This window comes from Microtus oregoni, unplaced genomic scaffold (genome assembly GCF_018167655.1).
Source record: "Microtus oregoni isolate MIOR12 unplaced genomic scaffold, Mior012 000017F_ref0000208, whole genome shotgun sequence".
Lineage (NCBI taxonomy): Eukaryota > Metazoa > Chordata > Mammalia > Rodentia > Cricetidae > Microtus > Microtus oregoni.
In genome coordinates, this window is record NW_024543076.1 from 25104184 (window position 1) to 25176272 (window position 72089).

Consider the following 72089-nt stretch of genomic DNA (forward strand, 5'->3'; position numbering starts at 1 on the left):
TTTGAACTCATAGAGATTCATCTGCCTTTGTCTCCCAAATCCTGAGATTAAAGTTCTATGCCACCACTCCCTGCTCTGTATATCTTACTAGTGTGTCTTCTTTGCTCTATGATCTCAGGCACCACTGTAATGTTACTGAGGTTCCTCAGTTTGGTGATTCTGGCAAGTGTACACATCTGTACCAACTCCTTAACCATGGCACCGGACACTTACATCTCAAATATCACTAGTGCTCTTTGCAGGACATCTTCTTTGTTACCCTCCAGATGTAGGAAATTGAATTCTGTTGTTTACAGTTTTTCTTACAGGTAAAATCACTGATATTTTCTGTAAGATGTTTATCTTCAGTCTCAAGTGTTCCAGAGCTAGTGAATTCATATTGGTTTTCATTGGATAGTTTATAGGCACAATTTTTAGCAGTTTAAAGAAGAGCCAGTGTCTCCTATCTGATTCTTAATCCTAACACTCATAAAATATGGAATAACTCAAAGTGCATAAATGATAGGTATTAAAACTTTTTTTCAAAAGAGCAAACATCACAGTTTGGAAAATAGTGCCCATGAGACTTATATAAAGGTCATACAATATGAATAAATATTAATGTACTTCTTTATGCAAAATTGGAAAAATGTGCTGTAACAACTGGAATATTATTCAAAGACAAGCATTGTAATTAAGGTTTGCCATTTCCCTTGGCAGTGGTGGAGAAATGCAAGTTTATTCTCATCTTTTAACTAGTTCGTAATCATTTGAAAAATTCAAATGTAAGTCTTGTTGCAACAACATTTAAAGCCTGAATGAATAGCTAGTTAGTTCCACAAAAGCATGGTATTTGATTCTCTTAGCATTCATTTTGCTGCCTTATCTGTTCTGGAATATTATTGACACTATCAGCTGATTTTACCCCCAGAATCTTATGGTTATCTAAACTCTTTCTTGTCTCATCTTTTGTTATAGAAAAAGGCAATCTTTGGGTTACATATAGATAACCAGCCTCAGTATTTAGATCAGAGACTGTCTTTCATGCTACATTCATTGTGCCATTTTAGCCCAGATACACAGTTTCAGTTTACACCTGAGAAGTTGCATGTAGGTCCATAATAGCTGCTCCACTCCACAGCTACCACAATGCTTTTTTATACACAACGCTAAAATATGCATGCAAATATTGGTAAATATTTGAGGTTATTATTTAGTTCTGTTCCCAAAGAGCCAGATAAGCTATGATGGGATTCACAAGTCATATTCCAATGCTACCTTATTTCTTCTAGTTGACTTTTCACTTAAATTCTTGCATGTAGCAAAGGTAAACAAGTGACCGCAATGTATTTAAATGTTTAGGAAAGAATAATGGGAAAATAATTATGTGGTTTAATATCCATTCTTCATTAAAAAAGACTAAAAACTAAAAATTAAACTCTTCATTGCTGTAACAAAATAATTCAATAAAGAGTTTAAGGGAAAAAAGATTTATTATGCTCATAGCTTCATAAAAGTACTGTCATTGCTGGAGGAACAGGTAGAGTAGGGCAGCTCACAACACATGGCAGTATTCTCAAAGCAGAGAAGAGAATGGGGCCAGGATGAACGACCTACTTTCTCAAGGAAACCCCAACCTTTACAGTTTTCTGAGCTTCCTGAATTAGCTGTACACTCTGAGAATCAAGCAGGGAACATTGGAGGATACTTCACACCTAAGCCTTGACTTCATGATTGTTTAAAATGCTTAAAAGCTCAAGAACAATGTAAGAATAAAAGGTTTATTTGCTGGATGGGCAAATAAAAAAAGTTAAAGAATTACTTAATTTGTCATAGACAAAATGAATAAGTGTTAAAGGAAGGTATATGAAGTATGGAGAAAGTAAAATGCTAAAATATGTTTAGTCCATCATAAATAAAAGACAATTTGTAAATGTCTAGTTTAAATATTCTCACATGTCTACATTAAATTTATAAGAAATACTGATATTTACTATTGCTTCCACAAAAAGAATGAATCAACAAATATCAGGGACAGATGATGGCAGCAGCTTGGCAGTGACCTCAAAGAGGTCATTTTTCTGTATGTTAGACTTGGGATTAAACCAAAGCATTGATATCCTTGTATCACCTCAAAGCTTATGCATATTGTCAGATGAGTCATGACTTGTCAGTAAATTGTGTGGGATATAACTAAATTGCAAATATGTGTTACATTTGTTTATGCTGTGTAATATCTTAACTGTGTAATTATGTATTATATTAGTTTGTGCAACATTTATTTAAGGGTATAAGGATATGTGTTTAATTATGTATAGATGTATCTATTTGACCTTCCCTTCCTAAGGCACCTGATTGGTCTAATAAAAAGTCAAATAGCCAATAGGTAGGCAGGAGAGGGATAGGTAGGGCTTCCAGATAGAATAAATAGAAGGAGAATTCTAGGCTCAGAAGAGGAAGACAGAAAAGGGAGAGAATGAGTGAGATGCCTGAGGCCAGAGACAGGGAGCCACCAGCTGGACAGACATGAGAAGCAGTGAAATTCAGATATACAAAGGGAAGGAAAAATAAAAGGCCCCCAAGAAAATGGTAGATGAAAAGAAACAGGTTAATTTAAGTTTAAAAAAGGGAGGGGGGCTTACCAGAAAGGTAGGCTGGGCACTCAAAAAACTAATTATAAGTCTCTCTCTCATGATTTGGAGGCTGATTCATGGTCCCAAAGAATACCTGCATATCAAGATGCATCACTCTCAGTTCCTTCTCCAGTACCACGTCCTGCTACATTCCACCATGACATATTATAATGATAATGGGCTGACTCTTTGACCAGCAAGCCACCCTATAACAGACTTTTTCTTTGGATAGAGGAGCAGGGTATCACATAACTTAATTAAGGGAACCACCTTAGGGTTGGTAAGAGACTTGAACCTAGAGTGGCTCCCAGTCCTGGGCCTTTGTGCAGTGATTCTGATATCCTTCACTTTCCCATCTCTCCCAATCTGCTGCATTACTCTGCAGCTTACCTTTTTATTTATTTAATGAAAGCATTCTATACTATAATACTGAAATGTACAGAACTTTTGGTGAGAAGAAGGAGTTTTACTTCTGTTTTTTCTGCCTTCAGTTTTCTCTCATCATTACACTCGTATCAATGATAAGATTTACAGGAATATTTCATGTGAATCGACACAGAGTGCATGGTTTTCCTCTCAGAACACAAATTTTAGCTAACAAGTATATTATTTACTTTCTTAGATCTTTTTTTCCTCTTGTATTTTTGCTCTTTTTTCAATTCCTCACCAGTTTATGAAACACTGCTTCTTTTTAAACTAGCTAGATATATTTCTCAGATATGAGTGTAAAATGTTTATTTAAAAAACTCAATTAAATTATGCAGTGAAATTGTTGCAAATGATTTGTTAGACCCAGTATCTCACATACAGGTTACACATCTGTGGATATTTCAGTGAGATAACTTTCAAGAAATAGAATAACTCTGTTTTCAGTTTTTATGTCTAGTAATCCTTGTAGTGGGCTGTGGTATTTTATGGTAACAGGCGCCAGGAGCAAGCCCTTCTCCGGTACTCTGCCAGTTTAACGCATCTTTGTGCACTGCCCGTGTGTTCTTGAACCTTTGCCAGTTCAGTTGTTGAAAACATTATCACAGTTTTAATCAGTACTTTTAATTAGTTAAGCAATTTTTCTTTTTATTAATTTCCATATCTTTGTACTTTTTCCTTCATATTATAGATGGTTTTGTAAAAACATTTCTATATGAAAGCACTATTCCATCAATATTACCTGAATTTCTGTTGTTCTTTTTCATATTGGCATTTATTGTGAGCAATGAAGGAATTATTTGGATGTATTTAAATGAATAAATATTTTGATTAGGCAACTTCAGAGACAGTACGATTAGAAGTCTTAGATTTCTTAGACTCAAAAATTCTATTGTTTTTTTAACAATTTATGGACACATTTTTATTTTTATGTTTACATCCTTGATCCAGCTAGAATTTACTTCTGAATTTAAGAGTTAATATCCAACTTTTAACAGTTGTTCTTTGTTTTCTTACACAAACAGCTGTCTGTTGTTAATCTAATGCTTTAAAAATAATAATACTGCCCCATTTTAAAATATTAACTGCATCATATTTTTCAAGAAAATATTTTCTGCTTCTCTGATTTATTTAGTACATATGCTAGTACATATGTATTTTTATTATTACCATTTCCTATTTCCTGATCAAGCCATGCCACTCCTGTGTCTTTAAAGTGTTTTGTCTTGTTTTAGACACTCTCTGCCTATAACGTATTTCTGGATATCTCAGAACTCCCTATCTAGACCAGGATGGTACAGAACACACAAGGATCCACCTGCCTCAAACTTCAAAATACTGGGATTAAAGATGTATGCTACCATGTCTAGATCTGTTTTGATTAGTTTTACTAGTCAATTTTTCTGAATGAATTAAGATTTTTTTCTTTTTTATTATTTGTTTTTGTTTGTTGAGACAGGGTTTCTCTGTAGCTTTGAAGCCTGTCCTGGAACTAGCTCTTGTAGACCAGGCTGGTCTCGAACTCACCTGCCTCTGTCTCCCAAGTGCTGAGATTTTTTTTTTATTAATTTAATTTATTAAAGATTTCTGCCTCCTCCTTGCCACCACCTCCCATTTCCCTCCCCCTCCCCCATTCAAGTCCCCCTCCCTCATCAGCCCAAAGAGCAGTGAGGGTTCCCTGCCCTGTGGGAAGTCCTGCCTGCCATACCTTGAGCAATCTTTTGGTTTCTGTGACTTCTTTGCCTCATGCTAACAATGGTACTAATTCTACTCCAAAAGGTTAGTCCTAATACCACTCCGTAAGATTGTTATGAAGAGAGAGGAATTAGTACTCTAAGGCAACTAGAAAATGCCTGCCATAGAAAGTCCCTTCAGTCATTTTCATTAATATATAGCAAACACCAAATGTTCACGAAAAGTGAAATAAATAGATCAGTTGTCCTAGGTTCATATTTTTCACAGAAGATCAGAACAAGGCAGCAAACACTCAGTAGCAATTAGATTTCTAAGGGCAGGAAGTCAATGATCACCGTTATTGTTACAAGTTTTATTGTTTGTAGTTGCTGGTTCAAAGGTCATTAGACACACACACACACACACACACACACACACACACACACCACACACACACCACACCACACCACAATGTATATGTGTACTATAGGACTTGGGGAAGAAAATTTACCGAGAAGCTGATAGACGGTTGAGGGATCTTGGTCTAATGGTCACAAAGTCATGAATACATGAATCCAAGTTGGAGCCATCCCATTATCAGGGTTCCAAAGGAATCACCTACACTTCAGAAGTACAGAGGACATTCCACTCAGTTCATCAATCCATTGAGTCAGTTTCTGTCTGAGCTACTGATGGGGGAAGAAGTGACTTCTCAAGCCCAAAGTCGTGACTGCCCATTAGACAGTATTGTTATTTTACAGTCCTTTTGTACCCCTTCCCCAAAGAAACCACAGCTCTTAATGGGAGCAAGGATAGAAAGCTCTCTAGGCAAGTCTGCTATCACTTATTAGCTTTTCCTGTATGGTAAGTAGCTATGGAAAGTCTTGCTGGAACATTTAGAATTTAGACTTTATCACTTTCCTAGACACCTGCAAGTAAGAACACAGACCTTGTGATGTTAAGTCCAATAGAATCTATTCTTTTGTATAATTACACTATTCACATCAGAAGCAGGTTTTCATCCATAGGCAAGAATTTTAAAAGACAAAATAAAGCCTTCTGAATCCCTCATGCATATATAGATCCAAGCATGAGATGCTAGCTAGTTATTGTGGGCCAGACATTCTACAAAAGCGCTTCTCACCATACGTTCCCGAAAAGTGAATGCAGATGGTGGAGCATACATTCAACTCCTGTGGGCTTACTTTGAGTTGTGCCTTGGGCTGCCCACAGAATTATCTTAGTGATTTTCCATGCTGTTCATCGAAGGACAGGCTCTCAACTCTTTATATTCTAGCCTGTGTAATTCTTGATACATTCTTAAAACATGGATGCCCATTGTCTGTTCTTTCTTTTCTTTTCTTTTTCTATCTTCTGTCTAGCTCATAACTACCTCTGAACATTCATTGCACCCCGACTTTGAAACAGGAAAGGAAATATTTACTTTTGTCTCGTTTCTACACTAGCTTGTGCCTGTCACATATTACCTTAACAATTCTCCTTTGAGATATACAGGCATCTGTGGCCAACAAGAAGCAGAATCACTCATAAGAATGAAAAGAATGTGCTGAGCAAAGAATAATATTTTACCTGACAGCCAGCTGTAGCCTCCAGCTCATTCATCCGGTTTATCTATTCAGTGAATTCTGAGCCAGAAAATTATGATTCTTGGTCTCTGATCAATGTTGGAGATTCCTGTAATAATAGTGACATGATTATTTATTATTTATTTATTTTAGTTGAGACATTGCTGATTTTGGAGATCTGGAAAAGGTCCTATAGGATTACTAAAAAAATGCTGCTTGAAGTTTTCTGATTGGAAATGAAAAGAAGTAGTAATGAATAAGGATGTAAACATCATTACCAATTTTTCTAAAGTTGATTTATCCCTGATTATCCTTTTGCCCTATATGATACCACACATTGAAGCTATGTGAAAATGCCCAAGCTACCAGAAGAAGTAACTTATAATATGGATTTGTAGGTCATCATTCTGAGCACATGTGTGCTATGTATTTCTTTCCCTTTTCTGTCTTCCTTTATTACTAATCTCCAGAGTACACAGTATTTGTCAGCAGACAATTCAGCCGAGTCACTGAAAGTGGTAGCCTGCAAAAGTTAGTCACCTAAGCATATACAATTACCCTATAGATGTTATGATTAGTAATAACGTGGCTTTATGCAGATTCATAGCTATTGTTTATTTTCATGGCCTCAGGTATACATGGCAGTCTAAAATTATATTCTTTTTTCTCACATATTTTCTGCAGAGATTTCACACATTGACTCATTTTAATATTGTGATCACCAAAAAGCATGCTTGAAACTCCCCACCACCAATATCTCTACTGGAGTCTTAAATCCAAGGAGAGAGTATTTCTAAACCAGTGCCTTCCATACTTTTACTTTCAATCTTAGAGAGTAATTAATGTCAGTCTTCTTAATGTGAATTGGGTTAAGGTGACATTATGTCATCCTCTTTTAGAAAACAAACTCCTCAAGTGTAGTTTAATACTCAACTTCCCAAGTCAGATGTCAATTGTGTAGTTATTTTCCAGCAAAGGTATTGTTTCTAGTCTCACATGAGTATATCTAATCCACACAGTTTGTTGTTGAACACAAGAAAGAAGACCAAAATGGAAAAAACAAAACAGCAACAAAACACAACTATCTCCAAAAAAAACTGAGGGGAATTTGACTCAATTTCCTGGAATGTAAGACCAGTTGAACAAAGGAAATCCCACCTACAAGTTTTCTTTATGTCTTCACTTTATGATCCCTGGTGGATGCCCTGTGGAGACTATTCAGAATGCAAGGTACGCTCCCATTCTACTCATCAAGGGGTAAAACAGCTCCAACCTAGCTGGAATCTTTATAGTAGGTATCATGGAGGCAAAAATAGAGTACACATGCAAAAGCTGGTGTCAGCTTTGTACGAGATGTCAGCAACTTTCCTGATAAAATAATATAGCAGAATGGATGTTGGGACAAATGCTATTAATACTTAAGTGAACATAATAAAATATAAAAAGAATCAGTGTATAATGGTGGATTATACCAGTATATTTGCATATATAACACGGGCTATTTCTCCTCAAATACGTTTCCTTTTGCCTAATATAGGAGTTCCATTATCACGGGAGAAATGTGTACTTTTAAATCACTTACTGACCATTTGCTGCATAGGGGAAATGAGTGTTATGTTGTCTCTTGAATTGCACCCTTGAAAAACACCATAACTAAATCAATTCTACCTTTAATGAAATAGAGTTATAGAATGACCCAGTCCTAAACACAGAAAGTAATGAATCGACAAATTTCTCACATGTTACTTTGAAGTATATTTCATTAAATTATAGGAGGATTATGAGATAGGTAAACATTAGATTTGGTATCAGTATGAACATACAATATTTACTTAAGCTGAGTGAGGCTTGGCATGCCTATGACACAGCATTTGAGAGAAGGATAAGCAATTTCATGGCCAGGCTGATGTACACAGGAAGACACTGTCTTGAAAAACAAATACGAAATAAATAAAACAAAGCAAACAATAAGAAAGGATGCTTAGTTGCAAAATGTACAATATTCTCGAACCCAGAAAAGTACATTGAATGTTAGAGGTCACTGTGGCCCAGGTCTGTAATCTCAGTATTTCGGATGGATGTGCTGATACAAGAGAAATTCCACATGTTTGAGGTCATAATAGACTAGATAGTGAGAACTTAAACTCAAAGAAAGAAAGAAGGAGAGAGAGGGGGAAGAGAGGGAGAGAAAGAAAGGAAGAAAGGAAGGAAGGAAAACAAAAAAAAAACTCATGCAAATTGAACACAAAACATGTCACAAGAATTTTCTTTTTCAGTACTGTCAAGATCACAACTCACGAAAAACTACTTACTTTCTTCTATATACAACATTTCTCAACTAAAGCGAAATGAAACAACTTGATGCCTCGAGGCCTTGGAGCTTTAGATTTCCTTCATCATTAACACCAATTCATTTTGTTTTCACATCTACTGCTGAAAGATGCTAGGGTTAATTATTAGATTATTCTTATTTATATCAAAGTTGTTACATTGCTCTTAGGGTTTAAGAATTTAAGATATTCCTTAGCAAGAAATAGGTAATATGAATTCACATTAGCAAAATGTAATGCATTAATTTTTAAATGTATTCTTCAGTTGAGCAATTCTGTTAAACTAGGAAAGAGACGATGACTCCAAAGAATAGCCACTCGGTATTGTAAGAAATGCTATAGGGCAAAGACAGATAATTTCTTCAAAAATTGCTTTCAATAAAAAAAAAAGCTAGTACAATTTAGTGTACAAACAGAGGCAACAATGTATTTTGGGGTATAGTCTTCTTAACACTGCTCACATAAGCTCATAGAGGCTCCACATTATATAAGTTTTCCACTTTAATTAATCTACCAGGCTCTTGCTTTTGTTCTTAGTTAGAGAGGGGCACCTCAGATATTTCCTTAATACAATATATTTGACTGTTTTTATAATTTTTATTTTTAAAGCATTTTATTTCAAAACTCCCAAAGGACAGAAACTAAGTGTATTTTGTTCAACTCTGTGGTTGGCCCTCATCGCTCAACACTTCTGTACTCATGACGGTCAACCCCTATGTTCCATATGCAGTAAAGACTGTACTATTGCCTGAAAATGCTACAGTCCTGACACTCAGAGTTCCTGGAATATTATCAGTCCTCTCTAAACCACCACAGTTTTCTTTATCCTCAAAAAATCTTAATGGCAATATCGGCACTTTCAACATGCTCTCCCAACAGTTCTACTAATTGTATTCCACTGATGGCTCTATCAGGTTTTTTTTTTTTCTTCTTCTATCCTTGGTCATGATTTGCGTATTGTCTCAGGAATTCTCCACTTAATTCCTGACATTTCTCTCCAGTCCAGGCTGCTAGTGCCATTTTGTTGACATACTCATATGCCAGGGTCCTATCAAGTATCTGGGAGGCTGTAGACAATCTGCTTAAAACCGATTCAATGAATGAAAAAGAAAACAAATGAAGTTTTGCAGAAAATGGAAGTGCAATATTAGTTTAAAATAAATACATTGCAATGAAATATAAATAAAGATTAATTAAGTCCTTTTTGTATGAGTATGACACATTTGCATTCGAGCTGATCTACACAATCAGTGTAGAGTCCACCATACAGTGCATGTCCTGTTTCATTTGAAATGGCCTCCCTCTGTCACTTTAGAAGAAAAGATTATGTGCTTCATGGTTAGGCAATACAAGAAAAGAAAATATAGCTAAACATTTAAAAATTAATATAAGATGTATTCAATATCAAAAAGAGTAATTTGATCAGAAAACAATAAACCTACATAAAGAAAACCCAAATAATTAGTGTTCACTGCCAGACAGCTCCTTGAATTGGATTCACATCTCGCTAAAGCTATCTGAATTAGAGACAGCTGTACAATCCAAACATTGTGCAGCATACAGAATCAGATTGAGTGCTTGAGTGTCTGCACCCCAGGAAATTGATTTGACGACTATGTCAATTACTTCTGGCACCAAGCTTTCTGTGGGTTGCATTACAACTGCTCTTTTGGTCAGCTGTGATTGCTTCCCCATCCACGACTATTGTTGTAGATTTATTTACTGCACCAGTGGTCATAAATTATAGACTTTTTCCTATACCATCTGGAAACTCTAGTGTCATGATTTGGGTCACTTTTGATCACATGCTCTTATTCTCAGCTACTGCTAAGGCTGTTGTATCTTGAATTATGAAATAATTCCTCCATAAGCTGACTTACTTGTGAGAAGCAATGTCACATCACATGTGTATATTTCATCCAATACACAGCTAAATAAAATTTGGGAAGTTTTTTTTTCCTACCCCCTTTGAAGTTACTCTTATTTATGTGATGCTAAGTTTTTATACGTCAAAATTCACTTCCCAATTTTTGTTAGACCATTGCATATTTCTATTATTGTCAGAAAGCCAGATTTCACAAAATAACCATCCTCTTTTACCTGGTGTTGGGATTGAAATTTCCCTAACATTATCGTCTAGTCTCTATTTCTACCTAGCATCTCCTCCTCAGAACTATGAACCTAAAATGAGGATTCAAGAGATTCCCTTCTTCACACCGTCTTTAAACAAGACAGACAGCCTTTAACCTTTCTTCATTCTGATGTTCGGTGCTCTAACATCTACGGTTAATTACTATAATACTTTCTGAAACATTGGCTCCAATTTCCCCCGCACTGTTCTTTCTCTAGTCAAAGGACACTGATAACCTACCTGCATGGACAGCTTCAGCAGACTGCTCTCATTTTGTGCAGATGGCTTACTGGCAGCCCAGATAAAATCTGAAACTGTTACCAAGCAGTTAATATCCAGAGAAGCAATTTGAATATTGGAATTTTGTTGAATTTCTCCGCCACAGCTGCTTGCATCTGACATCTGCTTCAGCTTTGTGGAGCAGCCAGTGACTTTATTTTCCCCTGGTAATGTCAAGGTTGAATTTTGTATGGCTTTGCTCATAACTACTGACCGAATCCTTTAAATTATTCCTCTCTATGTAGATAGTACATCAGAATATTCATAGTCGAAGCCTGCCTACTCTCTATTTGCTTTTAAAACATCAAATATCTCTTAATTACAATGGGAATATCCTCATTTTCCTTACTACATTTCCCTAGACAAGAAATTTCATTATCATTAGTGGGGATCTCCATGAGATTGAATGAAAAATTTTCCTTCAATAACTCCAATTCACTCAGAGTCTTCAGTATATAGAGGAATACCATATGATTGTTTTATGACTCAAATGACCTGTTAGAAAGGCTGCTTGTCTATTGCAATGATAGTCTCAGTAGCTCTCAATATTGTTATCCAAACTTCCCTTTCTTATTCTTGACCACAAGACAGAGCTGTTTGCTGTGACTCTGAGTCTCACCACAACACCTTCTCTTATGTCAGATACATATATGAAATGTCCCCATAAAACCTGAACAAGATTCCCTGAAGATATTTGAAAATGGGGCAATTTGTTTGTCCCTTCACCACTGACTTTCACAATGCAGATTCACGCAACCACCATTCCAATGGGTATAGGTCAGATCTGAGGTGGTTGGAAATTTCAGCCACTGTTCATTTTTTTTTGATGTTCATAATTGTCCTTCTTTTATTTTTTTTAATTTATTTATTTATTAAAGATTTCTGTTTCTTCCCCGCCACCGCCCCCCATTTCCCTCCCCCTCCCCCAACTAAGCCCCCCCCCCTCAGCCCGAAAAGCAATCAGGGTTCCCTGTCCTGTGGGAAGTCCAAGGAACCCCCACCTCCATCCAGGTCTAGTAAGTTGAGCATCCAAACTGCCTAGGCTCCCACAAAGCCAGTGCGTGCAGTAGGATCAGAAACCCATTGCCATTGTTCTTGAGTTCTCAGTAGTCCTCATTGTCTGCTATGTTCAGAGAGTCCGGTTTTATCCCAGGCTTTTCCAGACCCAGGCCAGCTGGCCTTGGTGAGTTCCCAGTAGAATATCCCCATTGTCTCAGTTTGTGGGTGCACCCCTTGAGGTCCTGAGTTCCTTGCTCGTGTTCTCTCTCCTTCTACTCCTGATTTGGACCTTGAGATTTATGTCCAGTGCTCCAATGTGGGTCTCTGTCTCTGTCTCCTTTCATCGCCTGCTGAAGGTTAATATTCAGGAGGATGCCTATATGTTTTTCTTTGGGTTCTCATTTTTAAATGATTTTTATATTATATCCAAAGCTGCAGTGACGGTTGTTAACATATTGTCAGATCTCTAGATCATCCAGCTAAGAAACCTTGCAAAGAAGCAAAGAATAATACTACAAAAGCAGTGTGATTTGCTACCTAAAAGGATCATGAAAAGCACACAATTTTTCCTTTGTATTAAAGGGGTGACTATCAGCCCAGTTGTGCTTCTGCTTTTAAAGAAAAAAAAATATCCTAAAGGATGCTGTTGGCAAGGTGTGATATCATTTTCAATGTGTCCCTATGTTCCCATCTTCTCTTTCCATCCTGCCTATTACAGAACCTGTTTACACAGATGGGTGATGAACACTTGAAATGACTGGTGTTGTTTTGGTCAGAAAGAGAAGTTTCTTTGATTGTTTTCTAGATGTATTTGCGGCTTCTTTCATTGGACTTTTTTAAGAAAAAAAATCAGAGTATCTACATCTAACAGTCCCATACTTATCAGGTCCTGATATTTTGCTGAGGTAAAAAAGAGAAAATACACTGTAGTGCTGGTGTTGAGAGATTCTCAGTAATAACATTGTTTATTCTATTTTCACTACAGGGAGCAGTGTGGGAAAACCAAAAAAAAAAAAATAGACTGATCATAGAACAATTTGAATTTAAAATGAATGTTTGGGTTAGATACTGCTGCAGCAGTATCTAATTTATGAACAATGAAGTGTAAGAAAAATAGTTTTCTCATATGAAGAATGCTGAAAGAATAACTTCCTTTTGTTTGTTTGTCTCTTATTGCTTTATGTCCACCCAAATGAAGGGCTGACAATGCGACAAAAACAGCCACAACAAAACATTGGCCGCTGGGGAACCTCAAATGAACAACAATGAAAAAATATTGAACCAGGGAGTCAGAGAGAAATCAAGAAAACTAACGTTTTAATTCTCTTGAACCTTTTATTGAGATTGCTATTGTATGGCCACGCATAAAAGAGTGGCTGTTGGGCTCATTGCATCAGGACTATCTTGGTACCTTCAGAGGTCATACCAGTCATCTTTTATTCATGTTGTCACTGGCAATGGAAGTTATGCTAATAGATCTGCATCAGGCACACCAAGACAGAAGGAGAGATGGGACATAAATCCCAGGCCACAAGCCCATCTACCATCCCAACCGGCAAGATGAAGCTGCACCAAACAAGGGGAGACAGCCTCTTCTAAAGCTTTGTCCTCTGTCCCTCAGATGGCCAAATGGCAGTCAAATCTCAAAGGACCTATTCATTCACCTTCCCATTCATTCATTCACTCAGTCATTCATGTCCATTAACAAAACACAAATGTTAAAGCGGAGTTCTCATATCAACCTCTTTCATCCTAAGACATTTACACCATTACAGAATTTTACAAATCATATTTTTAGCAGATTTGTGTTCAGAGAAATGTGAAAAACATGAAGCATTTTATATAGTTTTTTTAGAACATTTAAACATTGGCTCATCATAAAACTTAACGTTATTTTTTCTCACTTCAGCAATTTACCAATTGCTACCTCTCAGTTGAATAAAGCTTGAATTATTCTGTCTCTGGTCCTTTCTTTACCATATTATGTGGTGAGATATTCAAAATAAGAGACTTCAATGTATTTCATAAGAATATTGCTATTTTCTTTTAGAGTACTATACTATACTTGAAGGAACATGATGTCTATGATAAATAAATAATTTAAAAATATTTATTTTTAATGAATTGTGTACAAATCATTAAATAATTTACAGAATGAAGCAATTATCCTTCAAAATAGAGGAGTATCATGATTGACTAATATTTTAAAGACATAGAAATCGTAATTTTGTGTCCCACTAAGCACAGACAGGATTATGTCATTGCATGTGTTTATTACAGCTGACTGTATTTGATGAAGTAAAGCACAGCTTTTCCAGTTGAAAGATTGTCAGACACGTACAAAACAGACAATTCTATTTTAAATTTTCAACCCAAAGACTTAAAAGTTTAGCTGCCTAAAAGATATCTTCCACAAAATTAGTAAACCTTTAAGTTTCTGTAGACCACTGTATATGAATAGTATAGGCTGTGAATTCAGGTCACCATTGACATGTGTCCATATTCTTATCATTTGTAAGGAATCTCAAGAAAACTCAGTGGGTATGGAAGGCACATAGAAGCAACTCCTGAGGATGACAGAACCATGCTTGTCAATAACAGTTTTAAAACCAATGTGCTTAATTAAAAATGTGAAGTCAATTAAAATCAAAATAACAGTGCAGCATGTACAAATGCTGGAACAATCATTAGGCCTTGCTGAATAATGGAAGAGTATAGAATTTTTTAATGGAACAGCAGGGGTGATACATTACACAAAGCAACAATCTACAACAATATGACAATCGAATTACTTCAGCCCCATTAGGCAGGTGCAGAGGAATAATTAACATGAATTTTTTCCAATGAAAAGGAAAAATACTTCTTTTTTTTCTTTTCTAAAAGCATTGAAGATTTCAGTGTTAACTGGTCTTGTACTAAACAAGGTATAGGTTTCCAAACTTACATTTTTTTTAAAAAAAGAAATACCTAATAAACAATAGAAATTTCTATTTATTACCTAAATAAACTGAATAACATTGGATCCCATATGGAAAAATGTTAACTTTTTATATGCAATATGTCTGTGTGTGTTGCTTTTGATTTTTAGAGCTTACAAAACAAAATAAAAGATTTCCTATAGTTTCTGACCACATCACCTAATTCATCTATAGAGGCATTCCCGGAAGCCTTAGGCAACATTTGTTACCTTATTTCCAGCTGAAATTCAAAAACAAATTGTGACCCTCAGTTTAGAGGAAAAGTGCCTACTCATTCAAATGCCAAAGGAAATGAACACAACCTCATGTTTTCTAGGATGGCAAGGAGTTGAATACTGCTTCGGTCTTTTTCCCATCAAAAATATTATCCTGTTTTAAAATAGATGAGATGGAAATCTTACTTTTTTCTTCCTCCCAGTGATATCTATTTAATTTATACAGAAATAAATGGCCATGCACATAAAAAATAAGTTTCTCATTTATTTCCTTACCATCAAGGAATTAAACCCAATGCCCTTCATCCTTACCGGTCCATTTAGGTTAGATAGATCCAAATCACAAACTTTTTCAGAGACATAGTAAGATAGGGGTTTGGTTTTCAGAAAGATAATTGCTTGCTCTACACTAGCTCTTTTATCTTTAGCTTCAACAAATATTACTAGTGAATTCTCATTAATCCCTCTGCTGTGTCTAACAAATGTTTTGCCTCCTGATTTTGAAAAACAAAAGGCTGTTACAAAGTCAAGGATGTAATAGGTAAAATGTTCTTCGTAAGGTCATCTGTAGTAAGGGGCAACACACAGAAAAATACATAAAGCAATTTAATAATACCATGAATCATGATACATGTTTTAGATACACATATCAAAGTCTGGAGAAATGATTAGATGATCATCCCAAGGGACTAATAGAGAAGGATCGTGAAAAAGAAATGCCCATAATTACACATTATGGAAAGCATATATTTATTACTTTAAAAAAGGTGGAAACATCCTCTTTGTCAAAGTGAACCTTCTCTTTGTTACTCAGAATTAACTTCAAATTATAGTGTAAGATGTATTCCAAATTTTTAGCAAGGCATATTCCTTCTTTAATTAAAATTATTGAAAATTCTCCATAATTGTATTCATAAAATTTCTTGCAACCTATGTTCTATGGCATAACACAGGTTAGGAAATGGGCTCTCTTTTTTTCTGAAAGGACTTTGTGAGCATGAAGAACCTTAGAGTGTTATATATCCGGGACGCAGTGGCCATTGCAGGGGCTGTGGGCTGGGGCACCATGCTCTCTGGGTGCATTCAAGAAGCACAGGAGCTCTCAATCTTTAGTGCTCTCCCAGGGTGTCGCAGCTATGGGAAATGATTCATCTGGAATTTGACAGAGGAAAACTGTCTAATTTTCCTGGGATTCTCTAGGATATTTGCTTCCCATGGACTTGTGAAGAACTGGTTGAAGAAGACAGAAATCACACATGATAGCCAAAATATGGACTCACAGTGAGCTTTCCAAACAGTGGGTTCATGTAACATAAAGGTGCCTTTGATTTATAATTATCATTTGTTTATTTATGTATGAATTTTAATTTTTATACATAACATATATTGGATATTTATCATATATGTAATATGATATTGAAATATTCTGGGTAGCAGGATTATGATAGGAATTTATTTTAATTTAATTTTTTTGAGAATTTCTCATGGATACATGCCAAACTCACCCCTCCTTCTTCCTCCTCCAACTATTTCCACATCTCTTCAAACTCCTCCTCCCTTGATATCTTCCTGTTTAATTATGGCTACAAACACACACATACAGACACACACACACTGAGTTTAGTGATGCCCATGTGTATGTGTAGGGCTTACCACTTGTGACTGACAGCCTTTCTGCTATCTTGGTGCAGGAAAAGAACTGTTTTGTCAGACTTGATCGTGGGAGGGGGAGGGAAATGGGAGGCGGTGGTGGGGAGGTGGCAGAAATCTTTAATAAATAAATAAATTAAAAAAAAAAAGAACTATTTTGTCTTGGGAATCTTTTTGTCTCTAGTTCTTCCTCTAGGGAAAGACATGAGATTTCCCCAATCCACACTAGCATGTTAACTGGTATCGTCTTTGCGAAGGTCTGTTTAGGTGTCTACATTAGGTTCTATTTCCCTGTCATATATAAGTCCTTAGAACATAGTTGATGCCCTGGTCTTCTGATTCTTTCTGAAACCTCTCCCATGTTGTTCTCTGAGCCTTAGGGACAGGGGTTGTATGATAGACAATCATTGGAGGTTAGGCTCTTATACACTTGTGTTTTCTACATGTAGACAAATTGATTGTGGATTTCTACAATCATCTGTGTTGTTGATGAGAGAAGAGGGAGATACGTATCTGTATGTATAAATATAAGTAACTAGAATGTAGTTTAAAAGTATATTAGTCTAATAGTGAAAGTAGTAGGTTGTCTTTTAGGGTCCATGGCTTCACTACCCATGGGTACTTAGGTAGATTCTTAGGTATTAGAACTGCGTAGGATGACTTAATGATTTTCTCTGTTGGAAGATTTTACGTTATCTCTGAATAGCATGAGAGTTAGCTTTAAATTTTTAAGTTAATAAGATAAGGTAAATATAGCTGTCAAATTGCTTTACTTTTTAAGGGTCTTGCATTTGGAAAAAATTTAAAGACTAAAATGGCATTCCAGCATTTAAAAATATGGAAATATTATTTTTTGTATTTTAATAAATAATGTAATTATTTTCATTTTTAAATAAAAAATAAAATTTTAGTAAATAGATATTGGTTTTTATAATGTTAAATGTCTATATTAAATTTTTATATATTTTCCACATATACTATATATATTTCCTTTTAAGATTAATTTGAAAATAAACAGAATTCTTGTCAGAATATAACCTATAGCAGTGTTTCTTATAAAATATAGTTAATAATTATTTTTAGAGTATAAAAACAATTATTGTCCCATTTTTAATGCAATTTCTTATCTTAGCACAACATTAGTTTGTATATCTTATTAGTATATATACTTTTTTCTTGGACAATTTACATAGTAAGTCACAAGCAATATAGATAAATATGTTACTCTGGGATTTGATATTAAAATGGAAACAAAGTTCCATATTCAGAAGACTATTATTAAGTATTTAGCAAAAATATTGAGCTTTATTAGTTTAAAACTTTCTGCTTCATTTTAAAGATATGTTCCCCAACAGGGGGCCTCTAGAAATGCATGAAATGATACAATTATGATACAATTAATGTCATTCACATTAATAAATTATTAGTACCTAGTTAGATTTGTCTATAGGCACTAAAAATGTTCTATTCAGGCTTGGATAAGGTATTGAATTCATGATACCACCAAACTGATAAATGAAACCTGTATTTATGTGAGCGACACAGTATTTTTTAAATTGCATGTAAAAAATTAAGAATGAATAAAGGAAAACCTACTAACATGCATTATATCAAACACTTATTAATTTTGTGTTTAGTAGAAACTTTTAAATTTAATCTTCTAGTGATTTCCAGATACACAATACGCTGGCATTGGCTGTAGGTATAATGTTTTGCCTGGTTTTATTCCCTAATTCAAATTTCACATACCTGACCTATATTCCCAACCTCTACTTAAATCACCAATACATATATTTCAACTTTCTTCTTCTATGAATTTGATTAACACAGATTCTACCTGCAAGTTAGATTATATAATACTTTTAACTGTGACATTCACGATATTACGTTTTAAACTCTTATTAAATCAATTCTTCTGTTGCTTCATAAATTATTTCTCTATATAACTTTTATATTAACAGAGAAATCACATATGTGTATTATTTTTCATAGCCTACCATGCATAGGGAAAACTGTATAAATTGGAAACAAGAGATGGTTCATTGATTATAGTTTCTTAAATACTTCCTATCTTAACCAACATATTCCTCTATACTTTTATTCAAATTATCATGAGAGAAAATTAATATGGTGATAAGAGTCATAGAGATCATATACCTAAAATTTCATTTCTCATATATTTTTTTTAATTTTTCCTTCCACTTTTGTAGGGTGTAGGAAGAAAAGCATTCTTTGTAGTGACAAGCTGACCAATGTACCCTTGGGAAAAAGACTCATTTTCTTCAAGACTGAAAAAGGCAGATTTTGACACTTTAACTATAGGTGTAAAATTTATAATTAACCTCTAGAAATGAGCTTAAATCTCTGATCAGTGATAGTGAAATACATCACACAACACTGACTATGGCATAGCGGTATATAGCAACACATTTGTCCCCTTTTTAATTTGATATTTAAATCAAAGGGGATTTCAGCACTATGCAAGGGCTAATTACTTGGGGCTGCAAAACTGCAAGAATCAATAATGACAGGGAGTAGTTTTCACTTTCAGTTCACATCTGCAAATAAATCCTTTTACTAACTCAGCCATAAAAATCCCTTTGTGCAAAATTTCAAATATGTGTTTAAAAGTTTAAAAGCTGAGAAGCAAAAATATCATAAATGAACCAAAGATTACAGAGTGTTATGGAAAGATTGTTTTTACTCATAATATATTTATTTAACCTCAGTGTGATATTTGTAATTGTTGTCTGTCATAAAGAAAATATTGATAATACTGATCCTCGAGGTTAAGTATATTTCATTTGAAAATCCATTAGTGATGATATGGTTAGGTAGGGTTTTTTTTTCTATCTATTTGTCTGTACTTTTTCTATTAAGCCTATAGATTCCAAACAAAACAAGTTTAGCAATTTGTACAAAAACAGTGTGTTAAAATCAAATGGAAATTAAAAGGTATCTTATTTTCCATGTTTGTATCTAGATAATTTTTATTTCCAACTAATTTGACAGTACTAGTTGCCTTTTTTGTATAACTTGGTCTACATTCTTTGAGTCCTTTTGTTCAGAATATTGGTTCTCATTATATATGAAGAAGTGTTCCAAATGAATACAAACATAAGCTTTCAACCCTGTGTAACAATGAAAGTATGAACAAAGCTCAATCATGACAGATCACCATTTACAACGAGCTAAAAAATTGACTAGGAAACAGTATCAACTGCTTCTATTGATATTAGAAAACAACTCAACAATTCATATAATAAAAATGTGAACTATATTTTCAAAAGGTCAGATAAGGTATATTAAAATATGAAATATAAATTTAAATAGAGGAATATCTAAAATAGTATTAAAATAATACTTCACGGGCAGAAAAACCTGAATTTCAAGCAAACTTCCAAGAAAGTGCTGAGAAAACATGTTGGATCAACTTAGAAAGAAACTTGGATTATTCTAGTAAAACCATACGTGCACATAAAATCCCATTTTAGGCATGTACTAGAAAAATATCAACAAGCTCACAGACATCCATAAAATTTTACTGCAGTATTGTTCATAATAGGAAAAGTTTAGAGACATAACTGTCCTCTATGAGAAAATGGATAAGCTGTGAAATTGAACTCTTAAGGGAATACTCATCCATATGAAGAATTAAAGAATTGCATGAAAACAGAACACTGAGTTTAGAAAGTACACACTTATAGCATCCCTATAATTTTCATATAAATTTTAAACATGTTTGTTATGCTAATATATTGTGAAAAGATATCCTTACATAGTGCAAACGTTGGAAAACACATGGAAACTACAAAATATATTCAAAATAGCAATTATCTCTGTGAATGAAATTGAAAAAGATGGTACAAATATCATTTATATTTTCAATACGTCCTTAACTAAGCTCTTGTGGGATGGCCATGAATTTCTTTGTTAGATTATATTATGTTTTATTGACTGAAGGATATTGTAACAACACAAATGGGATTTGTGTTTCTGGAAATATGCCAAATTAAATGTTTAGACTAATGATACCTTCAGGTGCAACGTCATAAAATTTCTAAAAAAATAAAAGAGTATATTGAAAATTAAATGAACAGCTGAGCTGGTATAGAGGTGATTTCATTGGAGGTCAGGAATGGAATAAAATCAAAATCCCCATCTCATGCATAGAGTAGTGGATTGGCTGTTTGATCAGGTGAAATTTGTCCATTCCATAGATAACCCAAGTCCTATGTTTAAGAAGCCACTAAAGGGAGATAGCACACAGACCCCAATACCTGAGTATGGTGACAGTGCAGTGTTCATCACAGTCGACCGTGAAAATTTCTCCAAAATTCAATGCAGAGCATAATGTAGAGAGATCTTCTTATCTGAGTATCACTTCTTTTAGCCTTGAAAAAGCAAGCAGAAAAAAAAAATGCACATTTGCTCCTGTGGAGGTTTCTAGCAGGATTAAGAACCATATCCTACTCACTACTTCTTGCTTGCTGCTGCAATTAAATAATCAGTAGATGTACAAGATGTTTCTCTTCAGAAGAATACATTTTAAATAAAATCCAAAATAAATCCTGCAAAGAAAATTTCAACTAAGATGCGTTCTTAATTAAAAACAAAACAAACAAACCAAAAAAAACATTAATGAGATGGAAAAATAAAATTTCAACCAACAATGTCAACTTTCTCTTCACTGACAGGTTAAAGTGAGGGCTCCTCTGAACTTCCGGATACTATCTAGTGCGGTCATGACTTTCCTCCCTACTTACTCCCCAAAATAACATACCTGGTTGTTTTGTTTTGTTTCTATGGAGGGGAGGGTTGCTGAGACAGGATTTCTCTGTGTGGCCCTGGTTGTCTTAGAACTCACTGTGTAGAACAGGCTGGCCTTGAACTCAGATTCATCTGCCTGTGTGTGCCTTCTGAGCGTTGGAAAGAGAGATGTGTGACACCACTGCACACAATTCATACCTGATTTCTTTAGGAGATGTCACCAGAAGTGAAAGAGCGTCCTTTAACTGTATGTAGGGCCTCACCACTGGAACCTTAAAGAGATAGAACTGATCTACTTCCACAGTCCAGCCTGCATCATTAGTCTAACTCTGAGATGACCTAGTTTTCCTGCTTCTTGTGTCTAGTTGATAGCCCCAGGATGTTTTGCAATTGAGCACTGCCTCCATCCTATTCTGCTTCAGTTCTGTCCGCTTAGGAATGCACTAGCCATCATTAGTAAGTTTGGTTCAGTTACAGATATTTTTCTCCAATATACTGCTCCACTATCCACAGTGAGGATATTTCTTCCAAACAGTAATCTCATGTAGCTGCTCGTGATTTTTGTTTTTGATTTAAATTTTAATTTTTTGAGAATTTTTTTGTGTGTGTACTATGTAAAACAATTTTCATCTTTTTGTCTCCTTATGTGCTCCTCTCAAATTCATGACCTCTTCTTTTTAATTATTAATTATATAAAAACACATATGCAGATATTTATATACATAGGCACATATTTATGCATATATACACATACATGTACGTATACATCTGCTGAATCAATTTGTTTTTGCTTATATATACATATGGTTAGGGATGACCGTTCAGTATTGCTAACCTATCAAATGGCTTTTTTCTAAAGAAGACTGATTGCCCCCTTTTAAGCAACCATTAATCTTTCTATAGTTCTTTGTCTAGAAGTAAGGCTTTCTAAGATTTTCACTATTCATACTGTCATATCAGCTTGTGGCAGTGTCACTGTGAATGTCTTGCTTAGGTGACCAGAGTATTGAAGTTTTATGGTTGTACCTTCCCTGAAGATACCATCTTGCAAAAGATGTTCTAATACTCTAGCTATTACACTCTTTCTATCTGTTATTCCATCATGCTCCTTAAGCTTAGGTATAGGGATTGTGTTATAGACTGTACTGAAAACTGCCTTGTTAGTTATTCTTTGAATTTTGATGGGATACAGATTTATGTGATGTAATAGTCTCTATTTGTTATAAAAATTCTTTGATGAATAGCAATGTTATAATTATCTCTGTCTATAAGTATTTAGACTGCAATTTGAAATTATACTGGTTTAGGCAAGTGGCAGTTGTTAGGTTCTGCTCTAAGGCCCATGTCTTAGGAACCATGGGAAGTTGACTGGATTTATCGTATCAGGCATGAATTCCATTCTACTGTGTGGAGCTTTGGTCTAATTAGACAATTGTTGGTTATAGTCAAGATATGAGTGCCTGTTGCTACACCTTGGGCATAACTTGTCATGTAGGTTATTTTGTGGTTACTGTCCTTTACAGCTGGGTAGGGCTATTGACTGTTTTTATCTCTCTTGGCAGCTTGTAAAGAACTTTCAGATATTATAAGAGCTAATCCTCAGGGAGGAGTTCTAGGTGAGGTCTAGCTCTATTCTTCCAAGTTCTGTGTCTGAAGTATATGTTGTCTTTAGCAGTAGGACCTCAAATACAAAAGAATGGGCAGCATTTGTCATAAGGTGTCTGAATTACCTCACTCAGTATAATACATATGAATGGAATTCTATTTCACCTTAAAGAAAACAGAAATAATAATCTTTACAGGAAAAATAATGGAACATTTTATTTTCTGTTTTTCTTTACAATAGCCTTCCTGTCTTATAGATGAGGATGTTTGTTCTTATCTTAGTTAGGGCTTTTATTGCTATGAAGAGACACCATGTCCATAGAAAATCTTCACTCTGATAAAGGGAAAACATTTAACTGGAGTGTTTCATTGACAGTCTCAGACATTCAGTCGATTATCATCATGGAGTAATAACTGAGGGTCCTATATCTTGCAAACAGGAAGTTCACTGAGATGCTGGGCCATATCATGAGCATAGGAAACCTCAATTCTGCCCCTGCAGTGACACACTTCCTCTAAAAAGGCCATATTCACTCCAACAAAGTGACACCTTCTAATTGTGCTGTTCCCTTTGGGGCCATTTTCTTTCAAACCACCACACTCCTCGATTTTGCTTTACATTCATTATTTTCTGTTTATTTTAAGTCTTACTGACATTGAACTCACTAACTTTAAACTGATTTGGTACAATTAGAATGGAGCCCCTGAGATCCACAGTTTCATACTTCTGCAGAGCTTTGCCCATTGAAATTATTCCCTTTGCCTTGGGTGAACCTGTCCTGTCAATCTTAAGATAGCCTTTTGTGGAAGAAAACACAAATGTCTTCCTTTTTTACTCACTCAAGGTGATCCAGCAATTTTTCTCCTCTGTCATCTATTTCTCCATCTTCCTTTTCTTCTTTCTGTCTTTATCACAAAAAAATACAGCACAACTTTTAACTACATACTAAATATTTATTCATATACTCATAGATAACTGTAACACCCCTTTGCGAAACTTCTCTTTGCTACAGATGAAAATCAATATAGAAAAGGTAACTGATTAAATTGGAGATAATGTGATGACTGTATCATGCCCAGCTCCAACTGATGTATGTACAACACAGCCCTTGCACTTAAGGTCCAAGGAAAATCATGGAAGAAAAGGCAGAAGTACTATAAGATCCAGAGGATCGGTACATTATCTGCATCTCCTAAAATGTCAGGGAAGCTTCACCTATAATATCTCAACAGTATGGTTTTCTAAATAAAACCTGAGGCAATAAACCACCAAAATACATACTAACATGGAAGTGGGGCCCCACCCAAATTCAAAAAACCATAGACTAATAAGGGATGTAATGGGAAAAATAGTCTTCCTTTGGAAAGAACCCTTCAATTAGTTAATCAATACCAGGGGTCAGCACTGACATCATATACGTATGATTCAGATTATTATAATTTTAAAATTATTCTCACATATTTAAGTTTAAAAGTAAAACAAAAATAACGGTTCTTTACTTTTTTGCCTGACATTGCCCATATTGAGAAAAACTGTTTAAGAACTGTAAGAATATCTAAGAATCTTTCTTTTCATTTCTCTCTTTCTGTCTGTCTGTCTCTCTCTCCTTCCCTGTCTATTGTTCATTGACCTCTACTGTTGCAGTAGGCTTATTCCCTCTGCTCCTCCATGCCTAATACTTTTTGCAGGATTCCTTATGTTTCTAATTCTCTTCCTACTTGCTTCCCACACATGGTCATACTGGATTCCTGTTTCTGAAATACTTAACAAGACCCTTTACCGACTCTTTCCCTTAGCCTGTCATCTTGTCCTCTCTTCTCTTATTTCACTAATGAGGCTCTCATCTCCCTCCATAAGATATGTCACATAAATTTATCAAAAATTACAATCCCACTCAAGCCTCGGAACTTTAGATGGTTTCTCCTTCCTGGTTTTTTTATTAGACTATTAATTCCATAAAGACATAGAATTTTATTTTCTATTTTTTATTCATTTGTAGTTTTGAAGTTATTTGACCAGGACCTGATATAAAAAAAGCAATCAATGTGTGATAATCAATTGAATGAACAGTAATTATTATGAAACAGATACATAACATTTAGATAAAAGTTTCAATAGATATAAGTAACTAGATTGTGTCAAAATAGCTAAGAGACAAAAAATTTATGAAGCAGATTGAAAATAAAATATACAAATCTTCTAGAATAAAATACAATATTTAAAATAGAAAGTTATTAGATGTGTTAAAAAAAAGAAGTTAGACAGAGACAAAAGAAGAAAATTTGCCCCAGAAGTACAGTTAAGGAATTAAGAAAAGAACAGTCCAAAAGTGACTAAGAAATAAGAACTATGTGAATAGGTGCAGAAGATGAAGAAGAAAAAATGAAATAGACTTCATTGAAATCCCAAAATATGCAACATGGAAAGACAGTGAGCATTCTTGATGTGTAGTCTCAGAACTGATGTAAACATGAATCCTAACTTTTAAAGGCTAAAAATTCTAATAAAATAATGGGAAAAGACTCAAATGCTGCTACATCAGAGTGGCACTGAACAATGTAGCACAGTCTGGTGGGCTTTCCCCTGTCCACATCAGCAGTTTATTGTTGTCTTTGTTCCACTCATTTTTAGGCAATCCTGGTGGTGATACTTGATGGATGCAGCTTCTAATATTACTAGGAGACACAGTAATATAGCAAATTCTTGATCAATAGGATTACAGTTTATTATTAGGGTTTTAAACATAGATGAAAAAATGGACTTCTTTGATGTACAGATAAGTAGACCAAATTATATCAATTAACACAGGAAGTCAGAAGACAGGATTATGACTTCATAAGCATAAGTACAATAGTAAATAGAATTGTATACTTGGTAAATCTGTCATTTTAGAATAAATAGGTTGGGTTGGTGGCACATGCCTTCCATACCTGCACGAGAGGAAGAGACAGGAAGATCTCTTTGGGTTTGAGGCAAAATGTAAAAAGAGAGTTCCAGGAGAGCCAGGGCTATAATGCGATGAAACCCTGTTAATAGTACTACTACTGCTACTAATTCTGCTGCTGCTGCTGCTGCTGCTGCTGCTACTACTACTACTACTACTACTACTACTACTACTACTACTACTAATAATAATAATAATAATAATAATAATAATGGTACAAGGGTCAGAGAAATTGTTCAGCTGCTAAAGGCTAGGCTCACAACCAAAAATTAGAATTATGGTACAACAAGGGAGCTTTTAAGCCTATATAACTAAAATAATTGGTACTATATTACTATTCTTTTAGAATGAAGTACCATGGCCCATATGACTTAAAGCAACAACAAAGGGTCATTTCATGGGCTTGAAGGACAAAAATGCAAAATCAATATAATAACAAGATGATCTCCCCTTTTTCTTTGGAGTTAGTAATCATTCCTTATTGCATCACAGTTCCTAAGGGTTTGCTATAGCTGTCTGCATTTCAAGACTTGTGTTATGTAACTCAAACTCCAAGATCACACAGCATTTTCTCTTAAAATTCTGAGACCCAAACTCTTTAAAAATACCCAGAATATTCCACTAAAAGTTTATTCAACAACACTAAGGGTGTGCAAGGATTAATTATATCTACAAAGAATATCTCTTTAAATAAGGTCAAGTATTAAGTATTAAGGATATTAAATGTATTAGAGGGAGAAAAATATCAACTTATAAATACTTCCAGATTTCTTCTAAATGTTGTTATTTATAAATAAGGAAAAAATAGAATAGCTAAGATACAGGATAAAATTACATCTAAATAAAAATAAATAAATACAAAGGAAGTGTCACTTTTTTTTTTTTTTTTTTTTTTTTTTTGGTTTTTCGAGATAGGGTTTCTCTGTGGTTTTGGAGCCTGTCCTGGAACTAGCTCTTGTAGATCAGGCTGGTCTCGAACTCACAGAGATCCGCCTGCCTCTGCCTCCCGAGTGCTGGGATTAAAGGCGTGCGCCACCACCCTTTTTTTTTTATTGAAAAAATATTTCTGCCTCCTCCCTGCCTCCATTTCCCTCCTCCTCCCTCTCCAGTCTGAAGAGCAGTCAGGGTTCCCTGCCCTGTGGAAAGTTCAAAGTCCTCCCCCCTCCATCATGGTCTAGGAAGGTGAACATCCAAACTGGCTAGGCTCCCACAAAGCCAGAACATGAAGTAGGATCAAAACCCAGTGCCATTGTCCTTGGCTTCTCAGCAGCCCTCATTGTCTGCCATATTCAGAGTGTCCGGTTTTATCCCATACTTTTTCAGTCCCAGTCCAGCTGGCCTTGGTGAGCTCCCAATAGATCAGCCCCACTGTCTCCGTGGGTGGGTGCACCCCTTGTGGTCCTGACTTCTTTGCTCATGTTCTCCCTCCTTCTGCTCATCATTGGGACATTGGGAGCTCAGTCCGGTGCTCCAGTGTGGGTCTCTGTCTCTATCTCCATCCATCGCCAGGTGAAGGTTCTATGGTGATATGCAAGATGTTCATCAGTATGGCTATAGGATAGGGTCATTTCAGGTTCCCTATCCTCAGCTGCCCCAGGAACTTCCGAAGTGTCACTTTCTTGACACTAATGGCATATAAGTCAGTAGATCGATTGGAATTGAAGCATCCTAACATTTTAGAATTATTTGGGAAGAAAGAGAATACATTGATAACCACAAATCTTGTTAATACAAATCTTGCTAATTTTGAGCATTGTTTTACATAATACAAAATGTATATTCCATAGTAGTTGATACAATAGAAGAAAATTGCAGAAGATATATAAACATAGAAATTTAATGCAAAAGGAGAATAAGAAAATAGCTATAAAGATAATGAAGAAAATAAAAATAAATACATTAAATTAGAAAATAAATTCATCAAGATTTATGAACAGTCATTACTTCATGTAAATAAATTCTCTACTTGAGCCATAGATCAGTGACAAAAAAATGAAAAGGATAATACAAACCTTACTTTGTGCAGAAGAGAGTCCCAATAAATATTAACAGTAAAAGAATAGCAAAAGTAACTATGCCTCTTTCCAAAGAAGGGAAGCAAGCCAAAGTCCTATCCAACTGTGATGCCTGTGAACACAACAATGACCAAAGCACTCCTAAAGCAGCATTCAAACTGTACTTGTAATTACCAGCTATCTACTTGGACTTAAGACATACTCAATAGACAAAAAATTATGGCTGGTACTACAGACCTAACAAATTGCTTGGTGTTAATGAGGTCATGGATCTTAGAGAAGAACCTACTACTTTCATTTTATGAAAATAGCATAATTTTTAACTGAATTATAAGTAACTATCCTTATACCTAAAGACAAATATAACTCTTAACCCTCACCCAAGAATCTTCTCTTGACAAGAGACAACTGATCAAAATACAGAGAACAACTGATTGTGTGGTACCCAGCCTCAACTGATATATCTACAATGTAACTCCTGAACACTAGTCTCAGGAAACATAAAGGAAGAGGAGAGAGGAAGATTGTTTAGAGAAATAAGACTAGAAGTACACACCACACATAAACAAAGAACTACAGAAAACTAAGGAATGAAAACAGCAGAAGAAATTGTATTTTCTAGGGTTGAGTTCCCTAATTATTTATCTAAAGCCAATTGTTCAGTTCTAAATCATGTGCACAAAAAGCACTAAATGTACTATCAGGTTATAGTTTTATAGTGGTGTGTGTGTGTGTGTGAGTGATATTATCAGTTAAAGAAAAAAAGGCCATGAATTAGAGAAGGAACAATGAGGCATTAAGGAGCTGGAGGGAAAAAGAAAAGAAATAATATAATTATATTTTATATTTATATTTATTATAATTATATTTTAACTATAAAACTTTTGGTAATAAAGAAAATAAGGGATGCATATATACCTTAAATATTTAGTATATAAAATTTTAACCTGTGTACCAATAGAAAAACTCAATAAACAGAAATACTAAATAATAATTAAATTATTACCATCTGAAGTATAATCGGACATAACTTAGAGGTAAAGTTACATTTTTAAACTTTAATCTTAGAAATGAAGGATACTTAGAAACTTAGGTGACAATATAATGTATCCGAAAAAGACGAGAAAAATAGCAAAACAAACATAAGGAAATTGAAAGGAAAGAAACATTGATGAGATTCAGTATGAGCTAATAAGATGGAAAATAAAGACATGATCTCAAGAATTAATAAGGCCCAAAGTCTGCTGTCTAATGAAAAACTTCCATAAAGCTTGATTCATAAAAATAAACACACAAGGCAATAATAAACAACAAAGCAGAAAAGGACTAGGGTAACAGATGGGGATGAGATTAAAAAGAATAAGAGAAAGTTACAGACAACATATGTCAATTGATTTAGAAATTTAGATGAAATAGCCACTTTCCTAGAAAGATGAAAAGTTAAATATCCTCAAATACAAATGAAAATATAAATGATGCATAAAAATCACTTAAATTTTTTTCCAAAGAAAATATTAGTTTCAGGTGTGTTTATATATTACAAATGTTTAATAATAGATGAGCATGTAAAATACTGTAATACTTTCAGAAAGAAAGCAACAAAATATTAATCTCTCCATTTAAATGTTCAAGCGAATAAAGGCTCCTCATGAAAGCCAACAAAACATCAACAACATAAGGAAGGAATGCCAGAAGCAGTGGAAAAAAAACATAGCCATGGTTTAATATCATATTAAAGTAAAAGTAATCAATAAAAAATATTCCATGACAGGCAAAGATGGGTTTACTCAGAAAAGGGATGATTAGATGAACATCAGAAAACTTCAATTATAGATTTATTTATTAATAAAATTAATTTTTACAGGTTTCAGAAAAAACTGTATGTCTCTGAAAAAAACTATGTGGAATGTTTTTTGATAAATTTTTTACAGTTCATAAAACTCTTCCCCTAATTATTATAATATGTAACTATAAAACACAAATGAATAAAAATCAACCAAATATTGTGCATCAAACTCAGCTGTTGTTAGTACAAAGCTTCATCTGAAAATGGGTCTAAGTAGCAAACCCCACGCTGGCACTGGAATTCAACATTATTCCTATAGGTTTCGTTTGTATGTCTTTTTAAAATATGCATTCATGTTCTACCTGTATGCATGTGTATGCACTGCATTTCTTCTTGGTGCCAGTGGAGGCCAGAAGTGGGTATCAAATTAAACTACTGGAACTAGAGTTATGGGTGATTGTAAGGAACCATGTGGGTGCTAGGAAACAAATTTAGGTCTACTGTGAGAGTAGCAAGTGCTCAGCACCACTTCATTACCTCTCCAGCCTCTGTAGTTCTAATAACAATAAATAAAAACAAAAAACACATGCAAGACTCAAGTTTTGGGAACTTTTAAGAAATTCATAAGATTTCTCGATGGTCTGGATATAAGGTCAATGATATCCAGATTCTTATAAGCAAGCAACAGATGTTAAAATGAGTTTTATAATTTATATATTATCATAAAATTTAAATGGAACAATCAATAAATTCAAAAGATTAAGTATAAATCTTTATTTAGGAAATGCATTAAACTTTAAAGCATGTTATCTAAACAAATGATAAAACACAATATTCAATTAGAAAGAGTAAATAAAATGAATTCAATACTCCTTATGTTATAGACAATAAAATTTTGAAGAAATAAGGAAAGGTTTTATATCATAGAATATATTAACCTGACTATCAATTCTATGTGAAAGAACAATCAATACAATACCTTCAAAGTAAAAAAAATATATATCATGCCAATGGTGAAACAGCAACATCACACTTATGTCTAAGAGTTCATACTTATTAATTTACTTTATCACAAAATGCCCACAAAGTATACTAAATTACTCTCTCCTCCTAACTTTCAGCATCTTATGTTGCAGTAAAAACAACATGGTGTTGGCATAAAAGCAGACAGGTAGATCAACGGAACTGAAACAAAGAACATGACATAAATCCACACACCTATGAATACCTAATTTTTGACAAAGAAACCAAAGTTATGCAATAAAAAAAGAAAGAATCTTCAACAAATAGTATTGGTGTAACTGGATGTTGGCATGTAGAAGAATACAAATATACCTATATCTATCACCCTGCATAAAACTCATGTCTGAGTGAAGCAAAGCCCTCAACATAAATTAAATTAACTTGAAACCAATAGAAGAGAAAGAGGGAAGTTGTCTTGAACTCATTGACACAGGAAACAACTTCTTGAATAGTATACCAGTTGAACAGACACTTAGACTGAAATAAATGCATCCTCATGAAACAGAGAAGCTTCTGAAAGGCAAAGGACACTGTCAATAAGACAAAATAGCAGCCTACAGAATGTGAAAGTATCTTTACCAATCCAATCTGACAAGACTGATCTCTAAAATATATAAAGAACTCAAGAAACTAGACATCAAAGAGATAAATAATCCAATTAAAGTGAAGTACAGTTCTAAACAGAATTCTCAACAGAAGAATCTCAAATGACTGAAAGTCACTTAAAGAAATGTTCAACATCCCTAGGTATCAGGAAAAATGCAAATTAAAATGACTCAGATACAATCTTACACCTGTCAGCAGGGCTCAGATCAAAAGCACTAATGACAATTTATGTCCTGGCAGATGTCGCATGAGGGGAACACTCCTCCATTGCTGGTGAAAGTGCAAACTTGCACAGCCACTTTGGAAATCAATATGGCAGCTTATCAGAAAATTTAAAATCAATCTACCTCAAGACCCAGTTATACCAATCATAGGCATACACCCAAAAGATGTTCAACTATGTCATAACAGTTTTATTTCTAATAGCCAGAACCTGGAAACAAACTATATGCCCCTAACCAATGAAACAATGAAGGAAATATGGTACATTTAAACACTGGAGTATTACTCGGCTGTTAAAAATAATGAAATCAGAAAATTTGATGCAAATGGATGGAATTGGAAAAACAATCAACCGAAGAGGCCGATTTTGAAAGACAAACATAATATGTACTCACTCATAAGTGGATATTAGTTGTAAAGTAAAACGTAGCCATGCTACAATCCAACAATCCCAGAGAGGCTAGGTGTAAAGTAGGGTCCAAAAGATGGAAGAGGAAATAGAAAAGATTGCCTGGGTACTCTGTGGGCTGGGCAGTTGGTGATGGTAGCACGAGAGGCTGTGTTGGGTGTGGGGTAGAGGGGGGTTGCAATGAAAGGGGAGTTAGGATGTGGGGAGCATTTTGGGGTCAGGTAGAAACCTACTACAAGGGAAACTCCCACAAATCTGAAAGTATAACCCAGGCTAAGACTCCTAGCATTAATAGAAAGATAGCTTGTACTGGCCATCTCCTGTAATCACAATGCTGACTATCCTTATTGTTATCAGCCTTATTATGAGGGAAGAAGCTTAGTCCTACCTGGACCAGATGGGCTTTGCATTGTTGACACTCATGTGAGTCCTACCCCTTTCTGAACAGAAAAAGAGTAAAATTGGATTGGAGGAGGCAAAGGGGTGATTGGAGGAAGGAATTGGTGGGAGGGGAGGGAATGTAAAATAAATGAACAAATTTCATGAAAAAAGTGACAAAAAGAAAAATTTGAGAGAAGAGAAATTACATAACATTTCCAAGGAAGATTGTGAAAGATATAATTCTTGAGGCAGAAATTACTCAGCATCCTTGGAGAATGGTTCCAGAATGATTTCAGGTTCAGAATGACATGTGAGTATACATATGGTATGGAATTTGCCATATCCCATATATATTTTCCCATATACTTACAATTATTATACATTATTTAGGATACCAGATTCAATGGAAATGGTAGGTAACTGAGAGTTATACTGCTGAGAATAAAAACAAGGAAAAAGTCTGTGCACATTCAGTGCAGATGCATTTTTCGGGGAGCTGGCCTGGCCTCTGATTGAGTGGAAAGCATCCATTAGTAGTGTGGGCCTGGATATGGTGATGAGGAGAGAGGGCAGTTAGAGTTAGGCTGGGCGAGCAAGTGCTGGCAGGGTTGGGGGCAGCATTACCTGGAGTACAGGATGCTGGCCTGGCCACTGAGGGATGGGGCAATGAAGTGTGGGCCCAGATGTGGTGTCAAGGAAAGGAGCCAGATGCATTTTTCAAATGTTTTCCGTTTATACTATGTTTGAACTTAGTGCAGATTCTGTGAATGTAGAGGACTGCTAGCATGTATCTCTAAAACATGTTTTATAGTTCATTCCTGAATAAGAATGGAGAAAATTTTCCCAGAATCAAGAATTACCCTCAGTTATAGTAGTTTTAACTTTCTGATGTGGACCCAGGGCCAGATAGGTTGGTCACCATATTAGAAGTGCTACCCAATATATTGACAGTTACATTGACACATGAAAAAATTCTGTGCGGCACAACAATGGATAAAATGACAGACTGGGTATACAGCACATTTTTATTTAGAAAATTGATTAGCTACAAGAATATTTTTAGAATTTTAAACATGTATACAATGAACTATAGTTGTATTCATCCATATTTCCTCCATATAACTCTTCTGTCACTTTCAACTTCAACTACTTTTCTTTGATAACTCACTAGTTACAAATAGTGTTGCCTATATGTCTATTCTTGTGTGGCCATCTACTGAAGCATGACAAGATTATCAGTTAACATCCTCAATAAATAATTATTTTCCCCAGCAACTGTCCACTCCCAATAATAGCACCACAGTAAGGGGTGTGGCCTGAAGGTGATCTTCCTCTTCTATAACAGAATTTCTTTTCAGGATTTTATATAACCACACATATTAAATATTTTATTTTTTTTAATCTAACATAGATGTTTTCTGATGTTTTGAATATATTCTGACCTGTTCCTTCTCACCTAACTTTTCCCAGATCCTCCCCACTTCCCCACTCATGCAAATATACATTATTTCTTGCTCTTTCTCATTAGAAAACAAACAAGAATCTAACAAAAAAGAATAAAATGAGATAAAATAAAAGTTAAAATACCTCAATAAGACAAAACAAAGAGTCAAAGGGGAGAAAAATCAGGAAAATATATAGATTTTAGAGATATATAGATGTAGCATTGGCACACACACAAATCTCCTAAAAACAAAATATTGGGAAACATAACATATAAGCAAAAGACCTACAGGGTAAGAAACAAGCAGGACAACACATGTGCAGACAAAGCATGAGGAGAAAATAAACAGACAAACAACTCTCCAAGATAGCATTAATTTCATTTTATGTTATTCATCTTTTGCTGGGTGTGGAGGCTGGCCTCAAGAGAGGTATATATACCCAGTGAGGCTTAATTATAGAAAACTGATATTTTATTTGCCAGCAGTTATAAACTGGAGACAGTGTCTGGGATGTAGGCTTGTATCTACTTCTATTCTCATGCTTGGAAGCCCATCATCCCAGACATGTGCAGGTCCAGTGCATGCTGCACAGGTCTTTGTGAGTTCATATATGCACTGGTCCTACTGAGTTAAAAAAAAAAAAACAAAGGCCTTATTTTCTAGGTGTCATCATTCCCTTTCTCTCTTTCAACCTTTCCATCTCCTCTTCCACAGAGTTTCCTGATACTGAGTGGAGAGAGAATTGGTGGAGACATACCATTTAGGGCCAGGTGTTCCAGGTCTCTCTCTCTCTCTCTCTCTCTCTCTCTCTCTCTCTCTGCAAATTGTCCATCTGTGGGTTTCTATATTTATTTTGATCTATTGCACAAGGAAACTTTACTGATAACAGTCAAACAAGAAACTGATCTATGAGTATAGCAGAATGCCATCAGGAGTAATTTTGTTGCTACAGTTATTTAGTATATTAGTATTTGGTCTCTGGTCTACCTATTCTATGGTGCTTGGCTACGTGATCAGTGCCAGGGATGAGTTCCATCTCATAGAATGGTCCTTAAACCCAATCAGACTTAAATATTTTTAATTGCTCCAAAAAGTTTTGGGTTACTATTGCACTAATACACTTTTGGTCACCATTGTATGTGGGCTGGTATTTATCTTTCTGATGTGCTAGCATGCAGAGTACTTTTCAGTGTTCAGTAGTTTGCGGAGTAAGGAAAATGCTCCCCCATTGCTGGTGGGGTACAAAATTGTACATCCCTCAGGATGATCTTTTTCTAGCTCATCCGTTTACCTGAAGATTTTATGATTTTGTTTTAACAGCTGAATAATTTTCATTGGGCTAATATACCACATTTTCACTATTTTCCTTCTGTTGATGGACATCCAGGCAGTTTTTAATTTCTGCCTATTTATGTTTAAATTTATGCTTAAATAATTTCTTTGATTTTGATTTAATACTGGTGGGCCATATATTTCAAGAAATTGATCTACTTTAAATTTTTTAGACTCTGTCCTTATGATTTGCTGGATTTCCTTGGTATCTGTTGTGATTTTTCTGTTTTCATTCCCAATTTTACAAAGTTGGTTCTTTTCCTCCATCTTTTAGTTAATTCCACCAAGTGTTTATTGGTCTATATTATTTTATCAAAAATCAAGTCTTTGTTTCATTGGTTATTTTTATTTTTGGTTTGTATGCTTCTATTTTGTTGATTTCACTCCTGGGTTTCATTTTGCTCAATATCTACTTTTCAGGGATGGTATTTCTTTTACTTATTTTTTGTTTCATAGATATCATGTAAGTGACTAAGTTGCTAAGATGAGCAAGATCTCTCCAATTTTTTTACTTTGCTTTCTCAAAATTTTGAGTCTTGGTCTTGTTGAGGTCATATGCAAGTAACCATAGCCACTGCGACTTTATGAGTCTAATAGCTGTATCACGTCCAGAAGAGCAGTTCATTCATCCATCCCAACTATGTAGTCCTTACATTCCTTCCTCTGCCTCTTCCATGTTTCATAAACCTTGGCAGTATAGTTAATATAGCAGTTCAGTTGAGGAATGAACACTTAGGGTATGCCTTTTCGAACCTTGGCTGCTAGTTGGACACCTCTAAACTGACCACTATCTTCAGCAAAAGAAAGCTTCTCCCGCTAAGATGAAAGAAACCTATATCTATGGGCACAAACATAACTATTCAGAGTCAATTAGATCAGATGATCAATTAGCAGAATAACAACAGGAGCTTTATTTGAGGGCCTATGATCTAGAAATCATAGGATTTGATCAGGATTTTAATTCCAGGCACAAAATTTCCTCTTGTAGAGCATGCTTCAAATCAGAAAGTATTTATTTACTGCATAATAATCATGACACCGCAGCACTAGTAGGCACATCTTGCCTGGGAGTTTAATATTATTGTGTGTAGCGTACAGTCCTTGGTAAGACAATTAATGTCTATTCTCCCCTAGCATTCTGTATAGCATCTTTGGTCACTATAGCATCCAGGCAAATGGAAGAAGTTTCCTGGTCAGTTTATGATTGAATTCTCTACGTCATGAAGCCAGAGTATGTGGGATCTTCAGAAATATGCCTTACTATGTAAATTATGGTGAGCAATCAGGATCAATGAATTGTTTTAATTCTAGGACCTCTAGGGCTCCCCAAATTCAGCGGGCTATTCCATGCCTGAATATTTATTTACTAACTCACATCTGGAATCAGCATTGCCCACTCCTTTCCTCTTTTGTTTTTATTCCCTGCTGTTATTCAAATGCCCTGAATAAATTTAAATTTAGTAAAGATAAAGGAAAAATAAAGTTAGATTAAAACTTCACTGAGAAAAAAATTAAGTCAAGGAAATGAATATTTACAAGGTTTTCCCATTCATAGAAGCTCTGCCACTATTGTGACAATTGGTGTCATTTGAGAGATCCTCATGAACTTTGCATATGGCCTATCAGCATCACCTGTCATATTTGTAGCAGTACCCACATAGAGAAATGCAAAAGGAGCTGTGCCATCCACCAGTCCATGCTGTGTGACTATTTTGTGTACCTGTTAACTTGATATGACTTTGTTTTGTTCTCATAGATCTTCATGTCTTGGACAGCAGTATCCAGCTTTAGCTGTGACTGTGAGGGTGTCTTTGCTTAGGGAATACCTTTCTCTAAAGGTTTTAAATCCTCCTCCAGTGTTAAGAGCAACCTGTAAGCACTGTTTGGGTGAAGCTTAGATATGGCCCACTAGGGATTCTGGTCTTCAGAAGTAGCTACCAACTGATTTTCATAGCTGGTTCTGGCCAATGCTAAAAGAAGTTTGTCTATTTAGTGTTCAAAGTCTGGCCTAATGTACAAAGCCTGTTGCTATGTATGCCCAAGGCATGGGTAAATTTGTTCCTTTTAGAACTCTCTGATCTCTACTAGCATTTATGTAGGGCAGATGGCCTCCACGAGCACCAGGAATTTGCCTATAGGCCCATGCTGTCACCTGTCTCTTTGTCGTCCTCCAGAAATTCATTGACACTAAACAACTGTGATGAAATTGACAAGTTAATGAGGAGAGGGGTAACTTGTGCTTTCAAAAACAAAGGTCAGTTCTTTACTACAGCTTCTCCTGGCTCATGGTTACGCCTTTGGTGTGTGTCAGGCTGTGTTTTAGTATTGCCTCCTGGGTCCATAACAGAGACAAGCACAAGAATGACACAGATCACATGTGCAGCACTGTTTTCTTGCAGAGCAGCAGTCCAACACTGCAGGCTATATGCATCATCAACAGTCCTGACATTTTTCTACAGCCATCTCTATGGTGCCAGTTAAGAAATTACCTGCCATCTATTTAACCCCAGGTTCCTGGCCTAGTCTCCTTTCTGGTGGTACCATATTGGAGCAGTGGATTTGTGGCCACCTGATGAGAGTCCATTTGCAGAATTTGCTAACTTCAGCCTAAATGCTCAGGAGAATACCTGGTTGCTAGAAGAGGACTTCTGACTTTAAAATTTTGACCTGCGAGTTCAGAAGAACTACCAAGAAGAATTTCCTTTCCAGGTTTCTATGTGTTGCTATGGTTAAGAGAGGGTGTTACTACTCCTGGGTAGTTATTTGAAGGTCCAATTTGTGGTTAGGAAACTGCAGAGGCAAGAAGATACATACCATTTCAACAAAACATGCTCTGAAGTACTGCTTTTAAAAAATGGTGTTATTTCTACTTTGTTCTTCAGGTAGAGAGTATGCAATTATATAAGATCAACATCTATGCAGAAAATCACATGTAGCAATTAATACATGAATACCTCAAAGATTATTCAAGAGCCCCGTCTAGACTATGAAACACAGGCATGCCTTAAAGTCATGAGCTTCCAAATCTCCAAAATAATACAAATGATATTTAAATCCCTCTACTTGAGATTTCCTTCCTCCTTGTATTAGCATCCCTAACATGACATTGACTATTGCAAGATGAGATTTTAAGTTGTTGTAATGATGAGAAACTGGATTTATTCTGGGGCACCAAGATATCCTGGGTTAACTTCTTCCTTCAAAACTCTATTTGAATGACTGCTTGGTGCTTTGAAATATTATTCGCTAAGTCCTATCATTCACGTGAAATAAAATGACTTTGCTCATATTTTGAAATATAGAAATGGATACTAATGGCTAACAACTTATCTACAGTCCAACCAGTCCCACTGACAATGAAAGTAATGATGCCAATATGCTGCCTTTTCTTGTAGGCCTTAAATCTCCGGCACAAGTAAGAGAAAAGGCAAAGTATATTTTAGTGAAATAATTTAAACTTTGACTGATGTACTTGTGTCACTGTCCACAAATTTGAATCTGTAAAGAAGAACACACAGTCCTGAGTATAAAAGTAACTGTAAGGCAGAGGGTGGGGGTGTGTGAAGAGCTGGGGGAGTGTCTGCAGCAAGTATGACCCTCTTTCTCTTCATTTTTATATAAGAAGAAACATTTCTCTGCTGCCAATACCTCCCACTTCAAGTCTGGAAAACAGAAGTCTTGAAAAACTCAAATGTTTGAAAGTTTTTTTTTTCATGGGCACCTCTTATAACCTATAAGATAATTTGGCAGAATTGCATTTTAGTCATAAGAACTCAGCAAAAATATGTGGCCATGTGATGCAATCACAGACTAGCCATTGTGGAATCTTGAATATCTAAATGTGAATCTTAGCTTCTGCCACTTATATGCTGTATGAAATCAGTTACACTAAAGAAAAATTCTTCTGATGTCCAAATCCCCAAAGATAAAGATGAAATTATAAGACTCCTTAAGGTGTTTAATGTGGAAAAAATTAGCAATAGCAAGACTCCATTGAGAGCCTCTCCATGAAAGCGCTTTCTTGATGCTGGTCCTTACAAACTAAAATGCTATTTTAGTGTCCTTAGGTTTAGAGAATTTGCAACAGTTATAATTTGAAGTCATTTGGGTAAATATTTCATTGTTCTCAAGTCAGACATATTGCCTTAATGACATGAAAAAGTTCACATATTTTCTACAAAGCTAACTTAACTAAGTGGACTCAGGAGTGCAAATGAGAAATAGAAACCAACTGTGTAATAAAGGCTGAAAAACTTCAACCCTTCCTGTATGACATTAGAAACTATACTTGGATGCTCATAGTCAAATCTGAGAGTAGAAAAAAGTAGTCAAAACAGGTGCTAGATTAAATTGGTTGGTGAATTTAAAGAAACCGATGAACTCATTCCAATCACATGAATAAGCAGGCAGCCTCAAGTGCATATGTGGCAAATCTTGCTTTTCTCTTTCCTACTGCAGTCAATTTTCTTTTTAATTCCAGGTTGCTTAATTTCCTTTTGACCAGAAGCAATAAAACCCCTTATCTCACACCTTATGGTAACTACACAGTGTATCCCCACATCTTGTGAAAGAAAGATAATAACATTGAGGGGTCCAAGTTTCCTCCATCTTGTTCCTGATGCAGCCATCTAAAGTCTGACTCAGAGTTAATCCCTGGCTTATTACCCCTCCTTCGGACAATCACCCAACTCTGTCCCAGGGATTTGGGGTCAAGATGCCCCAGCTAACTGCTGCTTTTTGCTTCTGTTAAACTTCTCCCTTGTTTTACTTATCCTGCAACTAGTAACAAGGATATGTTTTTGTCTTTAAAATTCAGCACAGAAAGTGGTTGCAGCTGCTGTTTCTCTCCAAGCAGTCTTTGGCAGTTTAATAAAGACTCTCTAATTCATAATCTGATTTTGTTGAGTGGTTTTTGGGGTCTTTGCCCCATGATAATAGCAAAAATTCAGCTGAGGTTTCAACTGACATACAAGATCCCCTGAACCCTTCAACTCAACCCAGCTCAACTCAAGACTTGCAGTTCCTGCCATTTCCTCACTCTGGCAAGCTTCTGAGCTAAGTGAGAAGCCCCCAGCTCTTGGGATAAGTCTTCAGCTCCAATTATGGTATATGTTTCTTTCTCAACCAGTGACTTGCATAACTGGAAATACCAGAAACACCCTTTCTCTGAAATCCCCAGGCATTCATTTCTCAAGACTGTCTTCTATACACACAATTTGACATGGGACTACTGCCAACAGCTACTGGCTACCCTGTTTACTTTAGAGAACAAGACCACATAAAACTAGAAGTTAAGAAAGTGGTCTTGGGCCCAGATGGAGGATACTGGATGATAATGATTTTCCTATAGAGAGTTTATTCTCCTCCAATTGACTCAGTTGGGATCCTAATACCAACATAGTTAAGGGAGCTCTGGATACCTTCCAACAGACTTTTCTGGCTGAACTTCAAGCACTGGCTCAGAAGCCCACCCATAGACCCAGAGACACCAGAGAATGAGCACACAGTGTTTAACATTTCTCTTGTGACCCAGTTGTCCCAGAGATTAGGAAAAATTACAGAGATTAGAAGGGTTTTAACATATGAATAGATCTTACTTGTGCTTTGAAGTTTTAAAAGTATTTAGCAATCCCATCCTTTTCTAGGGATAGCCAAAAGAATAAAGATAGTTGAGAACCATAGTGTCCATTCTATGAGAAAGCCAAGTGAATAAATTGTTCAGGCATGAAAAGTGGGAAGAAGGCTATGAGACCATGCTCCAGACACTTTCAAAGAACCAGTGTGCCTACTCTGAAGAAAAAAAGACACTGGAAAAAATGAATGTCCAAACAAAAAGAAAAAGACTCTACAGGTATTTCACGCAGAAAAAAATTAATGAATGTTCCAGGCTACTACACTTTGAGACTTCAGAAACCTAGGGTGACACCAAAGTATGGGTCAAAGAAATTGACATTTTATTTGACACAGAGGTAACTCACTTCATCCTCCAAAAGTCCCCAGGTCAGGTGACTGACCAAAAGATTGCAATCTAGCAGGTAATAGGGAAAATAGACTATTAACCCTGGACCACTGTTCACTCACTCCACTTATTGTGGAAAGGAAACAAAAATCTAATTGTTTTTTGGTAGAGATCATGCCTAATGATCTCTACATGCCATTAGGGCAGAACCTCTTGCATAAACTCAGAGTAACCATTTCCTTTCCTAATAAAGATGTACACCTGGACTTGCAGTCACCTAGCTAAATGTTTTGTCCTGCACACTTTCAGAAAAGTGCCTAATAGGAAAGCCCAACTCCATCCTGTGAACACATTCAGAGTATCACACAGAGATTCTCAGGCATAGGAGCAGAGCCCAACCCTACAGAGCTGGCTAGGCACAAAGCACCTGTAGCTGTTCAATTAACAAGCTCAGCTACACCTGTTCAGGTCCAGCAACACCCCATGGCTCTAGAAGCAAAGAAAGGAATTGTCATTCACATCACTTCACCCAGGAAGGCAGACATTCTGACACTCTGCCAGTTACTCTGTAACACAATCCATTTACCATCAAGAAATATGGAAGCCATGTCTACAGACATGTCTAAGATCTAAGAGGGGTTGGGAAAAAAAGAAGATCAAGATGATTCATCCTAAGATCCAAAACCCATGGACCCAGATGAGCTTAATTCATTCAAAGAAAAGTGTATATATACAGTCTTTGACTTGAAAGATACATTCTTTAATATTCCCTGGCAGAAGAGAGTCAGATATCCTTTTTTTTTTTCAGATGGACAACAAATCCAGAAGCAGGATATAATGGACAACTTACTTGGACTTGTTTATCTCAGGGATGTAAGAACTCCCTATTATGTTTGATGAGGTGCTGAGTGCTGATCTCTTGTCCTTATAGCAGATAAAAGAAACAAAGAGAGAGGGAGGGAAGAAGGGAGGAATGAAGGGAGATAGAGGAAAGGGAGGAAGGAAGGGAGGGAGGGAGAAAGGGAGGGAGGGAGCAAGGAAGGAAGGAAGGAAGGAAGGAAGGAAGGCAACAACAGACATTGATCAGATAATTGGTACCAGTCTTAGTTCACTTATTCCCCCTGGCTAGCTACTCTACTGTCAGCATTAACAGGGCTTCTACATATCATTCTGATTGGATTAAGAGTGGGACCCTGGATCTCAAACTCTATGGTCATCTATATCAAACAAAGGGTTAATTCAGTTAAGTCCTAAGGATATCCTTAGAGTAATATGAATCCCTGATTTGAATCATTTTCCTGAGACCAATAGGAAATGTGATGGGGCCAAGGTTCTGCTGTCATGGCCCTGATAAGACCATCTAAAATCTAACTGAGAGATAACCTCTCTTGTTGCTTACATTACCCCTCCTATGGTAAAGCCTCTCAAACCATTACCTAATTCTGTACTAGGGACAGATGCCCCAGCTAACTGCTGTTTATTCTTTCTGTTAACTTTCTCCCTTATTCTATTTCCCCTGACAATTACCAACCAAGGCATATATATTTTTTGCCTTATAAAAGCACTCTGTAGGAAGCAATTGGGGCTGCACTACAGGCAATCTTTTCTCTTAATAAAGACAAAAGTTTTAATAAAGACTCTCAAATTTAGAATCTGGTTTTGCCAAGTGTTCCTTGGAGTCTTTCCCCTATAAAAATATGCAAATTTGGCCTTAATATCTGTGTTACATAATGTTGACCAATTAGATAAAGTTCATCAAAGATACTATTTATAGAAGAAACAACTTTTCTCATCCTGTAACTTCACATGGCTCTATCACATAAAGTGGTCAATATTTTTGAAACTTGGGTGTTTGAGCATTTAATATTTTAAATAATTAACTAAAGGTCACATCAACATCTTCACTTTACTTATAGTTCCATATTCCTATGGATTCTATTATAGAAATGGAGGAGACAGAGACTATCAAGCAACTTTAAGTATCTGTGTATTGTACTAGCATAGGTTTTATATGTTCTATTTATGAGCCAACCACACTAAGTTATTAAAAATCTGTATTTGAATTGCTACTCATAGCTGTGCTTGAATTTGTGGAACCAAAGTTCTTAACAGTTGATGGCTCAGGAAAATGCCTCCTGGAAGTGGCACATGCTCCACTGGACAGCCCCACACCTACTAGCAGCAGGTAACACTAATTGGATTTAGTGACTTATAAAAAAAAAACAAAATAAAATAAGAGTTTATGAAGTTGGATGGAGATGCAGGAATGAATGGGGTTCAAAAGGACTATGAGAAGGATAGTGTGGAACAATATAATCAAAGCACAATGTATACTTATATAAAGTTCTCAACAATAAATAAAATGCATTGAAAACTTAAATATCCTAAGAGAGAGCAGAGGCAGAGATAAATTTCTCAACTTGTTCTTAAAAGAAAATGTCCAGCCATAGGATCTATTACTGTGTCTTATACTTTGGCCAATAATAGATTCTAGAGGAAGACAGACATTGTCTTCATTTGCAAAATCACTATTGAGCCACCAGGATTCAGTGGTTAGTTGCAAACACGTGGCCCAGCTTAAATTTAGTGAGGCAGAAATTAATACAAATAGACATAGTGAGAAATACTAGGATGGAAGAGGGTGCATGGATACAGTCAGTGGGAAGACTGAAAGGGTGAAATGTTAAAAAATAAATTTAATTAAGAAAAAACATAAATAACCACATTTTAACTATGCCAGTGTTCTAAACATAGACTTTACCACAAAAGGATCTGTAAATAGCCAGTAAGCAATGATTCAGTGCTAAATATCATGTGACCAGTAGTAATGAGAGACCTTTAAAGACTAACAAATATGACTAGCTTTAATAATGAGAAGCTTTCTTGGAAAAGTGGTTGGCAGTTGCTTAGAAAATTAAGTAACACTCATCCTAAAATCCAGCAATATTATTTCTTATATATATGGAAAAACATATAATGAGAAATTATTAATGTGAAATTTACACAAGATGCTCATTGCCATTATATTTATAACAATTAAAAATTAGAAGACACATACCCATAAACAGTAGAATACTGTGTATGCACACAGATAAAAGAGGACAAACTATGAAAAATGACAATGATATGACTAAATTTAAGAAGCATAATATTGCATGAAGTGTTCAGAAAAGATACAGTATATGCTCTATTCATATATATCATATATATTCATATATCTATATGTCTATATATGAATTTTTTAGATGGGAGAATCAGTCTACAGTAGCAAAGGCGTGTTGTTCTCGTGAGCAGAAATACACCTGATTTTAAATGAACATTGGCTAAAGTTAGTTGCTAAAAGTATTTCATATATCAGCTTCAGTGTTGCCAAAACAGATGTGTTAAAATTGTCTCTTATCTTAAATCATATTCTACCAAAGTTGATATAAATGGATTATAAAATAGATGTATATACATAACATGACATATACCTGCGTTCAAAACAGCTGACCCTTGCATCACTTCATTCACACTAACGTATAAACTATTTGTAAGGAAGTTTGAGGGGTTTAGCACTTTACATTAGGGAAGATAGATTTCTTTCCTTGCTCTGCTGACCCCTTTTAACTTGCACAAGCGCCATATTCTTATAGGAAAAACAATGTCGTTATCAGTACTACAGAATAATTGTCCTGAGTTAAAATACTCATTTAGACTATACAATTTAAATCCCCTTGAATATTATATAGATTAATGGTAAAAGTAATTAAGGACTAGAATAAAAGTAATTATAATTTCTGATGGATTTGCTTATAGGAATAAAGTGAGAATTGACCTAAACCCTCACCATCTAAAACTAGAACAAAATTAAGGAAAATTCTAAAAACATCACTATGTTTGTAATTGATTTTCACATATCAGTGCCCTTTTAAGTTCTCTGCTTTCACTGAAAATCATAATTAGAAGCTTTCCCTAAGAAAAACAGTTGGCATTTGGGACAGTAAGAAATATCCTCACAATAGCTTTCAATATATGTAATATATATAGAGAGAGACCATGATCTAAAAATCTAAAAAATTTCTAGGATTGAAATTCTTAAATAAATTTTTTACCAAAGAAATTCCTAAAATTATTGTCATATAAAATGAGATTACAAATCTCTCTAGAATATTGTAGGAATCATGATAAAAGATCAATTTCCAAGAGTGATTTATAAAACTGGTATGTGCACTCTGCCTGGCATGGTACTAAAGTAATGGGAATTCCCTTATGACTAACTGTGTGCTTACTGTGCAGATCTCTTCAGCCTCTGAGTAGGAACAAATACTTGACTTACAGATGCCCAAATTTCTCCTCTGAAACCTCTTGATCTAGGTCCCCACAGTTCAAATCACCTTCTTGGGCTGGTTCTACCCACTGTTAACAGCTCTCCTCGCAGGTATCCCACAGCTCTATTATCTTCAACATCTTGGGTTCTCCAAGGCAACCCTTTATATTTTATTAATTGTTTTTTTTATCTTCAACAGAATTTAGCTCCACTACAATACTTGGTGCTCATTTTCTCCTCAAATAGTACATTTTCTATTTTTCTTTGTTCAGCTTGCTCCTTTTCATTATATAACTTCATTAGAGTTAACACTAATAACCACAAGACACAGACTATATTAGGCTTTTTTAAGATTTCCTCTGCCACCAAATTTAATTCAAATCTCTTTTCTTTATCCTCAGGCAGACTCTTCAGACAAGGGCAAAAAACAGCCATAATTTTTACCAAAATATCACAAGAATTATCACTAGCTGACACATTAAAATTCTTCTCCTCTGAAACCTTTTGAGCTAGGCCCCCAAGTTCAAATCACCTTCTACACTACTGTCTTCTATGTTCCTTTTAGGATGGTCCATAAGTATCTCTTAAAACATTTCGTTGCTTCCTTAAATCAAATTCTCAAAGTTCAAATTCCTAAAAAAAAAAAAAAAAAAAAAAAAAAAAAAAAAAGTATGGTCAGGCCTATCACTGGAATACCCTAGCCCCTGGTACCAAATTCTGGCTTAGGCTTTCTGCTGCTGTGAAGGAACACCATGATTGTGGAACCTCTCATAAAGAAAACTATTTAATCGAATATCTTACGATTCAGATGTTCAGTCCATTATCATCATAGTGGGACATATAGGCACACAGGCAGACATAATGCTGGTGAAGGAGTTGAATTTGTACATTTCGATCTGCAGGCAACAGGAAGTAAACTGTGTCAACAGGTGTTACTTGAACATCGGAGACCTCAAAGCTTGCCTCCACAGTGATGACTTCCCCCAGCAAGGCTACCCATAGTGCAACAAAGCCACACCTTGTAATAGTACCACTCACAATGACCGTATGGGGGCCAGTTATAGTGAAACTACTATATCAGCTATTGCCCTGTTGTGGTGCTTCCTTTATTGTTATTATGTATATTATTGGCATAACTATTCTTACATTTATATACAAGATAATCGAAAGGATTATGTACATATATGTTCATAGTAATACCATTCAAAGCAGTTTTAAAATAAAAAAGTCAATTGATAGATATACAAATATAGCATGTATCCATGCAATAGCATATTGCTCAGTCATAAAAAATGGAATAATGATGCATTCTACAGCATGAATGGACTTGAAAACTATAGAATAAGGGACTCCATCCTTACAAGTGGGTATGCAGTGTAAGTATAATTACATTTAAATAAACTATTCAGAACCTTTTGGAAATGAAATTGGTCAGCTCTCCCTGGGAGATAAATGGGAATTTGGAAAGCATGTTGTTTGTTTTTGGAAAATGAAAATTGGTATTTGGTATAACGAATGCATAAACACACATACACACACACATAATACCTAGTATGGTAGTCTGATTCTTCTGCTATTTTGAGAATTTTTTCCAGTGAAATAATTATTTCACAGGAAATTTAATGTTATACTTATCTTTGTTTTCTTTGTATATGACATATGTTTGCTTTTTGGCTTCTTTTCATATTTTCCATTTGTCTTTGGAAAATCTGATTATGATGACCCATAACAGAATTTATTTATGTTGCTTTATTTAGGTTCATTGAGACTTTGGGGATAGACCATGTTATAGTATTCATCAGGCCTGGAAAAGTCTAAGCCATGTTGTACTTCAATTACTTCTTCATACCCCCAAAATATGGAATTTCCTATCCCAAACACAGCAATATTCTTGACATTGTTTCACACAGACTGAGCATAATTTCCTTCCTAAGCAACATTTTTTAATGTTTTATCTGAATACTTTTTTTCATTTTTGTCTTCCCAATTTTAATAACGTTATACTCAAGGTCCAACCTGCTGTTAAATCCTGAACTCTGACATTGTGGTTGTCATCTCTGAAAGATTTTTTCTCCTCTTTTGAATATCTTCCATATTCCTACATAACTTTTAGAACATATGGAATAGAGTTGTAATATCTCTTTTTTTGTAATTGTCTGCTAATTTGAACATCTGTGTCATCTATGAGGCAGATTTGATTCATTGATCATTCTCATTATTGTTTTTTCACTCTTCTGCATGTCTATGATTGTTAAGTGGATGCCAAATATTCTTATTCTTATGTAAATGGGTTATGTACTTTTGCATATATGTAAATTTCTGGAGTTTTCTCTTTTTAAAAATTTACTTTATTTCTTACTTATGTGCATGTATGAGTATACTGTGTGCGACTGCATGCCACTTTATTATCAGTGCATCCAGAGGTAGAAGGCAACCATTACACCCTCTGGATTCAGATGAGATCCTGGGAACCATATTTGGTCATAACATCCGTGTTCTTGCCTGCAGTATCTGCCTTGGCTTCCTTCAATGATGGATTATGGTGTAGAAAACTGTAACAAACTTTTTTGTCTCCAAATTGCTTTTGGTCATGGTGTTTTATTAGAGCAATAGAAAACTATGTCATATAACAGTAAGGATAGCACCAGCAACGGGGTTTTATTTTAGCAACAAGAGGTCCTCTGCAAGAAGGGCTCCATAATCATAAGAGTTGCACCAGCACCAGAACCTCCATAGAAACAAATTGCACTTCCTGATTAATCAATTAATATTTTATTCTTTGTGGTTCTCTGATGGAGTTGAAGATGAGATAGGTATAATTGGAGTTTCCTTGGATACCAAGTTCAAAAAAGAAAATCACAAAAGAGGTATAAAATATATAAAACAGGGAGCCATAAAAATTAAATTATCTCTTGGGAGGTAGAGGCAGGCGGATCTCTGTGAGTACGAGACCAGCCTGGTCTACAAGAGCTAGTTCCAGGACAGGCTCCAAAACCACAGAGAAACCCTGTCTTGAAAAAAAAAATTAAATTATCTGAGAAAATATTTTGAGATCTAAAAAGATAGTTTTAAGATGGTAATACAAGTTATGATAAAAAATGATTTAGGTATAAATTTTGAATTCACCTAGATAAGATAGATAATAAAGTACTGCTTCTGAATTTGCCAAATAAATATGGACTGAACATTATGAATGCAATTCTTACCTGATAATTGTTCTTATTGTTTATAGTTTTATTATGTTAAAGTAAAACCTTCCCTTTTTATTTGGCCAAAAGGGAATAAATTTTGTAAAATATTCCTTTACACTGTGTGAAGATGTGTAAGGTATAATAAAATCAGCCATTGTGATTGGTTTAATAAAGATCGGAATGGTCAATAGCTAGGCAGGAAGAGAATAGGCTGGACTTCTGTGGACAGAGAGGGCTTGGATAGGCAGAAAGGCAGGGTCGCCAACCAGACATGGAGAAAGCATGAATAGTTCCGAGAGAGAGGTAATGAGCCACACGACAGAATGTAGATGAAAATAAATGGGTTAAGATATGAGAGCTACTACCTAAGGTCAAGCTTTCATAATTACTAATAAGTTCCCATGTTGTCTTATGGTGGCCCAAAGAAATATCTGTCTACACACAGAATCAGAAACTTAAACAGAAGCCACAGAGGAACACTTCTTATTTTCTTATGCCTCATAGCTTGCTCAACCTGTTTTGTTTTTTTTTTTATATAACACCCAGATCAACCAACAAAGGCTGTTCACCTATGGTGGGCTAGCCTCTGTCACATGAATCATCAACCAAGAAAATTTCCTGCAAATTTGCCCATAGGCCAATCTGGTGGGGAGATTTTCTCTATTGGGGATTCCACTTCTGAAATTTCTCAGCTTGTATCTAGATGACATAAAAATAGCCAGTATAATTGGTCCCTTGTCACCTTAACACTCAAACACATCACTAATCAACCAGGACTTTTCCGTTTGCATTCGTCCCCAAAATAACATGTTTATATGGTATGGTGTCATAAAATATTCCAACTTTTAAAAGTTCCATAGCCTTTAAAAATTCAAATACCTTAAAAGATTACTTTTTTAAATTCACCAAGTCTCTTTCAAACTGCCACGTCTCTCTGAAATATCCAAATTCCCTAAAATGTCCAAAGTTTATCTCAGACTATAAAACTCTTTAAAATTTCAAAGTCCTAATTGTGGGCACCTGCTATTAAGTCTGTACCTTCACCAGCAACCTCTCCTGGATTTCACAAAGCCAAACCTCAGATGCTGTCTATAATGGTGCCTTCAAAATGAGTACCACCTGAGAAACTTAAATATTTCCGATTCCATTGCCAGCAGAGGATAGGGAATCGCCCCCTCTGGATCATAGCATCTTCGTATCTAACTATAAAGCTCTCCCCAGAATATTTAACCCTGACGACACTAGTTTCTTACAGCACATTTCTCAGTTACAGCTAGCCACTGTGGATTGTCCCAGAGAGCAGTGTTTTCAGTTCAACGGTGCTGCTTTTTTTTTCTTAATCACAATTGATTCTTCAACACCAGCTGACCAGCTGGCCTGAACTACAGATTTTTAACTCAAAGTATAACATCAATGGCTGCGTTAGAGTCTTTCCTTGCCTCTGAAACTTCACAAGTTGAATGAAGTCAAATTTGTGCTACCCTCAGCATCCTCATCTTCTAAGTAAGCACAACAGTATATTAGGCTCTGTACACTCAACAGCTTTTCTAGATTGAATTTCTACAACCCACCTACAATCTTCTCAAAAAGACAAGGGCATGTCTGCCACAGCAATATTCTACTCGTGTTATCAATTTCTGTTTTAATTAGAGTTTCTATTGCTGTTATAAAGCACCATGACCAAAACCAATGTGTGAAGGAAAGGGTTTAATTCTGTGATATTTCATTGACTTCTTAAATTGTTAGTCTCCCTAACAGCTAGTGTACTTGAAAACTTATTATACTCACTCGCTCCTTAGATACTTCTCTTCAGAAGTAAGTCTTCAGCAGATTTCTTCTTTTTTTTTCTTTTCTTTTCTTTTTTTTTTTTTTGCTGTGTGGTATTTTCATTAATAATGTGGAAGTGATGTTCTTTTGAAGTATTAGACACTGAATTCAGGTCTTGTTTATGCTGCTTTTTCCCCTGAGTTATATCCTCAGCCTTATCCTCAGCCTTATTATAATTGTAATTTGAGACAGAATATCACCACCTTCCCCACAATTTACTCAAATCCATGATTTTGTTCCAACCTTAAACCATCTCAGATTTCATATATAAATCAATCACTTTGTATTGAATGAAAGTCTTTGCACTTTTACTTTTTAATTTTCTTGATGTTTTATTCTGGAGAATTTTATAGATATTTGCAATAAAGTATGATGATGTAGCCTCCACTTTCCTCCTCCCATGTTCCCCATATCCCTGCGACATGAGCACTCAGTTTATCCTTGTCACCACTCTGGTGAAGCTTTTATCTCTCCATTGACTGCTGTCTGCTGCAAAAAGAAGCTTCTCTGACTAAGGCTGAGAGAAGTCTACATCTTCAAGTAAAGTCATTAATATTCAGAGGGATTTTGATGCATAGTTCTTTAGCTGAAGAACAACAGCACATTCTATCTCAGGGCCTGTGAGCTACCCATCATGAATTTTTGACCAGCATGACAGTATCCTGTAAAAAACGTGATATAAGCTTTAAATCTAATCGGAAAGTGGTCAGTTACTGCATTATAATCATGTCGCTATTATACCAGTAAGTTTATTTTGTCTGAAAACTTGGTATTACAGCAATCAGAGTCCAGTCCTTGGTATAACTCTTAATATCCATTCTCTCCTAGAAGACTGCATGGCACCTTCTGATACTGTCAAAGCTACCCAATAGAATTGAAGTTTTCCAGTCAGTTTGAAACTCCTTCTTCTGTATCCTTCAACCACAGTGTCTGGTGTCTTTGTCAAGAGGGACAACACTTGTAGTTATGGTGGAGAGTCAATGGCAACAACAATAGCCCCTGTTGCCTTGGAGACCGCTGGGACTTCTGTGACCAACAACTTGAAGGGGTACACTATGCCTTGTGGTGTGATTTTCTTTTGATTCCTCTTGTCTTCTAAGGGCAGCATTGTCCACCTACGCAAGATAATTTCTTTTGAGGTTTTCTTTTTCTGTTTCAAAGCTGTATTTTGAAGCTATCTTGCACACTAGAAGGATTCCTTAAGGCATGTTCATGCACTTACAGGTTTTCCTTAATGTACTCCTTACCTCTACCTTTCCCCCAGCCCCCAGCTTTCATATCTGCTTAATCCTGTAGCTTTCAGTAATGCTCCCTCTTATTTTATATTACTTAATCTGTAATTTGGAAACATCTCTTTAAGTATTTTAATTTATACTTGTATTTTCTTTTTTATTTTATTTTGAAGAAAGAAATTTCCAGTTTTAATATACTTAAAGTGTTTCCAAAATAAAGATCTTTTAAAGAACTATTTATCTAGCCAAATGATGATTACTTATGTTAAATTTAAAAAGATGCTCAGCTTTCACTTTCATGTATAGACTGACGGTACATCTATACTTCAACTTTGTTTTGAAAAGGGGATCAGAATTCAAACTTGATTGATGTGAGCATTTACTTGACAACAACTGTCCTATTTCTACCGTACTGCAGCACAAATTTGACCTTGGAATAAAGAGAGTTTTCATATCATTTGTCTCGTCTTCTTAGTTTTGTCAAGTGTCAGACATGATTTGTTGTTGTTGTTGTTGTTACATTTTTAGCATCAGCTTAATCCTTTGCTGTTTGTTCTTTGCTGTAGCTCCTGTCAGGTTGTAAAGCAAGCTATCTCACCTAGGCATTCATATCACAAATGAACTAATCAATTTGGATGTTTGGTTTACCAAATTTTAGTCCATTGTATTTGAAATTTTACTGAAAACAAAAATTTAGAAAATTGATCAATAGGTGCAATTGGGATAATTTACCTTTATGCTGTTTCTCACTCCAGGTGTACGCATGACTCATAGTATACTCCTCTGTTAGCTATTAATTTAAATCTCATTTACTGTGTGATAGTTCATCATTAAATTTATTCGTGTGTAGAATATGTTGATAACATTTAAAATATTTTTTTCTCAAATTTTATTTATTAACTGTTGATGTATTAAGAAATGACATTTAAAAAATTTCAAAACACATACAGAGTTTGGCTACTTTTGAGAGTTGTATCAGTTTGGAAGGTGTTTAACTAATTGGTTGTTGTACACATTATAAGATATATTTTTATTCCTTGTTAACACATCAGATGAGCAGGCCACAGAAACAGCTTCCAGCTCCTCCAGACACACCCTGCTGTCTCACAGGCCATTCCTGCCAGGGAACCAGGTAAGCTGATTACAGATCTTCATCATTCCTTTTCCTCCAGATCCAGTCTCTCAGTCTCAGCACGAGCTCAGCACCAGAACACTTGCTGCAGCTTTCCTCTGCTTGCCCATTCCCTTTCCTGTGGCTCTCACAGATCTTCCCTATGTAACTTCATGGCTAATCCACTAACTCTATCCCCTATCCCACAGCTAATCTTTTCCCAGTCCACAGCTCTCTGAGGCACCCCATACCCCCCATTATCCCAAAGCCACTGGGCCATGAAAGCAGACAGGCTGATTGCTATAATGGCATTTCATTTGTACTTTAATAAATAAAGCTTGCCTGAAGATCAGAAAAGTAAGGCAGTCACACTGGCCAGCCTTATAGACCAGGCAGCAATGACACACACCTTTAATCCCAGTAGCCACAGGAGCTTGTCATAGAAACCAGGTGGTAGTGGTACATGCCTTTAATCCCAGCACTAGAGACGAACATAAGATTGGAGAAGACAGCTTTCAGTGTCAGTCTCATTCTGAGATTCCTGTAAGCAGGATCACCATTTCAAACTGAGGTAGAGGCAAGAGCCCGTGGCTGGCTGCTTTGCTTTTCTGACCTTCAGGTGGAACCCCAATTTCTTTCTATGGGGTTTTATTTCTATTTATTTTGCATCAGACTGCTGATCTTCTACTCTACCTTTGCTTGTCCGGTCTCAATACTTCCAGTTTCATGTCTAGCTATGTAGAACACATGCTGTCATTTCTTGGTGCAGGAAAATTCTGTATTCTGTCAATTATGTTTTAAATAAATGCTGATTGGCCAGTAGCCAGGCAGAAAGTATAGGCAGGATAAGCAGACGGGAAGTAGAGGTGGAGCAATGAGAAGAGGAGTATTCTGGGAAGAAGGAAGCTTTTTATGCAGTCCTGCCCAGATCACAGAAGAAGGAAGATGTGACCTGCCCCGCTGAAAAAGGTACTGAGCCATGTGGCTAACATAGATAAGAATAATGAGTTAATATAAGTTATAAGAGCTAATACAAAGCCGTAACTAATGGGCCAATCAGTTTATATCTGAGGTAGACTCTCTATGTAAATTTCTTTGGGGTTTACCGGCTGTGGGAACTGGGCAGGACAGAATCCCCAACAAGCAGGCCCGCATGCTACAATTTCTCTTTCCTCCCTGATCCCAACAATGGACAACAAATAGCTCCTCCATCATTCCTGTTGGAGGCTGCTTGTTTGTCCTAGGCACCCAAAACCATAATAAACACACAGAACCTGTATTAATAAAATCACTGCTTGGCCCATTAGCTCTAACTTCTTGCTGGTTAACTTTTACATCTCAATTTAACCCATTTCGAGTAATCTGTGTATCATCATGTTGCTTTGGCTTACCAGCAAGATTTCAACCAGCATCTGTCTCTGGTGGGGTTACATGGCTTCTCCCTGACTCCACCTCCTTTCTCCCATCATTCAGTTTAGTTTTCCCCACACAGCTCTGTTCTACCCCATCAGACCAAGCCAGTTTCTTTATTCATTAACCAATAAAAGCAACACATAGACATAAGGACCTCCCATACAACCTTCCTTCTCCTAATTCTACCTATTATCTAAGATTCCAGAACCAGCAAGCATTCTCTGCAAACACATCAACTGATTAGGCCAGGAAAATAAGTAAGCTCTCTGAAGACACTGACCTCTCCCTACTCTCCAATGCCCCATTCTAATCCAATGCCCCATTCTAAACATTAGCTCTGTATCAGAGCACATGCTGCAGGCTTCTTTTCCCAACTGCCCTAATCTCTTGTAGATCCCACAGACCTTCCAGTCCTAGCCTCCTTCCCCGCTTGTTTCATCCCAGTACCCAATACCAGCAAAGTATTCTCTACTAAACCACAGGCCACTCCTGCCAGGGAAGCAGATAGGGTAACTGTCGTTCTTCACCTCTGCTACTGTCCTTCCAGACACATTGCCTCAGACTCATCCCCAGCACTATGAAAGACCACTCTTCATCATCCACTCCAATTCCAAGGGAACTAAATTTGTTGATAACTATTGCACACTCTGCTCTCCTCCCTTCTGTGAACCCCTTCCGACTCCTACATAAACACAATCTATCTGAAATCCTCAGTGACTACACCTCTCACAGAACATTTCCTATTAGGAAATAAAGAGTCACCACACTCTCCAAAAATTCAAATTGAAACAGAAACCAACCAACAATGAGAAAACCACATATCAGTACCTAGAATTATAATCATACCAATCTCAATTGCCTAGACACTAGCTTAAAACAGAATCAATAATAGCCAGGATACTAGGTCTCCACTATAGCACAAAAACCCTCTGACAATAAGCCCTGAATATTCCAACATAGATGAAGCACAAGAAAAAGATCTTAAAACATCCTTTATATGATGACATATATATATGAATAAATCCCTTAAATCCGGAAAAAGACAAACAGTGGAAAGAAACAAATAAAACTGTTCATAACCTGAAAAGGGAAATAGAATCAATAAAGAAACCCCAAATTTAAGTAATTCTGGGCAGAAAAAAATTAGAAATTCAATAGGAAGTTCAGAGACAAGCTTCACAAACAAAATAAAAGAGATGGAAGAAATATTCTCAGATGTTGAATTTATAATAGAAGAACGCTTTATGAACAGAACACTGATAGTGCAGGCATAAGATCAAAAATCAATAAATGTGACCTTATAAAACTGAGAAGCTTCTGTAAGGTCAAGGACACTGTCACTTGTACAAGGTGGCAGCCTAAAGAATGTGAAAAGATTTTTGATCAACTCTGCATATGATAGAGGGCCAATATCAAAAATATATAAAGTACTCAAGAAACTAGAAACCATTAAGTCAAACAATCCAATTTAAAAATGGGATACAGATCGAAATATGTAATGCTTAACAGAGAAAACTCACATGGTTGAGGAACACTTAGAGACACGTTCAACATCCTTAGCAATCAGAGAAATGCAAATCAAAATACTTTGAGGTCACATCTTACACCTGTCAGAATGGCTAAGATCAAAAGCCTGAGTGACAACTCACGCTGGCAAAGATGTGGAGCAAAGGGAACATTACTCCATTGTTGGTGAGTGTACAACTGCTACAAGTACTCTGGAAATAGGTATGGTAGTTCCTCAGAAAGTTAGGGATCAATCTATCTCAAGATTCCGATATACCATCTTAGGCTTGTATCCCAAAGACATATATTCCTATCATGTGTTCTGCTGCTCTATTCATAAGAGCCAGAAACTGGAAACAACCCATATGACCCTCCACAGAAGAATGGATTAAGAAAATATGATACGATTACATAATGGAGTATTACTTAGCTATGGAAAATATATGACATCATGAAATTTGTAGAAAATGGGTGGAAATAGAAAAAAAATCACTCTTAATGGGGTAACCTGGACTTAGAAAGAAAAATACTGTGTGTAGATATTAACCACCAAGCTATGACAACCAAGCCACAATCTGTAGACCCAAAGAGGATAGATATTGGAAAGGGACTAGGCAGGAGACATGGATCTCTTAGGGAAGAAGAAATAGAATCAATTTTGTGGATGTACTGGGCTTGGAGTTGGAGGATGGGTTGGGGAGGATCAGTTGGGGAGGGCAAGGGAAAGTAGGATTGAAGAAGGGAATGTGAGGAGAGACAGCAAGAACTGAGAAGCATTTGAGGTGCAGTATTCAACATGGCTAGAAAGGAAGCTTTGCATTCTCCAAAACTCACTGGACAATGGTCTGTTGATGAGAGAAAATAGCTCTAGAAAGATGAACTAGTAACAATGAGATCATTTTCTTTTTGAAAATATCTTGCTTCAAAAATATGTAGACATTATGTTTTACTGATATATTCTGAGAAGTCAAGAAAATAGTGGGGCATCTTTAAAGTTGTTTCAAAATAAATTCAGTAATTTTTGCTATTTTCACTTCAGTCCAAGACTGCTGTCAAAAAAACTAAATTACCCTTCAGATTACTGAACAATTCAGATTGAGGAAGGTCTTTTCTTTTAATTCTGTAAATATCACCCTCGTGATGAAAAAACAAATTAAATAACTTTGATTAAAGAAAAGATTCATGCCTTGGGGTTATTCTGTCTGTTCTGTTTGTTTCACTGTATCCACTCTGTAATTGCTCAAACTCTTCACTTTAGATAGGACTATCTGGTATTGTGATTTTTAAGGGTAAGCTTTTCATCTGGTAAAACTAGATTAAAGAGATTAAACTTATCATAAAATCACTTCACTGAAAACAGCCATATTATAAAAAATAAAATTGATTATAATTTAAGCTTAAGTTCTTGACTTCTTGCATTTAATTGTGTGTGATACATTCAAGCAAAAAAATTATAAATGGTACTGAATGAACAAAATGATCTCTTAATGTTGACTATAATTTTTATTACTCATTTCCATTTCTGTCACAGAAATATTTTATTATTTTGCTTTCTCATTCCCTTTATGCATATTTCAAAATTTGTTTCATAATCTTTACAGTTAGATCACCATATTAATGTTCTATCAATACAATATAAATAATAACACATATAAATAAGCACAATTGTTCTGATTAATATAAATTGATCAGCATGTTATTTGCACTATACCATTGTATTACTGTCTACCAACTTCCCAAAACAGGAAGACCGGCATCTACAGAAGAATTTTCTTTACCATGCAGCCAGAAACATGTTTCCACATCCCTTGGATCTCTAGCAGTGTCTTCAGAAACTGTTTCGGAGGATAGCATTTGTTGTATCAATTTCCAGAGAATCAGAAAATATCTGCCAAATCTTAAATCATGGAGTTCTCAATTAAAGAACACATATGTAGAAAATCAAGACTAATTCTGATTTTATAACACTATAGAAATTGATTACAAGTGCCTCATTTTCTACATTTGAAAACTAAAGTTTGAGACTGAGAAGACTGATATTTTAAGTCATGCAGGCATTTTACTGACATTTGTATAGGATGTAAATTATAATTTTACTTTTAAAATTTGCTTAAATTAGCATACAAAGTATTAGATATCTTTATGGCCTTTCCAAGGAAATGTGTTTTAATAGGTTAAATAAAAATATTTTATAAAAATCCTATTACTAGGCTGATTCTATCCTACAATGCTGATTCTCATTTTGTGTTAATTTTCTTGTATTTTTATCATATACATAAATGCCATAGAAGATTTCTTTGCTCAGTGGCTTTGTTCTCTGGATAAATCCAGGTGTTATAAGAGACTGATTTCTCTATCAGAATGGCTTATTGGATCTGTTTCCGTGTTTGTTTTCTGGATTCGGTGGTTAATTTGGTTTCTAATCATGCTTTTGACCCCGTTTCCCGACAGTTTGTGGTGACGGGAGAAGAAAGGCCCTGCAGTAGGTAATTAAGTCTGCAGAAGCAGTACTGCTTACTTTTCATTGCAGCAGATAATCAGAGCGCTGTTGCTCAAGTGTAAAATGCAGAAATTAATGATCCTATATAATACAGATTAAGGCTTTCATTTTAAAAACTATCAGTGCAGAAGAACAAAGGTACGAAAAGCAGCATGATATTTGGATTTTCAATATCTAGTAAGGGTTGCAAATTTTGAAAGCGGTTTCTGAGCAAGAGACTAATCAAAATTCTCCTTATGTTCCATAGTGATTGATTAGTTCAGATCTCAAATATATTATTGCCCCATTGCATCTTTGAAAAAGCACAATTAGACACATTTGTCCATGTCTTTTCACTTGTAAACATGTCCTTTTGTTCATTCAGATCAAATGGAGATAGTAAAAGTATTGAGTACATTGAGTACCACACAGTAGGTGCCAATAAATAATTCCATGTTTGAAGTAAATGTGTTTTTCCTGTGAAGGGACTATAAAGCAATACGCAAGAATCAAGAGAACAGGATGCATGCTTACTTTTAAAAACATGGTCTTATAAGATTTCTATCTGCGGTGTTATTTTACCCATATTATAACGCCCTAAATTACAAAGCCACCATTTTAAGCTATCTATTCATAATTTACCCCTCAGGAAAAAAGTAGGTTTCCAATAAAACCAAAATTTGTGTTGGCCCCCAAATGTATGTGTTTCACTATGTGACTCCTTGATGTCCTCAGTATATGACTATTCTGGGAGTCTCCCTCAACAGCATTGATTCCAGCTGTGATTGTATTGATGCATTTTTGTGTCTTCTTGTTTAGACAATTTTATGATAATATTTCACATTGGTTTATTGTTAGCCTTGTTAATAATATTATTCTTATAAAATTATTGCTCGTTTTTCCTCAGTAATAAATCAGTCAATCTAGTCAACATCTCATTAAGTGTATTATTCAGTTTCTTGTCACCATCTCGAAGGTACCTGAAAAAAATCAATGATGTAAATGTACTCATGGTCACAGACATTTCAGATCATCATCTCTTGTCTTGATGCGACAGACCATTATAGTAAGGAGCAACTTATTGGGAGAAAGAGGCAAGGAAGGACCATGCAAGGAGCCATACATGCAATAAAGGTCCAATGACATGCTCAAAAGGACTCATTTCCTTCAACTAGCTCCCACCCCCAACAGTCCACCAAATTATATACTCATATTAGGTTTTAATCAGTAGTGAAAAGTCTTCATGACCAAAATCAACTCCTCAAAATTCCAAGCCATAGCATTTTTGAAGAGGATGTCATTATATTCTTCATAGCACACATGTGGTAACTTTATTAGTTTAAAGTGGCCTTCCATTACACATGGAGAAACTATAGTACTAATCTACATGTAAGGGAATTGCATTATTATATTAACATGAAGAAGCTTAGGCTAGAGTAAAGTTAGCAACACCAATATGGAGTTTGGGGTCAATACAAAGCAATAAAAATTATCACGTGATTCTTTCTTTAATTGGCCTTCAATGAATCTGAATATCGAATAAAAAATTAGTTGGGTGGCTGGAGAGATGGCTCAGTGATTAAGAGCACTGACTGCTCTTCCAGAGGACCTGGGTTCAATTCCCAGCACCCACATGGCAGCTCACAACTGTCTGAAGATCAGTTCCAGGGGATATGACACTTCACACCAATGCACATAAAATAAAGTTAAATAAACCATAAAATATTTAAAAAAAATTAGTTGGGAATCTGTCAGCTACTGCCTCTGGACCTCTGTTCTCCATCAGTGCCTGTTGGGAGCCTGTTACCAGAGTACTTAAATCATGCACTCCGTACCCTCCAGAATCCCAAGGTCCCAGGTTTCTGACCTTTGAAAACACTTAGGAATCAAGTCTCTGCTTTAGTTTCTGCTAGAGCCTATAATCTGCCATGCCTGGAACAGGGATAGTACCCAGATTGCCCTGAGCTCTCAAATCATGACATATACATCTACAAGAAGAATGGAATCCAGTAAGGACATGAGCTGAAGGAACACAGTGAACACACCACAGTTATTGACTGGATTCCTAAGAGCAACTGCATTGTCACTTACAGGACAGACTGCAGCTCTTGTCTGGAGTCAGAAAGATGGCATCTATAGTCCAACCCTGGTGATACTGAGGACTAACTAGCCAGTTTTGTGAAGATGACCCCACTAAAGAACAAGTTTTCTGTGTGGAGCAGAGCTCGGCTTATTTCCATTTATTATTTTGAGTCTGAAAATGGCTGGTGGGTGAGTAAGCACATTAAGAAATTGATTTGCTCTACAACCCCCAGCTTTAACTGGCATCCCAACAACGTTTGACTGTCTGCAGCCTCATGTGATTTCAAATGTGTTTGTCTGCCTACATCAAAGAGGTGAGTGAGATGCTAGCCACCTCACTTTTTGCCTTTTGGTCAGCTGATGTCTAAATTTGGTGGTAGTGATGCCTGCAGATGGTTAGCTTCTCTGCCAGTGGGTGCCGCCTTACCTGGGTCAGCCATGACTGCACTGTATCCATTGCTGATGCCTCAAGAAGCATGCAGGTTCCAACTCTGAGAAAAGAGGTCCTGCCACTATTGAGTGTGTCATTCGTCTCAAGGAACGACTGCTGCCCACTACTTCTTAACTATGGTGACCATGGCTGTTTGACCTTTGTGTCCAAGCTGGATATTCCAAAATAGAACATCAATGCTACATGTCCAAAATAGACTGCTTCCAAAATATTGGCAAAAAGGGCCCCGACCAAGGACTGCAACACAGTCTTGGAGATACTGTACCAGAACAGCATCGCTCAAGTGTCTATTTATGAGGTGGACAAGAAATATTGTCACTAATTTTGCACTCCTGGCATCGATGGAGCTATGACAATTTGGGATTTCCAGACCTTGGGATCTTCCATCCAGGGCCTCCAGATAACGTGGAGGCAAGTGAGCCTCTGTTATGCAGCATGAGGAAGGGGGCTGAGCATGCTCTGCTGTCTACATTTGCTGAGGATTAGAGGCCCATGGAGACGCTCCACACTCATCAACAACTAATATGTGTTCTTTAGATGTTGTGGGGGAAGTGTGGGTTTTAAGAACAACAGTGGTTTGGTTTTTGTTATACCTGATTTCATTTTGTTTTGATTTTGCCATCTCATGGCATTCTCAACCAAAGCCTCAGTTTAAGTAGTTTATTATGGAAGATTGCCACCCTAACCAAAGGTGTAAGGAAAGTGTTACATTGTCTGCTAAACAATTAAAGAAAAATCTCAAGCATGGAAAAACATTAGTCACAATACCCCCCTTATAGCACTTTTAATGTAAAATTAGACCTTGATCTCCAAAGTATGATCCAGAAAGAAAAGCTTTGCTCCCCTTTGGCAGTTGGGAAAGCATTTGGCGTGTTGCTCTGGCACAGTTCTTAGCCTGTAGTAGTAAAATTGCTAACACAGGAAGAGCAGCATTTGCTGCATGCTGGTAACCATTCTAATCTATTTGTAAAATATGCTATGCGGCATTGTTTTCTAAACAGAGGGAAATGGAGCTTTGGCATGCGTCCTCCATCGGAGTCTGATAATCAGAGGCACTTGTTTTAAAGTGAGCCCAGGAGCTACAATAATGATCTCGATGGCCAAGCACCTGTGCTTCGCAGTTAAATTTTCACTTTGGCCTAGACTCACTCAAGGGTTTAGCATTTATTCCTTGTAACAGATACATGAGATTTAAATAACATCCTGCCTTCCAAGTTGCATTCAGCAACTACAATGCGACCATCACTAACAGCAGCACTACCCAGCCCTGGACACAGTTTCATATCACATTAATACTGTGGCTCATTCTGCTCCTCTCAGCACAATTGATCTCTTCCTCTCCCTATAAATTATGCAGGCAGGTTTTACTTCTTATAGCATTTCTGAAAGTCAACTTAAAATATTCGCCAGTTATTTTTAACCAACAGAATGCAGGTAAAATCAGAAAGCCACAGATATTAGACAACCTGGCTTCTTTGTCCAACTCGAGACTTACCAGAAATGAACAGCCTAGCCCACGACCATGAGGCAAAGTCAGAGGAAACTCAGAGGTTAAAACCTCAGCTACGAAAAGCATCTAGAGTTCTTAATTAAGGCAACTCCAAGTGTATCAGGATGAGTTTTATAGTTTTAACATTCTTGAAAAAATGTCCTAATCAAAATCTTCTGGGATCTGAGGATATGCTTACTTGCTAAATGCCTGACATGCAATCATAAAATCCTGAGTTTGATCTGCAGATCACATGTAAAATGTCAGGCATGACAACACAAGTCTGTGTTTCAGTGCCAAAGAAGCAGAGATGGAAAAAATGCTGGGGCTTAGATGACAGCTATCCTAACCAAATTAGTGAGGTCCAAGTTCTCTGAACCTTCAAGAGAATCACTATAAGGAGGATAGTGAAAGAGGAAGAAATATGAAATGTGCAGTTGTACATGCACCCACATGTAAACACAAACACACTCACATATGAATGCACATGCAAAATGGTTCCACATCAATTATGCAATAGTATGCCCATGCCTTTGAAACAATTACTCCCACAGTGGCTTCCAAAGAGGGCAGCAGAGGACTCTGGATCTATCCACTAATCTCTAAAACATGGACTGGCATCAAAGACTACAGAAGTTACTAATACCAGTGAGGAAAGTTTTAGGGAGAAAGAAAATATTCTTCACCTCTTTCAATGACCAGGTTGCTCCGCTCCTTCGAGTTGGGTTTCCGTCCCATTTTCCTGATTACAAAAGTTAAATAATGCACTTGAAAAGGTATGCAGCACAATGGAGTAGACAGCTTGTCTTTTAAAGAGTACCCACAGCCCAGGGCCTGTGCTTTTATCGTGACGGATTTGCACATGTGCACCTGATTGTCTCTGTCTTGCAGATAAGAACAAAGGTGTACAGCAATCATGATATCCATTGACCTTAAAAAAAAAAAAGAGCCAGGTTTCAGATGTCAAATTGGAAAAATGAGCAGGTACGAATAAAAGGAAACTTTTTAAAATGAAGCCACAGGGTACAGGGTCAATGCCAGGGGTTGATGGCTTTTTAGGTTTCTCATTAAATCTTCAATTCTACAAAATGAAGCTAAGCTACTGTCTTTGAAACTTGCAATTTCTCCTGAATAAAATTGGCATTTTTATTCTCTCTCTCTTCATCCCTCCCTCCCCACTATTGCCTTCATTCATCTATCCCAGGGGTTGATGTCGCAGACTTATCCTTCCATTTCCTTCTTTTCTTTTTCAAGATTCCACACAGTATGTGTTTTTTCTTTGCGCAGTTCAGCTAAATGACATGGTTAGAACCTATGCATCCGTATCAATGAATGTGGCAAAATAAAACTGGTTTATTACATAATGAAACATACTATGAAGCCAGAATAATTAAAAGCCTTTGATGAAGATGTGTGAACGTACATTTCAATAGCTCCGAAGAATCAGATTATATTGATGTTACTATTTTTGTAAGAATTATCTTGGTAATGAAATCAGCACAATACATTACTATGGAAGAAATGATGTGCAAACATGTATTTGAAAATTCTTAGAATGACACAAAAATATTTAAAATTATATCTTTATTTTATAAAAAGAAACTTTGTATGTGGTAAACAAATAAACATTTCCCACAAAGCACCAATGTGGGAGAGAAACGGTGGTATACATACACAATTGCTTAAAGTTGATTTTGAAATAAAAATCAATGGAAAAAATTAGAACTAAAAAGAAAAATAATACGATTGACATTGGTGTTTAGTAAGTGTCCAGTTTCTGCCAACACTTTTCTACCAGTTGCTTTACTTAACAGCCATGGACCTCGTGATGACATAAATACACATTATTATTCCTGTTTTACAAATAAGGCAAAAATGCTAGGAAATATGTAATTTTTCCAAATCTCCGTTGTTAATTTTAGAGCCCACATCAATCCCACTGATTCTGCTTAACTACTATATTGTCTGAAAGTTCTTCAGAACTTTATTGTTGTAAAACTTCTGATACAAAGGTAAAGTGACACAATGAAGAGCTCCATGCAGCAGAAAGGATGGGGAAGAGTAAAGTGGTAAAAGTCATAAAAAGATGATGGAAGAATGGATGAAGAAAGTGTGGAATATATACACAGTAGAGTACTACTACTGACTTCTCGAATTTTGCATGCAAATGGATGGAAATAGAAAACACTATCCTGAGTGAGGTAACCCAGACCCAAAAAGATGAACATGGGATGTACTCACTCATAATTGGTTTCTAGCCATAAATAAGGGTCACGGCGTCTACAATTGGTGAACCTAAAGAAGCTAAATAAGAAGGTGAACCCAAGAAAAAACATATAGTTATCCTCTTGGCTATGGGAAGTAGACAAAATTGCCGGGGAGAAAATTGGGATCTTGGGGGTGGGGTGGGATGGGCATAAGGGGAGATGGGGAGAGAAAAGGGAGAAGGGGAGGATGGGGGGAACTTGGGGAAACAGGATGAGTGAGATAAAGGAAGGCTGGATAGGGGAGCACGGAAGCACAATTCTTAGTTAAGGGAGCCACCTTAGGGTTGGCAAGACACTTGAACCTAGAGTGGCTCCCAGGAGCCCAAGGCGATGTCCCCAGTTAGTTCCTTGGGCAGCTGAGGATAGGGAACCTGAAATGACCCTATCCTATAGCAATACTGATGAATATCTTGCATATCACCATAGAACCTTCATCTGGTGATGGATGGAGATAGAGACAGAGACCCACACTGGAGCACTGGACTGAGCTCCCAAGGTCCCAATGAGAAGCGGGAGGAGGGAGAAGATGAGCAAGGAAGTCAGGACCACGAGGCGTGCACCCACCCACTGAGGCAGTGGGGCTGATCTATTGGGAGCTCAACAAGGCCAGCTGGACTGTGACTGAAAAAGCATGGGATAAAACCGGACTCTCTGAACATGGCGATCAATGAGGGCTGATGAGCAGTCAAGGACAATGGCATGGGATTTTGATCCTACTTCATGTTCTGGCTTTGTGGGAGCCTAGCCAGGTTGGATGTTCACCTTCCTAGACATGGACGGAGTGGGGAGGACCTTGGACTTTCCACAGGGCAGGGAACCCTGACTGCTGTATGGACTGGAGAGGCAGGAGAAGAGGAGTGGGGGGAGGGGGAAAAGGGTTGGAGGAGGGGGAGGGAAATGGGAGGCAGGGAGGAGGCTGAAACTTTTTTTCCTTTTCTCAATAAAAGTAAAAAATTAAAAAAAAAAAATAAAAAAAGAACTACACAAAGGCTTGAGTTAACTCAAGGTGTACCTCAAAAGGAGAGTTCACTAGAAGTAAGGAAAAATGGAAATGGAAAATATTGTAATGATTGCATTAATAGGATACAATAGATGCAGTCTTCGTGACTATTATGAAACAAAGTTCACTGTCTCTTCCTTTATGAAACTCACATGGTTACACACGAAAGTCATTATCGAGTCTCTCAAGTGTGTTCTGGAAATTATGGCCATAGGCAAGAGAGATGGATATGGTTTAATTTACCATGATTCTTCCGGCTTATACATGGGTGGGAGGAAAACAAACTAAAGCAAACATGTGAAAAACAGACCAAGACATGCTAACAACTACAGATGGTCATTGTTGAACAATTTTACCAATCACAAATTTTATACCTCTATTTTTTCAAAATCATGGTTCATTTTTAAATATTCTACCCTACAAACAAAAATCTGCCATGATAATGTGATGGTGACATCTCCCTTTCCTTCCCTGATGACCTCTGCCACCCTGACAGGCACGACTTCCAAATGAGTTCTGGTCATCACTTTACGGCTTTGTGAGAATAGTGATTTGTTTGTTTCCTGTCTCTTTTCACAGGTTCCTACAAGCTATGTTTGGAAACCCGATTTCATAGAAAATAATAGGATGGAGAGCTATAGAAATAGAAGGGCAGAACATTGAGAGGTCTAATCTGAAGTCATTAAGTCTTTGGATGTAGGATGGCAATGGGAGGAGTTAGAAGATGCTGAGGCATTTTTGAAATTGAGTTTTTCTAAACCCTATTTCATCAGAGTAAGAGAGACCCGGACAAGAGTAATTGGAGAAAATTATACCCAGCACCACAGAAGATAAAGGATAAATCTTGCTGATGCTACATATTGGCCTAGAAGCAGAATATGTCAAGGTAGCCAATAGCTTGTGTCATGGCAAGGAGACTTAATGACCAACCAAAGGAGAGAGAGAGAGAAAGAGAGAGAGAGAGAGAGAGAGAGAGAGAGAGAGTGCATCCCAATGGAATGCAGCACTGTGATGGACCTTTCATCATTTACGAAAGAAGGATCATCAGACAGCAAGCAAAACATGAGTAGGTTTTACTCTAAAGGACAAAGTCTTCAAAACCAGAGTGAGTCATACTGTCTTGAAATCTGACAGATTAACAGGATTTGCGGAGGTAGGGACAGAATTCAAGGAGACATAAAGAACAGTGTAAGACAGCAGGGTCGTTCTCTCTTCTGATGTTTTGAGATTCAGAATGGCTGCAACAATGTGTGCTCTCGAGAGCTACATCATTGGAAAAAAAATGAAATAAATATACCCAGGGAAAGCTAGTCTGGATGTGAGTTCTGATATCCTAAAATAGAGCCCTATTTTTAGAATGACAACAGCAAGCTTGCTCTAGGCAGCACACTCCCACAGACTGCAACCAGACCTGATGCAGACACACAGACCCCCACCTTGACTCTGTCTTCGGGAAAAAGCTCCCTTTACCTTCACTCACTCAGAGAAGGTTCATGACAGGGAGGGTCATTAGCCAAGTTAGCTGTCATTGTAAAGTATGTCAATCTCCCAAAACTTTAGAGAGAGTAAGTCCTGTTATTCTTTAAGAGGATCAAGAATCACAGATTTTTATGTGAGATCTAACTTTTAAACGTTTAAAATTAAAGTTATTTTTAAAAACTTGCACACTCCCCAAATGTCTGTAATTTGGATTTTGCACTCTTAAATAACCTTATGAAAAGGAATATAGAATGTGACAGAAGTGTAAAGGTATAAACCTTGGCTAGAAATGTCTAACTAGCAAGGGAAATGCCACAAGAATGTACACCTCACGTGTACATGGGCTACTATCTTCACTGCAGTCTTTCCCTGCATTGGGATCTAACGGAAGTCACCGTACTAATTCTGTGCATGTGATTTGCCTTATTTGATTATCATAAAAATCACATGACTAAAGAAGTAATCTTTTAAACATTTATTTATTAATGTGAGCAGAAGGGGACATACCATATTGTTACTGTATACCTGGAGGATCACTGAACAACTTTTATGGACAATTCTCTCCTTATGCAATGGAATTTGCTGAAAGTGAACTCAGGTCTTCAGCCTTGACAGACACACCTTTATCTACTGGTTTATATTATCAGCCTTAAGAAAAGTAAAGATAGATAAGTGATTTGTCTAACTTTTTCATTTTATAAATAACTATGAAATTTGAACTTAGCTTGTCTGCTCAGTGCATGTGTCTAACTCCTACAATAAGAAACAATGACAGGAGGCAAGTGAAAAATAAGAAAAAAAAAACAATTTAAAAAACTATTTTGAAAGAGAAATATATATGTATCTATATGAAATATAAATATAGACAAATATATATGAAAATTTGAAACACAAAGGTAAAAGCTTTGTTGGGGAGTAGAAGGGAGAACAATACAGAAGGCGAAGGATAAGTAACACTAAGAATGTTTAGAAAATAATAGATAATCATGTTATATTTACTTAAAAGTACATAAAATACTTATAATCATATGTAAATGTATACATATGTGTATATGGAGCAATATAAAATTAAAGAAAAAATAAGCAATGAATTTGAGAGAGGGAGAACAGAGAGGAGGACATGGAAGAAGATACAAGAAGGAGAAAGATTGGAGAAATGATCTTATTATATTTCATTTTTAAGAACAGTGGGACTAAAGAGATGGCTCAATAATTAAGAACACTTATTGCTTTGGCAGAGCATTCTATTTTAGTTACCAGAATCCACATGGTGCTCACAACCATCTATAATTCCAGTTTCAAAGGATCCGATGCCTTCCTCTGACCTCCTTGGACATAAGGCATACATATAAAATGTGTGTGCACATGTGTCCATACATACACACACACATCAGGAAAATACTTCTTACACATAAAATTAAACAAACAAATCTAAAAATTTAAATTAAAGTGTTCAGAAAATAAAAGCATAGAGTAGCCACCAGGTTAACATCAGAGTCTTGTTATAATAAACACATTTGAAGTGTAGCCCAGGGTTGTGGCCTATGAAGTAATATTTCTAAAATCCGAAGATCTCTGATATAAAACAGAAGATTCTGTATAGTGTCCATATGCCAACATCAACCTACTCCCATATATCTATTCTTAAGAGCACAGCAATAAGAAGCAAGGAACTTATTGAGCATGTCCTACAACAAAATGAGCAAATACATTGCAAATGTATCTATTTAGAAATGGACACAGTCTTGAAACAAAGTAGTGAGGAAGAAGAGGAGGAAGAGGTGATGGAGGAGAAACCCCAAGAAGAGTAACAGTAGGAGGAGGAGCTTCAGGGGGAAGAGGGAGGGGGTAGTAGGAGTTCTGAAGATGAGAGCAGTTCTCAGGTAATCCCTAGCACAACTGTAAAGCAGGTGATCAAGCTCAGAAGATAAAGTCAGTCTCCAGAATAATTTTTTCAAGAGGAAATTAAAGTTCAGCTAAAGCATTGTAGGAAGAAAATGAAATTTTAAAAATGATCTTCAGGAAATATATAGTTATCCTCCTGGATATTGGAAGTAGACCAGATTGCCAGGCAAAGTTGAGATCTTGAGGGTGAGGTAGGGTGGGGGTAAGTGTAGATGGGGAGAGAATAGTGAGGAGGGGAGGATAGGGAGACCCTGGGGGAATGGGATGGTTGGGATGGAGGAAGGGTGGATATGGGAGCAGGGAAGAAGAGATCTTAATTAAGGGAGCCATTTTAGAGTTGGCAAGAGACTTGACTCTAGAGGGATTCCCAGGTATCCATGGAGATGTCCCCAGCTAGTTCCTTGGGCAGCTGAGGAGAGGGAGCCTGAAATGGCCCTATCCTATGGCTATACTGATCAATATCTTGTATATCACCATAGAAGCTTCATGTGGCGATGGATGGAGATAGAGACAGAGACCCACATTGGAGCGCTGGACTGAGCTCCCAAAACCCGAATGAGGAGCTGAAGGAGGGAGAACATGAGCAAGGAAGTCAGGACTGCAAGAGGTGCACCCAACCACTGAGACAGTGGGGTTGATCTATTGGGAGCTCACCAAGGCCAGCTCAACTGGAACTGAAAAAGCATCGATCAAACCGGACTCTCTGAACGTGGGCGACAATGAGGGCTGATGAGAAGCCAAGGACAATGGCACGGGGTTTTGATCCTACTGCATGTACTGGCTTTGAGGGAGCGTAGTCTGTTTAGATGCTTACCTTCCCGGACCTGGATGGAGGGGGGAGGACCTTGGACTTCTCACAGGGCAGGGAACCCTGACTGCTCTTTGTACTGGAGAGGGAGGGGGAGGGGAATGGGGGGGGGGAATGGGAGGTGGGGAGGAGGCGGAAATTTTTAATAATAAAAATAAATAAAAAGAAATAAGAAATTAGAAAAAATGTTCTTTAGGAGATGATAGATAAGACAATAAAATCCCACTATCCATTAAAAACAACAATTTAAAATCCTAGGAAGATGGCACAGTTGGTCAAGTGCTGTTATGCAAACAGTAGGGCCAGAAATCTGACCCCCAGCATCCATATAAAACAATGGGTGTGGCAGTGTGCATCTGATGTGGGATTCCCCTTTGTATGCTGTGAATATGTTTATTACTATTGGGTTAATAAAAAAGCTGTTTTGGCCAATGGCTTAGCAGAGTAAAGCCAGGTGAGAAATCAGAACAGAGATGGAGACATCAAGTAGGCAGAGTCAAGAGAGGCCATGTAGCTGATGAAGGAGACAGACGCCAGATCCTTACCAGTAAGCCACAGCCTCGTACCAATTCATAGATGAATAGAAGTGGGTTAATTTAAGATGTAAGAGTTAGCTAGAAATATTTCTGAATCATTATCCTAACAGTGTTGTAATTAATATAGTTTCTATGTGATTATTCAGGTCTGAGTAGTTTGGAAATAAGCGAGCAGTCTCCTCCGCCTGCATACATCTATAAATCCAGCACTCCTAGGAGCTCACTGGCAGCCAGTCAAGCTGGATAGAAAATTCAAGAATCAGTAAGATGCCTTGCATCAAAAAATAAAGTGGAGAGAAACAAAGACTTTGTACTTCAAATTCTAACCTTCTCAAACACATACGCCAGCAAATATACTTGCATATACAGGCACATACACATGCATGTACCTCTCCTGATACAAGTGCACAGACACGTATATGCCATATGCCTCCACACATATGCGCACCTATGTGCATATACCTCTGCACACAATTAGATGAACAACTGACAACTAATTTAAAATGTCACAGAAAATAGTCACCTAATAAAACATGGTCTACATACGGAGTAAAAAAATACATGTGACACTGTGATAAGCACTATGTGTTCAGTCATTGCATGTTTCACTTCATTTAATGTTCAAAATTTACTTTTTTTAAGTAATAAATATATGAAAATAAAATCATATACCTTTATATAGGTCACTCATACTTCTTTCACAATGTCAACATTTCCTGAACTTTGTCAACATTTATCTCAAAACCTTGTAAATAGTAAATGTCCTTAAAATTTTTACTTTTTAAAAATATAGCGTTTTTTATGTTTGATCTGCACAAACGATTAGTCCTTTTTGGTTTTGCTTTATAATTTTTTCACCTATGTATTTGGTATATTTCACATATGGTATTTTTTTTTATAGTAGATGAAATAGCAGAGCACTATAAACATTGACATTACTTTCTTAGTATGTACTTGTCCCCCAAACATCTATAAAATATTTGAGCTTACAAATTAAATATTATTCTTTTTTAAATTCTTATTTTATTTAAAATGAATGAATATTTAAAATGAATAAGAAACATGACATGAAAAAGATAAACAAAATAGAAGACAACTACTAAACTAGATCTTAATAAGATTATCATAGTGGATAAAAATTTCAAAGATACAAACCCCAAATAACATTTGTTTTATGTATACATATGTGTAAATATATATGTATTCTTAAATAAAATCTGAGAGAAAATATGAACAAATTATCTCAATTTGTTTCTCTGGAGGATAAATGTTGAACCAATTCTAATTCCTATCTTTTCTCTGACATCTATGAGGGAAGTGGCTACATGTCGCAGAGACTACAGACAGATATATTATTCTCTGCATTAGCAATGTACTTTTATAGAAAAGGAACAGAGTTATAAGATGTCAACTGGAAAACATATGACTTTGGCAAGTATTTTTGTTTGTACATACTTTCTTGTGAGAAACATAGATATGGATGCTAAAATACCTAAATTTGAGCTCCAGCGCTGCTGGTTAACTACAAGCTTCACATCCACTTTTGGTGCCTCCAAAATCCTCAGTCGGTTCTGGCAGTAATAATAATAGTCCTATATGCTGAAATGGCTGAATTAATGGAGAAAC

General features: G+C 36.3%; 1 long non-coding RNA gene and 1 pseudogene across 1 annotated transcript; one reads left to right on the plus strand and one right to left on the minus strand.

Moving 5' to 3' along the window:
- Positions 1 to 6310: 6310 nt before the first annotated feature.
- Positions 6311 to 21797, minus strand: LOC121458510. The gene is made up of 3 exons (XR_005975847.1): positions 21664 to 21797; positions 21161 to 21274; positions 6311 to 6407 (listed from the first exon to the last, which is right to left on the minus strand). It is a non-coding gene; the product is annotated as an uncharacterized LOC121458510 (long non-coding RNA).
- Positions 21798 to 60374: 38577 nt separating this feature from the next.
- Positions 60375 to 61418, plus strand: LOC121458248 (annotated as a pseudogene).
- The last annotated feature ends 10671 nt before the right edge of the window (positions 61419 to 72089 follow it).